Source organism: Vanellus vanellus (genome assembly GCF_965231255.1).
Source record: "Vanellus vanellus genome assembly, chromosome: 16".
Lineage (NCBI taxonomy): Eukaryota > Metazoa > Chordata > Aves > Charadriiformes > Charadriidae > Vanellus > Vanellus vanellus.
In genome coordinates, this window is record NC_138921.1 from 13,418,547 (window position 1) to 13,476,572 (window position 58,026).

Consider the following 58,026-nt stretch of genomic DNA (forward strand, 5'->3'; position numbering starts at 1 on the left):
GGCGGGGGGGGGGGGAGGCGGGAAGGCAGCGATAGTCGGGCCACCCTGAGGGACGCCTCAGCCTTTCTCTCCTGACAGGGGCCGCTGGCAGCGCCCCCCGTGCCGCCCGGCGCAGGCAGAGCCGATTTAAATAAGAAGTTGTGCCAAAACTTTCCGAAGTTAATTAAAACGCCCCCTCTTCTCCTCTCCCCCCCCCCCCCCCCTTCTCGCCGTCGCCGGGCTCCCCGCCGCCCGCCCGCCCGCCCTCCCTCCCCTCCCCGCCCGGCTCCTCTCACGGCGGCGTCCCTGAGGGGAGCTCCATTGTCTGTGAGGGGATGGCCGCGGCACCCCCTGCCGCCGCGCCCCCTCCGCGCCCCCTCCGCCCCGAGGTGCGCGGGGCGCCGGGCCGCCGCAGCGGGTGGCTGCCTCGTCTCCCCCAAAGTTTTTGGATCCGCGTCTCCTCATGATGTATGGATGATATATTGCATTGTGGGTGTCAATATAACTGACGGCCATATTTGCCGGTGCTGCTACTGCTGTAAACAACCCAAAGTGTCTGGGAGACACGGAGACGCTTCACTGAATTTCAGGACGCTTCTCCTCCTCCCGCTGGCCATGTCTCTGGGAATGTCTTACAAGCCCAACTTGAACGCCCACATCCCCGGGACTCCCCTCAACCCGGGTAAGTCGGCGGCGGCAACTGGGTGGCAAGTTTGGGAGGCGTGCGGCGGGGCGCCGCGGTGCTGCACCGGCACCTGGGGAAGGCGGCGGGGGGGGGGGAGAAGCCCCGGACTCGAGTTTTTGCCCAGTCCGGTATGGCGGGGCAACGGCTCCGCGCCGCCATTACCAGCGTCCCGCCCGCCGGCCGGCGCCCCTTCGCCCGCACCGCGCTGCCCCTCCACGGGAGCGCCGCGCCCGCCGGGCCGGCCCCGCGCCGCCACCGCCGCCGCCGCTCGGGGGCTCCGGCCGCCGGGTTTCCTCCATGCTCGGCTCCCCGGGGCGGCTGATTGATCTGGATCAGGAATATTCCGCCGGCGCCTCAGCGAGGACCGCTGCTGGCGGGACGCCGCAAGTGCCGCTCGCATCGCACCGCACCGCGCCGCGCCTCAGACGCGCGGCCGCCCGGCCGCTCTCCTCAGGCGGAGGGGCCGCCCCGGGACCCCGGCCCCGCACCCTCCGCCGCCCGGGGGCAGGGTGGGGGGACGGCCAGCGCCTCAGGGGACCCCCCGGGCACCTCTCCCCCCTCGGAGGCTGCGGGCTCCGCGGGGCAGCGCGGGCGGAGGAGCCGTCACCGTTCGCTGGAGGTCTTTTGGCAAGGGGGGGGGCAGCAGTTGCTCTTTATTTCTTACAAAAGCCCCTTTTAAAAATTACGCCTCTTCCTTGGATCTGTACAGGAATCTTTCCAACTTTCGTCTCTAAAAACTTTCCTTGGTGGCATTAACTTTTTATTTTTGTTAACATCCCCCCCCTTTTTTTTTTGTTCCTTAAGTTCTACACTCCAAAGGCGATTGTGTTTTTTGGTTTTTTTTTTTTGTGCTGAGGTGTTCGCTGTGAAAGTGGGTCTCCGTGGCGGGCAGTGTGTGTAGATCGGTGCAGTCTGAACAAAGCCGCAGCAGCAATTGCATCGCTGTGGGATATTTGGAGGGGATCTCGCTAATCTCTGCGCGTCGGCTGGTATTAAACAGAACCAAAATGAAGAAGTTGGTTCTGACTTAATAAAATAATATTCCTGCTCCCCTTCCCTGCAGCCCCAGCCCGCAGAGTTGGCATCAGACCATCCGCAGCCAGAAATCAGGCTGAATTCCTTTCTTTTTCTTCTTTTTTTTTTTTTTTTTTTATTGAGAAGTGAAAGTTTTGCAGTTGGGTTTAGGAGGGAGGGAAATCTGCCTGGGTGATTTTTTTTACAGCGCTGTTTGTGGTTGTAATCCTGGGAGATCGATGAAGGAAAAGGGATCAACAAGATGCGCCTCTGTTGTAGCTGCCAGGAGAGCGGCAATCTTATTTTACTGCAAGGAGTCGTCACCAGCCAGTGGATGAGCCGAGGTCCTCTGTGCCTCAGACACTCCGATCCTGCCTGGAGCTGAGCTCAAGGGGGCTGTGAGCGTGTCGGGGCTCGGTGTGCCTGGTTTGTTTGTGGGGAGCGCTGTGGGCCGGAGCGCTGCTCTGCCAAGGGGTCAGGAAGCAGGGGATGTGCTAAGGATTTTTTGACAAAAAGCAGAAGTGTCACCGGAGGAAAAAAAAAAAAAGAAACAAAACAAAGCCCAGCAAGGGAAACCGTTCTCCTGTCGGCTCCCACGAGAACCTGTGCCTTGCTCTCTGGAACAGCCGTAAAATTGCAGGGAAAACAAAGGTGGTATTTTGCCATGGTGGGTGAGGGGTGGGGATTAGGTCATGCTATGGGGGGGGGATCGGAGTCTGGCTGCTCTGCCAGCGAGGACTGCAAAATCCCGGGTCAGACATGCTGCTCACAATGCGAGCTGAGTGGTGAAGTTTCTGTCTCCGGTCCTCTTGCTGCCGTCTCTGCTTTCTAATGCTTCGGCTGCGATCAGGGTTTTAGATTCTTTCATGCAGTTTTATCTCCCCCCCCCCCCCCCCCCTTTTTCCTCGTAATGGCAAGTTAGCAGCAGTTTGCTGTCATGCTGAAACTATTCCTGTCTAAGTTGTACTGTCTTCTGAGTTCGGATCATCCTCAACACCCCCAGAATCTTTTCAATGAAAGAACGTCCTCCTCTGAATCCAAAATGGGCTCTCTCTTCCCTCCCTGTCCTCTGCCATTATCCTCACGCACCAGCTCTTCCTCTAGCTAGTGGTATTGCCAGCACCGTGGCCTAAGGCCAAGGGAGTTAGACAAAGCAGTCCTTGCAGTTGCACATATCGCATTCAGAGTGATATGACTGCAAATGGCCCCCTCCTTTCTGGAGCTTGATTCTGAGTTGAAGGAGGTTGCTTCTCTATTGTGCTTAAATGAAATGCCCCCCATCCAGGAGTAGGAATCCTAGGTTTGCTTCCAAACCTGGGGTGAAGGACCCCCCCCGCCCCCCCCGCCCCGTCCTGCAGAGGAGAGGAAAACAGGAAATCTGTCCCTTTTGGCCTGAAATCAGCCCTGCAGAAGCCTTTCTGTATGAATGCTGAATATTTTGGTCTCGGCCGACGGAGGGCTCTGGGCAGCTGTGGATCTCACGGGGATTTTCCTCTGGGAGGTAATGCTGCTTCCCTGCAGTGCAGGGTTTCTGGTGCAGGAGTATTTGGAAAGGCAGTGTCGACTCAGCTCCTGGAGCTGCGTCCTTGCTGCAGAGCTAACTCCTTTCAAGTTTAGACTGAGAGTGGCCACTCTGCAAAACCATGTTTAAATGGCGCTCAGTAAGGGTGAGATGAAGCAGTTGTGGTTGATGGGTGACTGTGCTCTGTTCTTGTATGGGAGCGTGTTGGGGACTCAGAAACCTGGGCTGAAGTCCTGCGGGGAGAGGAGCTGGTTTGGGGGAGGGAGGGGGAATATGGGGAGGAAGGCTCTGTGGGTTGTCAGCAGATCTGGGGATGACAGCGGGTGAGGAAAACGCAGCTGCTCCGCAAGTGACTCAGGATGCTGGAAGCATCCGGGTGGTGACTCCTCTGCCTTACACCAGACTGAGGGAAGGAGAACGTGTTGTCACAGCAGAATTTGGTGCCTATTCTTCTTCCCCATTGCCCAGGTCAGTGGTGACACTTGACCCAGGGTGTCTGCAACCAGGCTTGCAGCAAATTATCAGTCACCTTGCTGGAGGGTCTGTGCCATGGGAATTGGGCCCCTGCGTGTGGCACCCCAGGCTGTCGGTTCCAAACCATTTGTGCTTGGGGAGACCTATTTAATCTCCTGCACAAGCAGCTTCTCTGCCTGTTAAAAAGGCACTCTGTTAGGGTCTGCCATGCTGTGGCTCTCCTTTCCCAGCCTCACCTCTGCTACCCTTTCTAACAGCCATGTTTTGATTTGTTTGTATTCTTTTGCTTATCGTACTGAATCCTGTGAAATACTGTTTTCTCCTCATCTGTCTTGTGTTTCGTATTGTGTAACTATTTCTCTGTAAGAGGGCGAGCTGCTGAGCTGAGGTGAAGTAGAGCATCTCTGTTGACTTCAGTGGGACCAGAGAGATTTACACCAGATGTGAACTGGTCTGTAGTTTATCTTTGCCCTTGTATCCGTGTGTTTTCTGGCCCTGTGGATATTCACCAGCATTCCTATTTTGCTCAGAGTTTGCACAGGTCAGAGAGAAGTAGTTTTAAGAAACAGAAGCCAGCAGAAACAGCTTGAGATTTTCCTTTGGTTTTATTCTAATTCTTACAGAAATGTCAAGTTTCAAGACAAAGCTCTTGTTCCTGTAATAAAGCTTAAAAACTATTGTATGTAGGATCTGGAAAAACAAATTCCAGCAGACTGTAACAAGGGAAGGAGCTGTCTCTTGGCTCCACGTGAGCAAGTGGTAGCCTGTACAACAGGTACTGCTGTAGCTGAGGACCAACAAAGCTGTCAGTGCACCTGCTGCACCTCACAGCGACCAGAAGTTTCCCTAACTGGGGCTGTAGTTTGCAACTGGAGAGACCAATTTCATTCAGAACTGAGAAATGATACTGAGCACACTAGGCCATTCCTTATATTATTAAGACTGCAGTGCAGACTTACATAAACAAATGGCTTGCTTGTTGCCCTTTACAGAGACAGCTTATGTTTGATATTGTGGTCCATATTGAGAGGTTGTTTTGGGAGTGGGAGTAATGGAAAGAATACTCTTTGTAGGCAGAGCAGAGAGCAAAGTGTTCATGCCTTAGCAGAGGGGATAATTTCTAGGAAACATACTCCCTTCTCTGATTCAAACTGAAATTTACTGGTTCCCTGATCTCTTGAAGACCATGGGAAGTTAAAAATGACCTGAAGAGAAGCACGCTAAGCATGTTTCAGAATTAGCAATTTTCAAGTGGACTTGTTTGGATGTTCACAAAACTGGCATTTTTGGCTTTGTCTACCTGAGTCTTTAGCTTCAGAGCAATGGTATGGTTTTCACAATCAGCAAATCTCCTCATTGTCCCCACCCATCTCATGTTGGTTGAGTTGCAGAGTGGTTTTCGTTCATGCTAACTTGATTCCTTTTGGATAAAAATCAACCAGTAGCTCTGCTTCAGTTGTGCACCACTTATGCTCCATCCCTTAGTGGAAACACAAGGGTCCAAACCAAATATTTGACAGCTTTGAACCTTACCCGTGACACAGACACTTAGTCTGGGGCACCAGACTAAAACCTAGTCTCCAGTCGTACCTACTCACCCCAACTACATGTGGTATATGTGTAACAAATGCTTTCATCTTTTGATCCTTTCCTGTTGTGCTAAATAACTTGCTAGTGTAGAAATAACCTGTGTCTCGAGCTAGAAAATGAAATGGTGGGGAGTCCAAGTGTCTGTCTTTTGTTTTTCTGATTAAAAAAAAAAAAAAGGCAGGGGGGTAGGAAGAGGAGACATAAAACATGACCGTTATCCACATGGAAAGATTAAATAGAAAGAGAGTACTGGAGGAAAGGCCCAGAGTGTGACAGATCAAAAGAGCAAGGCCTCTGGCTGTTATGATAAAGAATGTCCTAGTTCTTGAGAACATATTTATGCGTGTGCGCACTGGATTTTTTTTAAAAGGAAATAGTTTTATTCAAAGAAAGGTCTGTTTCTACCAAAAGGGCTGGTTAAGGGGGAAATAGTGGGTGAAAATATAACTTTCACAGGCACTGCTATAAAGAATGTTTTGTGCAAATGAGAACGGGGTTCATTATTTTAAATTAAGAAAAATATCGGAAGGTTGGGGGAAATGGGGGCTGTCTGTTTTCGCTCTGGGTTGGCAACTCCTGTAGAGTTCAGTGTGTGGCTTGGCTGTGCAGCAGATCTACTTGTGTAGACATGCATGTGGTGTCCCATGGATGGCAAGGAGTTCTTGTTGAACTTAAGCCAAAGCGTGTAAAGGGCTAAGGAATCAAATATTCTTGTAGTCAGCTAAAACAGTACAACTGTGATTCAGGCTGCCTTCAAATACTTGCTTCAGAAATGGCTGTGCTGGTTGAAGATGTTACCACTCGCCTTGTGCTTAAAAATGCCTCGCAATGTACGTTGGCAGAGCAGCCTACATGAACATTTCTCATGTGTTTTGTTGCAAAGTTGGCTGGTTTAGGACAGAACTTAAATCCTCTCAGTTAAAATATTCCAGCCTGTTTGTCTCATAACACATGCTGTCAGGAATCAAACTGCCATCATCTGAAGCAGATGAGGAATGTTCTCCAGTTGTGTGGCAGAGGCAGTAACCTCCAGCACCGGGCTCTATATAAAGAAGTGATGACCACTAGCCACCTAAATGGCAACAGCCTTTATGTTGCAAACAGCCTCAGCTTGAAGAGACTGTGAAATAGAGGTAGAAGCAGTGAGATTCCACAGACTATCCCATGTACCTTGGATAAACTCCAGGCTACAGGTATCTGTTCTTATATGCTGTCATGTTCATGTGTACAAAGAGTGTATAAAATGGCAGGAGTTTACCTATGCAGTTTTACAGGACCTTATGAAGTACAGAGCAGTAGGGAAACGTATATCCAATGGGGTTGGCTCTTGGCTTGTCTAAGTCAGTTCTACATGAGTAGCTCAGTGAGTTGAGTAACTATTCCTGATTTTACTTTGCTGTTTGTGGAAGTAAAACAAGGTGGCAGTTGAGCCTTGTAGATGCCATGGCATCTGCTGGGGGCGGAGCAGGTGAGGGTACCCCAGCACTCCTGCTCCTGCAGCTTCCTTGCAGGGTGCACAGTACCCTGACAGTGCCCTGCCAGTTATTTTTCCATCAAGCAGCAGCAACAGAATTAAGAATTAAAACTTAGACCGGAAAATTGATATCGCTGCTCAGGCTTGGAGACAGTAGTAGAGGAGCTGAAGGGATCCTTACAAACCTATTAGAAATTAATGGGAAGATTCCTGGTAAGTGGGAGTTTAGGCAAACAAAGATTGATTCTAGATCCTTTGTCTCCCGTGGTGTTAATTTGGGCTCAGAGAGACTACTGGAAGGAAGAGATTTTGACACAAAAATCTCATTTCTGTTTGCTGTATTGTTGGACACCCCTCCTCAATTAAAAAAGATGAATATTGATTAACAAGAAAATCACTATTTTTGTGGGGAAAAAATGCTTCTGGCAGTCTTCTGTTTGAATACAGAAATAAAAGACATTGTTGGCACAACAATAAATGGGTATATAAAAGGTTTTGTGTACATTTAATTAGGAAAGTGGAGGGAGGAAAGTGTGTATATTAATTTAGGTTTTAAACAGCAGTAAGCACGAAGACAATTTGGAATGTGATACAGGGTGTCACTTAAATTCAGTAGCAAGCACACTCCCTTTTCGATTCTGTCAATTCTTAACTGTCTTGTCTCCATTGTCACTTTAACGTGAGAGAGTAAGCCTCAATTTAGATCCCCCCTGCTTTTTTTCTCTCTAGTGAATACCTAATCGTCACACTGATTTTTGACTGGGTATTGACTGTGAGACTTGCTGGCCTAATTTTTCATGCTAACAGTAATAGCAATAGCTGTTGATTTAAAAAAAAATAATAATTTTTTAAAATCTGAGATAGGATGTAGAGACATGCAGATGTATTTTGGGTTAATTGAGTAATAGTCCTCCAAGACCCAGGGCTTCTCCTTGAGATTAACATATAAAGTGATAGGTCAAAAAGCTCAAGGTCTGTTACCCTGTGAGATACTAATACCCCCACAATTAATTTCACTTTCATGATTGCATCATCTTAAATTGAGGTGAAATCAAGGATTTTTAATTTTTTTTCCCCTTCAGCTGAGTTTGACTGGCACAACTTCTGACATGGGTGTATGGAGGCTGGTACCATGGCCAAGTCAAATCCTTTTCTTTGTTCTCTGGGCCTGCTGCTGCTGATAAAGTGGTCGGCGCATGGCATTATGTCTTATTACATTTTTGATGCAGACTGCAAAGAAACGGGTAAACTCACCATGGTTACCACGATCTGTCATTTGGCAGGGCATGCCGTACTCAGCAATGGCCTCTAGTGTCTGCAGCACAGCTCTGCATATGTCGTGGGTACAGTAGACAATACAGCACTCCTGGCTGCTGAAGCGACGCAACTCCAGTGATCTGACTGCTAATTCAAATCAGGAGCGATGCTCCAACTCGGCGGCAGGTTCTTACTCATAGTTGCCTGCTGAAAGTTCTTGTTTGTTTTTGTCATTCAGTGTTGACTTGAATCACTGCTGGATTCCCGCTCCCATGCTGAGACCAACTACTGTCCGGTGCAACGCTGTATGTTGCTGGCTTTCACATCTGTGAAACTTTCTTGGTTGGCCTCTGGATTCACTACTTTGATTTTGCACAGCACATTTCTAGTAACGGTTTTCTTCCTTATCTAGACATATGCTGCTGTGTTAGTTCCTACAGACCAAGCATGTGTCATTGCTTAAATCAACATAATCTGAAACAATCACTAAATTATCGCACTGTATTATCATTAACTGATATGGTGGTGATAAATTGTTTTTTGTTTTGCATGGGCTGCAGCTAAGGATTCCTGAGCCTGGTCATGGGAGTCCTTGCCTTAATTCTGAGCCAATTTGGAGCTCCCAGGTCTTGTATGTGACTGCTTGCAATAACAGTTCAGGAACAAGTCTTTGCATGACGGGTCTTTTTGTTTTATTGTACATGAGGAAAAAGCACTTAAGTCTTTCTCTGCTTAATTGAGGTAATTAAACCTTCCTACCTTGCAGCACAAGGGGCTCATTAATGTTTTTGAAGCATTTTGAAGTCCTTGGAGGAAAGACGCGGTTTGCTGTTGTGTCATGTTTGATAACTGTTGAAATTCAGTCATCTGGACTTGAAATGTTGACTGAGTTGTACATACAGAAATTTTACAATTGTGCATGTATTTTGAGCTGATAATGTGAAGAACTAATTCAGAGAATAGCTGACAACTGTGGTGTTCCTTCACAACGCCGTACTCTATGTGTGTGTTGTTTAATTTTGGGGGATTTCACTATGCTTTAGCAGAATGTGACAATTAGCTCCATGTGAAACCTTAGCGATGGAAATGCAGATTGTAATGCCATAAAATTTAGCAGCTTAGTTAAAGACAAAGAGAAACCTTGGTTTTTTAGGGTGACCTAGTGACCAGCCCAATTTGCCTTTTTTAGGATTTCACACCCGGTTAACTAATAAAAATTAGAACACCCTTTCTTGTAATGACAACGCCACAGTGATATCCTGTGATTAATTCTGAAGTGGGAAGAGACTTCCCAACTGAGGACAAGAGTCTGTTCCACTATGTGCAGCAGTGCTTTTTACAGTGTAACTGCTGGCTCTTTCTTTTTGTAGTGAGGGGAAAATAGGAACGGAATCACTTGCAACGTTAAAACAAAGCTAGAGATTTACATAGTTCTGAGCCCCAGTGACCTTTAGCATCAGTTTAATTTAGATTTAAATGAAGGCTGGTAAATGAGATCTGTTCCTCATAGGAAAGACAGTTGGGAATTTTCAGCAAAGGAGTTTGTAAGGGGGAAGATTTTTTCAGACAGCAGGCAGTCTGTGTCTGTGCCCACAGGCAAAGACAGCAGCATCAGTGGATGCAGGGGCACTTCAGCTGCGAGAGTGAACAAGTTGAATGGTGCAATGCTCCCTTAGTCCTGAGTGTGCAGTCCGTAACCAGCAGGTCCTCTAGCACTGTTGGGAAATGGGCAGCATAATTAAGCACCCAAAGAAAAATCTGAAAGTTGTTTCTCAAACCCAAATTCTTAACCGTTGAAGGTGAGGGGGAAGAAGTGTTTTGATTGCTCGTTTTTGGAGCAGCTTGTCAATGATCACATTGGAGTCTGTTTCTGAACTCTTAGTTGACTCGAAACCCTGTAGATCTGAATATAATCTTTTACAACTTTACAAAAGGTAACCTTTACCCAAAGTGATGTTATTTTGCCTTTGGTTTACTTACATAACACAATTTGACTGGCTAAAACCATTTGATACCACACACAGAGGAATAATGGTAGCACTCTTCACCTCCTGTGTCATACAATGAGCAGCAGATCTTATGTACCTTAACTGACTGTTCGCTAGGAATAGTTTGGGCATTGGCTGAAAATAGTACTGAGGGTAACATGCATTGACCATGTGATGACACTTTGAGTTGCAAAATTACTTTCAGATAACTTGCACTGAAAAAGTAAAAATAGCACAGTACATTAGAGTCATCTATGTGGAATGTATATATGCAAAAATAGGGCTCCTTAATATTTACAGTTTGTCTAGGCAGAACAACCTGTCATATTACACTCTGTTTCACTTTTAGGTAAACAATTTGCACTGATAATGTTGCAGGCTGTGCTATTTTCAAATGTACAGCAAATGTTAGAGAAGCATTTATTTAACCATTCTCTTCCTCGCAAATAGTGTGACTCTGAAATGGCATTAGTGGGCTTAGACAAAGGTGAGCAGTCACAGCTTTAGAAAAAAGCAATCTAAAATGTGTCCCAGTATAACAGATTAATTAATCTTTAGATAATAACAGATATTTTTTTCTTTTCTCTTTCCAGCTGGGAGTGTTCACTCTCCCTCCACAAGTATGGCAACATCTGCGCAATATAGACAACTTATAAATGACTATGGACCCCCATCTCTAGGCTATACACAAGGGATGCAGGTACAGCTCTCCTGCTTGTTTCTCTTTAATCAGATCACTGACCCGACTTTTGCATAGTAGCATGGATTGCGGCCTGTAATCTGAGGTGTTCCTCCCTCCCACCAAGATTTGAAATCAAACCCAAATGGCAGACTGATTCATCGCACATGTCTTGGGATCAAATTAGACTAAGCAGTGCTGAGTGAGATTGGTTACTAATTAACTGTTAGTCCCATCCCTTCTGAGTCACAGTGAAACATGTCTTGAGTTATGTTCTGATAGTAAAGGGCTCTAACATATATTAAAATTATTTGTTGTAAAATTAATATTCCTGTACTGTTTTTCTTTGGCAAATTTATACTCTAAAATTTAGTCTCATGAAGTCTGTGTCCTGTGGGCTGCTTCAAGAATCTGGTGGTAAACTTTCTGTGAAATGTATTTGACTTAATAGGATTTCCCTTATCATCTGGGCAGTTTTGTGTATAGCTGTTTCTTACTCTCCCTTCCTACCTAACTTCTCCACAAAATACACACCTAAACATTGATAAAAGCAGAAAGAGAGTTTAAAAAGCAGTTCTTAGTTTGCTGTTCTTGCAGGACGGTTTTAACTTCTGTTTCACCTAAGGTCCCAATCTTGCAGCTCCATCCTCCCAGTTGATCCTGATTTTTGAAGGACATGTAGTGTTGTGTCCAACGGGAGCAGCAACTGCAAAAAGAAAATCCTGTTTATGTAATAAACCTGAAATTTTAGTTTTTTACGAAGTGGCTTCCAGGGCTATTTCTGGTCCTCCATGAATTTCCAGTTACTGTTTGTTATAATTGTTTTGGTTTTAGCAGTATTTAATTGAGATTAATCTACTTTCAACTACAGGGTACCAGCAGCAGTCAAGTACCACAAAGCAAATATGCAGAACTTCTAGCTATCATAGAAGAATTAGGAAAAGAGATTAGACCTACATATGCTGGGAGTAAAAGTGCGATGGAGCGGCTAAAAAGAGGTAATGTTTAAATTTATATAAAGAAAAAAATGGTGTCACATACACTTTGTGCATTGACTGCTTGTATACAGCTTCATGACAACAGTTTCCTTTGAAAGGAGACAGCTGTCTTGAGCTCGTCATTAAACTAGGTGTATTCACAAGCAACTGAAACCTTGGGATATTCTATTCATGCTGTATTTGATAGGTAAACCAGTGACCAAATGTTTCTCGTGCAAAAGGAGAGTTTCAGTTAATAATTCAAACCTTATTTTAGTACCCTTAAGGTGTCTGACCTTCTTCTAGGTTCCTAGTGGCTAACTTGCCCCTTCAATTCCCTTTTCTCCCCAGTCTCCGAAATATTCAACCAAGCATTGTTTACTTTTTCTCATATACATCCCCCATGTACTTGACCCAAGGGTCTTTACTAAAGTGCATTTTGCCTAAAGAAATACTCCGTTGTGATAATTCACAGTAAGGCTGGTGGAGAGAAGATCTGGAATAAAAAAAAAGGTTGTCAGTGAAGGCTGTTCAGACTGAGATGTTGAACATGCACCTTCCTCCTCTCTGTGGAGCGTTGGGCTGCTTAGGTGCCATTACCTGTTGTCAAGTGAATGTCATTAAGAGCCCACTAGTAAGGGGCATAGAAGCTTTTAGGCCTGGCTGATGAGGTCTCTCTAGCTTTGCTTTGTCAGCTAAAAGGGGTAATAAATGCCCTTTCCCTGCAGTGTAAAAGAAACCCCCCGCATGCCCCACCGCTGACATCAGCTTGACATTGTCCTCTGCAGGAGACGTGCGGGGGATATTTCTGAAGGAGCAGTGGGACATTCCACCGCTCCAGCTCCTGAAATGACCCTGAAAGGCCATCGACCACAGTTGTGCTGGCAGTTCTCTACCAGGATAACGTAGTTACCTTTTCCTCCCTTTCCTTGGTCCTTGTGCTAAGTTTGGCTCATGCATTCAACCCTGAGCGGGAATGTTACTGTAACAGACTTAACTTCACCACCTTGCAAATCCCCCTTACATTTACCCAAGACTACAAAGCTTTATTTAAGGCTCAACCGTTATGGGAGAGTAATATATCTGCCATGACGTGCAATAAAATGACTAGTAGCTGTTCTGGGAAAGGATGCAATAAAGTCTGCTGATGAGTGGTAAGTGGAATCTGGCCCAGCTAAAATCAATGTTGCTGGAGTCTCTCTTTATTGCGCTGCCTGAGTCAGTATTAATAGATCATGAATGGCAATAGGCTAATGGGGACAACTTGAGAGAGACTGGGAGAGATGCAGATGTTCTCTGAACTGAATGGTTCAGTTTGGTGAGGAAAAGTTGTTTTGCTGCTTCTTGTAGTGAGTATTTAGTTCGTTGGCTAATGCAGGTTTCAGATTCAATGCTGCCACTGTGATTTGCCAGTGTTGCAAAGAATCCTAAATAAATACTTTTTGCTGCCATCTTTTGGTCACAAACATACCTCTCTTTCCATTTTGGGAGCCTAATGACTGCAGGAGCATGTGCAAGTGTGAGAGCAAAAGTGACTGAGGGTAGCCACGTGACTGCAGCCTCCATGGCAGCGTGGAGGTTATTCCTGAATAAAGTCCCTGTCCCCAGCTCCACCTGCTCCTCAGCACAGAGGCTACTGACCTCTAAAATTGGCCAATTTCCCAGTGTTCTACATAATTCAGGGTAGTTCTGCTGCAGAAACTGGGCGTCCTGCCACCAGATCCAGGTCTAATGCACTGCTTTGAGTACACACCTCTGCATCCTACAGCTGTGGGATGTGGCTTTACTTGTCTGTGTCAATTTAACCCTCTCCAAAGCCTTGCACCCGTCAAGTCCCAAGTCAGTACTCCTTGGATGTAAAGGCAGTTGCTGTGATCTCGGCTAGCAGCCCTCTAGAAACAGAATCAGTTGTCTACAAATAGAGATTAAACCTCATCTATTACCTTATTGTCCATTCTCCACCTTGTTAAGGAGCATGATTGACCAGAGAAATGGCCTTCTATCTGGTCCTGTCAGTAAAATATAACCTTGTTTGTTGCAGAAAAATCTGTTCGTCTCTCATTTTAAAATGAATCTCCAGGTTTGTTCTTTCAGCAGCGCTGTGAACATGAATCTAGATTTAGTTCCAGGATTAAGAATCAAGGTCCAGATTGCTGGAACTCAAGGCAACAGGACTCATCGTGGAAAATTCCACATTATGTCTATCAGATGAGAGTAGATATGGCAGCGTGTAAAGTGGTGATGATTTACACTGGGATCTGAGCCAGTGTTAGGAGGTAACTTTTTGCACACACCATAAAAATTTCTTCTTACTCTTATGAGAGACACAACTTGTGTTTAAGCAGTATTATGAAGGCTTGGATTTTGATGCATGCTCTCAGAGGAGAATTTTCCCAAGGTATTAAGACTTCTAGAGCTTGCTGAAGTGACTCCCCAAATAACTTTGTATTTTTTTCACTCCACTGTAGCAAAATAACTCCCAGGTAGGTAAGATGATTTTTTTTTTCTTTCTAGTTAAGTCTCTGATTTTAAATAGGCCGACACTGCACATTAAGATATACCTGTCACTGCAGACCTACACATCTTATGACGCTTTGATTCCTGGTTTAAGTCCCTTTTCAATTTATAATGCCAGGTTGGGAAAGCAAACTTGTTTAGCAGCAGCTGATGTTCGGGAAGCAAGGGATCTCTTCCTTTTCCGAGGCATGCTGTGGTAGCCTTGGCAACTCAGGACAGAAATACGCAAACGTTTCTCTGAACTGTCATTGTAAGTGTGACCTGAATGAGATGATTTAAAATACGTCCAATTCTTTTGCAGGCATTATTCATGCTAGAGGATTAGTTCGGGAATGCCTGGCTGAGACGGAACGAAATGCAAGATCTTAGCCCACTAATTCAGTTGCAAGATTTTCCATCTCTTAATGAAGAAAAAGTAACACTTATTCCTTTTGACTCTTGAAACATTCAAATTCCTTTATTTTGAATGTTTTACCTTTCTCGTTTTGCCCTTACAAAAATGTATAGTTAAGAATGAGAAAACAAGGATTTTTCAACTTACTGAGGGTTTGCATTTTGTAAAGACATTAAAACTCCCTAAAATGTTTCTAAAACATGAAAACTGAACTGCATGCAGAGGAATGCTCTTTCTCTCCCAGGCTATATTTCAGTTCTCTTCTTATCCAGCCACAGTTGCATTCTGGTTTGTTTTTTTTTTTTTTTTTCCTTTGACTGTATTCACTTAACCCCAAACTGTCAATCCTTCAAAGTTTGACATAAGCTCTAAGGAATTTTTTTTTAATAAACGCAGAATAGCATGCTGTACCTAGTAGTCTGCTAAGTCACAAATTGTCATACAGCATAGACCCTGCTTAGAAATAACCTTCCCCTCCTCTTATTTTTCCTTTTTTGTTCCTTTTGCATAAACATTTGCATGACTGTTAGTGCTTTGAAGTCCATTTAAAGTGCATGAGTTATATGGGAAATAGGGAAACCTATTAAATAATAACAAGGTCCTGGAAAGCTAATTTCTACATTAAGGCTGGAGATTTCAGTTTAAAGTTTGCCAAAAAAAAGAAAATTCTGGATAAATTACTAAAGCTGTTATTTGCATCTTTGTATGTATTTATTACTTGACGTAATAAAGCTTATTTTCATTAACAATTTGTATTAAAGCTATGTACAGTCACTTTAATCAGATTCATACTCCATCAACAAGAACTCGCAACAGCTAAAGATTTAACCTTCATGTAGGAGGCTCAAGTTCAGGAACAGACAAGGGGATGGGCCTGTAGATTGCTGGGCAGTTTCCATCTGTGGTGCAGTCCAGATGCCAGTGATCTCTGTAAGAAGGTGGTAGAGTTGCTAGTAGTCTCCATTGCTTTCAAAATACTGTTGAAGGTGAGAACTTGATGGCAGCCAGTGAGGGTGCTGTCCAAAAATTAAAGAAGTTCTGGTTAAGCAATTAAAGAATTCTTAACAGGATCAAAATAGGAGAATACAGTTAACTAGTGGCTCCAAAGTAACAGTAACAAAGGAAAAGCACCTGCACGTATTTGCATAAAATGGGAAACTGTCAAAATGAGTGAAGATACCAAAATGCCCAAGGTTAACTGCAGCATAGCATAAACATAATAAATGACTCTAATTCACTATCATACAATCAAATCTATATCCTAAGGAACATCGGATATCTGGGATATCAAATACATATGGAGCTATGGATACTTGAAGAAAATACAGTATTAAGAAGCAAAGTTAATTACTTCACAGCTTAGATGAGCTGGATTCTGTTGCCTTGCGAGGCAGCTTCCAACACGTGTTGTTCTTTATCTGTAATGACCCCATTCTACCTTTGAACTGGAAGAACATGACTGACCAGCCCTCACTTGCAGGAGGGCTTTCCCAGGCAATGATCATCACCACTCCGGGTGAGATATGTAAAGCATCTGTTTAAACTTCAGAATTAAGCAGGACAGAGCATTTGTTCAGCCAATGGATCTGAAGGAGGCAACCAGCGACTGGTGTTTCTTCTGTCACATCTGTGTACCCCATCAGAACCAGTGTCTAAACCTGGTCACTGTTTATAAACGATTTCTGTCAGTAGAGGCATTGGCTGAGGAAGGATGGAAAGTTATAACCTTCTAGGGCTGTTCTCCATGTGTATTGGAACTCCTACGAAGCACCATAAGGCACCATCTGGGCAGAAGGAGGTCTATTGATTTTTTTTTTGTCTCCATTAACAATGGTGGAAAGTTTATAGCTCCTTTTTAACAAGGATTGGTTTATCATCTTCTGAACTTGGCAGAAAAACCAATTGCTAAATGTGATTAATGAGATGATGTCAGACAGAAGTAGGAATACATGACTGCTTTTATGACTTTGGTTTTACAGTAATAGCAGGTCACTACTCAGTATTTCAGTTGTGCTTATGAAGCCCTACATCATCTGTTAGTTTGAAAACTGTTTAGGTATAACGACAAACATTTCCCTTATGCTAGAAGGGCAAGTCAGTTATTTTACATGTTTATTTCTTATCTAATTGTTGCATCTCTTTAAAATGCCTTTTCCTTTCTAGGTTTTCCTTTGCTCTTCTTTTTTTCTCCTGCTTCTTCTTCTCTGATGCTTTCTTCTCTTTAAAAACATCACTATCTTCACCTTTGTAGAAAAGGTCAACTTTCTCCTGCAGGATTTCTCTGGCTATCTTTCGGTTCTGCTCCACTGATCTTGTCTGATGACACTGAAGAAATACAATAGGACATTTTTACTGGAACTTTAACCTGTTTATTATTCTGCTTTCCCTTTCAGTCTACATATTCCCACTACAGTACAGAAAATCCACCCCCTCTCCCCCAAGCCAAGAGCATCGCCCTAACATAAAACTGCTGGGACTTTTGTGTATTTTGGAGAGGCTGCCTAATAATTATTTGCAACTCTAAGTTGTCAGACTGGGTTTTACGTTAATCTCTAATTCTGCCAGCAAACAAGATTGCTCCCATGTTACCTTGGAGAGCTTCTTCTGAGTTTAACTTAACTGTGTTTCCCTTTGCGATAAGGAAGCAAAGATTAATTTCAAGGTATTAATCCACAAGAAGTAGCTAAGAGCAATGCTTAAAAAGAATGCAAAGTGAATATGATCAACTTGTTAAGGAAGACATTGTAACTAACAAGAGGGATAGGAATGTCACAGCTGCCACTGAAAGAAATGTAGCTACAATGAAGATATATTTTATTGAAAACTACAAAATCATACTGCATGTCAAAGCCAGGAAGATCAGCTCTGACCCCAAGTTTATTTATCTACTGATAGCCAAAACTCCTTCTTGCTGAGATTCCTCACAATACATATAAACTTTTCCTCCATGACATCTGCACTGTGATTATGCTTTACTATGAAAGGAGACTTGGAGGACATGAAGCAATTTGTGACTTAATGAAATAAAATCTAATTACCTTCACTACAATCCCAGATGGAATATGCTTCAAGACAACACAGTTGTTTGTCTTATTTGTGGCTTGACCTCCTGGGCCATCACCTCTTACAAACCGTTCTTTTAATTCTGCCTCAGTTAGTCCAAGGAGATTGAAAGAGTTGTTCTTTCCTGCTGCCTGAAGGAAGGGCACTCTGGGCAGAGAAAATTGCTGCTTCCTCAAAATCCATGGTCTCCATGACGGTATTCGTACTTCTCTCAGAAAGAATGTAAACTGAAATAAACTTGGAACATTCATACAGAAACGAAGACACAGTTTCTCTGGAATGAAACCTGAAATAGAAGTGGGGAATGGAGTTTACCATGAGAATCCTTGTTTTAAGATGATCTAGTTTAGTTGCACAGCTTGAGCAATATTTTGATAATCAGATTTATTTTCAAGGATATTTGAATGGGTTTCCTAGGCATTTGCCTTGAAATATTTACCATTCTGAGTGGAATTTCAGTTCTCATTGCAATTAGGTTTCTTAAAATAGTCAAGATTATTATTTTGTTGTTGAAAGGGATCTGAAAACCAGTAAATAAATCAGTACTCTTACCAACACTTGAAAAATATTAAAGATATCTAAAAAGAGGAGAGGAAAGAGGATATTTCTGTCTTGCAGTCAGACCTGTGCCATCTGACTGGGAAGCCTTTGCTGACACTCCACTCATGGCCAGGTTTGTGTGTTGCTGGCAACTGTACCTGCAATTCACGTGTCGACACACGCTTGAACTACGCTGGGGAGGTCGCAGCAATGCTCTTCTGAGGTTGCCTTAAACAGGGCTCTAAACTACTGACAGAAACATGCTGGAAGAAGCAGCAAATTTACATAATATAACTGGCCTAATAGCGCCTGGGCTTCCCATGTTCACTGGCTTACAGTCACAGAGGTGGAAGGAAAACAACACAATCAAAAAAAAAGTGAGTAAGACTATATGTAGAATGTTTCTGTCCCAAAGATATGGATGTAACAAGTAAGATCTGGCAGAACAGAGCTTGAGTAGTTTAAACACATCAGAATGCAAAGATGATTTTTTTTACGAGTAAGAATGAGGTACGACTGCTCAGGCAAAACAGCCGACTAACAGTACACAGCAGAACTCTGGTCTGTATATTTATAGTTTTACCCATTTATGATTTTGAGTTCTGAGAATCCTTTTTCATGCCTGGTTAGTGCAGGAAACAGTAATCCTTACCTAAACAGATTACATGATCTAGACTTGTCTTTTGACGTTGGTCCATTACAGTAGTTTCTGAATTTTGAGGTAAGGCTCTACCATGCACAAGATTTGGTGAGTGGTCTAATACAGCAAGTGTAGAAAACTCCATTTCAAATCAGAAATGTTCTTCTATGTTGATCCTGTTAACAAGCTTGTCCATCCTGCTCTACTCTCATAACTTTATATATAGTCCATATAGATGGAGGAGAAAGAATCAAAGAGTAAGCAGACCGCTGGGTTTTCAACTACTACTAAACATGCTGATATTTACCAGGTCAAGTTATTAGAAAAGGACGCATGGATGCATTATCCTCACAGAGAATGAGGAATGTCAGGTTCTGCTGCTGGCGGAACTCCTCAACAAGGCATTAGGTAAGCAATTAAAACAAATCATGCTGTTTTGCTTGAAATATTTTATTTGATTCAAAAGAAAATACTTCAGCATGTGAAGAAGTGGCACTTAGCAATAGACATCCATAAAAGTTGAACATAGCTGTTGAAATGAAAATAATTTTTAAGAAAGCTTTTATTGGCAAGTAAAGATGTCCACTTGGTGGCACTAGAAGGCAGTAATAGTGTTTTTTTTTTTTTTTTCGGGAAAAAAAGCAGAAAAAATTAGCAGAAGTATTACCTAGTCCTGAAGTGAGACTTTACTCACCAGCAGGTCTCTGCCCATGTAACGGAGCCGACCTACCTGACCTCAGTAGGTAAGTCAATGTAAGAAGTCACGTTCGCTGTAAGCCTACTTCTACTACTGCGATAAAGCAAGACTAAACCGAGAAGACAGTAAAGTGTCCTCGAGATTTCACTTAGCACAGGAAGCGTCCAAGAAACACATGCCTTACAGTGAAAAAATAATGCTTTAATTCTAACAAAAAAAAAAACAAAACAAAACAAAGCCAAAAACAGGGGGCTGCGCTTAGGAGATTCTTAAGCACAGAAGAGCTGTGTCAGTAGCAACATTATTCTCCCGGTTTTTAAAGTTACAGAAGCGACCAGTCCTCCTCAGCTGGGACGCACCGGCGGTGACGGTGCGGCGACACCCCGCGCTCCAGAGAGCTGGTTGAACTGTGTTTTAAAAGCAACCATTTTGCTGAAAGTCTTACACAAGCAACAGCATTTGTTGTCCCGTACGCCCGGGAGAGGCTCCAGCACAGCTCGGCAGCCGGTGACGGGGTGAAGGCAGCGGCCTCCCGACACCCGCGGCTCGGGGCTCCCCGCCTCCCCGCCCGGCTGAAGCCACGAACCGGGCCTCGCCGCAGCCAGCCTGCCGGAACGGCCCGGGAGGAGCGGAGGGCGGCCACCCCCGGGCCCAGGACACGGCCCGCACCGCCCCAGCACCATCACTTACCTCAGGTGACTCGGGGCCAGCGCTGCCGCTCGCACCAGCCCCCACACTGCGCAGGCGCGAGTTACCGCCCAGGCGCACGCCACCTTAAGAAGCCCCACGCACCTCCGCCCCTCGACGCCCGCCTCTGCGCATGCGGACCCCATGGCGGAGGGCGTTACCGCCAGGCTAATAGGCACTTGGGAAGCCAATCGCTGAGCAAGGGGCGGGCTTACGCCCGCCTTCCATCCACTACCAATCAGATTCTGGGAAACTGTGCGGCGCGTAGCCGCATTAGCCAATCCCCTCGCGGCGACGCGCGTACTTTTCCACGTAGCGAATCAGAGCGGAAGGCGCGGCCTGGCGCGCGGTCAAGACAGCCAATCATCAAGTGCGGCTCCGTCTTGTGTGCCCTCTACCCCACCGCGTTCGAAACTCGGCCGCCAATCGGTGGGAAGGAGGCGGTGGGCTGCGCCTGTTTATCGTCTAACGGTGGCTGAAGGAGGCAGCTCTGGGGCCGCTGCAGACGCCTCCTCGCGGGCTCCCAGAAATGCAGGTAGGAACCGGGCGACCTCCGAGGGCAGCTGGCGGGGCCGGAGCCGGCGGCACCGCTGCGCTTGGCCGCCTCCCAGCGCCGCGAGGCCGCCTCTACCGCCCCGCCCTTTTTCTTGACGAGTGGCGGATCCGTCAGCCAATCCGAGGCGGTGGCACCGTCAACATCCCGGAGCGCGGGGGGCAGCTGTCCAATGGGAGCCTGGGGGTGGAGCTTGGCCTGAGGAGGGGGGGCGGTGGGGGCGGAGGGGACCCTGAGGGGGGGCAGCGCTGAGGGTAAGGGGTGAGTTATGAGGGGAGGGGGCCTGAGGGGGCCGAGCTGAAGGGAGGGAGTCACTTGTGAGAAAAGAGCGGACAGAATTGGGGACGAGGTCGCTAATTGAGGGGAGGCGATCCTGAGGGGGCGGACGTGGCGAGAGGGGGTCACTTGTGAGGGCAGGGAGTCCCAAGGGGGGGGGGCTTAGCTTTCGGGGCGAGGGCGTTCCCTGAGGGGAGCGGGGCTTCAGAGCCCAAAGGCTCGTTGTCCCTTCTCAGGGTCCCTGAGGAAGTCCTTGGGAAGCCGGGAGACGGGGGCCTGGCGGCGGGAGGGGACGCGGGGACCGAGGCGCCCCGTCACCCCTTGGCGATCTGCGAGGAGTAGCAGCAATCGGATCTCGCTCAGGAAGGGATGCAGAACCGCGGTCTCCGGGTCTGTGCTGGCCCGGGTGTTCGCATCTAAATGAGCACTGATACTTATGAGTCAAAATACCTTGCAGCTTGGTTTTTTAATCCTGCTCGTTTATGCAGGGACTTTGCCGTATAAGGACTGTTCCGTGTTATGGAAACAATAGATGACATCTTAGCTGTTCCTCAGCCCAGTTATAGCTCACTTAATATTTTTTTTTTTTATTGCGAACAGACTTCTAATGAGGTTATGAAACAAGCCTGTGTCACAGCTAAGTCCCACCCATCTGCTGTGCTGCTGAGATAGGCCACCCATGATTTCATCCCGGGGAGACGGGGGTGACTGATGTAGCCCCCACCATTGCCATCCAGCTGCTTCTGAGACACTCACAGCTTCTGCTTTATCTGTCAAGTTAGGTGCTTGATAAGCTTCTAGTTTTCCAGACATCTGACCACTAAGAGAAGAAGAAAGGCTTTATTTTTACTTCTTTTATTTATCCCAAGAAGCTCTGCCAAAGAGATATGTGTATCTGTGATAACTTCCTTCCAATGATTATGTTTTCAGCCCTACCCAAAGAAGATAGTTTGAGTGAGTACCTGGAAGACATTTTACGGCTAAAGTCAAACAGACTCCAGTAAAACAGGGAAAAATCAGACAGTTGTCCACTCATTTCCTTCTGGTAGAAATATTTTTTTATACTTTGGAAACTATTTGTTAGACGTATATCTCTATGCAATTGCAAATAACGAAAAGTTAAATCTGGGAAAGCCAGTAGCGTGTCCTTGTAAGCCCTGTAAAGACAAATGGTTGTGCTTTGAAGGTGGTGTGCTTCTTTACAGCAGCAGGGATCTATTCTTAGTGTTATCACAGACTGCTAGGATGATATTTCTTAATGTCTCTTTGCTCTCCATCCGTGAAATGATTGTAAGGTTTTTCTTCAGCGTTAGAAGAATAGGGTGAATTCACCAGGATGTAGAAGATGCTGAAAAGAGCACTATAGAAACTAATTAATAAATGTATTTCAAGTGTCTTCTTAGTGAAAATACGGAAACTGGCAGAATATTTTAGTCTCTCTACAGCCATTCTTGTAAACTGCTACTTTGAGTGCTGTGAGACCATGACACAAGTATTTTGTATTTATTTATTTATGATGCTTTTGTTTAACCAGCTGCTGGTTTTAACTGCTGTGGGATTCCTGTTTGACTACTTTTTTTTTTTGTTAATTGGTAAGAAATGTAGTTCAAAACAGTTTCAAAGCTTTTTGAATTAATGCTATATAGTAATAACAAGTGTTCTGTGAAAAAAAAAAATGAGCCAAATATTACACAAATGGCAGAATTGGTCAACTGCAGTCTAACTCAGTGGGTCTCAATATTATTTTTTTGGGGGTATGTGTTTCTTCCAGTGAAGGTTCAGATCCCTGTTCAGGAAATTTAAATATTTTGATAATAGGCCCTTTCACAGAAGTCTCAAAACGTGTCTGTGGAGCTTCAGATTTAAAAAACTGAACAAGCCAACCCCAACAACACTGTTCTACCTGGAATGTTTTGGATTCAGACACTCTTTATGGCCCAGTCTAGATGTGTGATGCACAGCTAGGAAACTCTTTTACTCATAGCAGTCCCAGCAAGTACAAGGCTGATTGAATAGCACCTGTTTGCAAGTATGGCATAGGACAAGGAAGAGAGGTTGGTTGTGGAATCCTAGCACTTTCTGGGGTGGTTTGGCTGAAACAACTGTGTCTTTAATCAAATTCAGTTTCTTAAAACAACAAAGTCAAATGGCTTTTTAAAATATGAGGGTGATGCTTACTTCTTTATATTTTCAGGCCAATGTCATACTTGAGCCTAAGGTATGGAAAACTGTAATGTGGTGAATACTGTACAAGAAATCCCTTCATCTTCTGCAGACTCTGATGTCAGAAATACCCACAGCTCTGTCTGTAACTTGAATTGTAACAGGTAATGTGTTGAAGGAATTTCTATGTTAAAGAAGCTTCTTCGCCCTAGGTTTCCCCTAACAGAGTCTCGGGCAGAAATCACCCCCAAAAATAATGTATTCAAATGGTACAGCAGCAAGGACAGCTCAAGCTGGGTGCCTCTGCAGAGGGACCCCGAACACAGAAATTCCTGGGCAATTGCACCCGTGCAATCTATGCATCCACCCTTCACGTGCTCCTCATGCAGCTTGCACACACCCCTTGGTCCCATGGTAATTTATGGTCTGGGGTCTTCTTATCCCTCATGGGATTCTTTCTCTGTCTCCAGGTAGTCATTAACTGTTCTTATCTTGTTGGTTTGCAGCCCCTGCTGAGGGTAGTAGCTTCTTTATCTCCTGGTTTGTTCTGGTCTTGGGGCCTTTTTTTGTGTAACTAAGTAGAAGTTCAAAACAAGTTCAAGTTATATGTAGGTGAAAGCTTTGCAGCTTTCAGCTTAAGGCTTTGACAACTTTAGCTACTGATTCGAGGCGAGTTGTATACAAGTAGTATGCCAATGTAGCCTAACACTAAGCGATTAACTCTATGCGATTAATTTTATTTAAACTGAATCACTAATATTCCATGTTCCTTTACAGTCCTTCCTTTGGTTTTATGTGAGCATTCCTGCTAATATGTCAAGAACTCTTGAAGTCATACAAGGTGTTTGGCTGTCGCCCATAGTATCATATACAATATTACTGTAAGTAACAGGTGTAACAGAATCAAAGCTAACAATATCACTACTGGGTGAAACATGATTATAGATTTCTGTAGCTGTTGGTGACCACCCAAAAAGATTTTCCCACCATCGGTGTTCTCCATCCTTCTTCACTCTTTCCAAGACATGCTGTATCTCTTCTGTGTCATGATGGACAGTGATTAGAGTGTTTTGTCCATTGTTTTGAACACATTTTAGCAATTGATACAGGTCATCATGCTGTAGCTGTTTCTTCACCAGTGTAAGATTCATTCCGATGGTGGTAGGTAATAAATCTTTAGCTAATATATAATTGGATTGTAACAATTGATGAGACATAACAGGAGCTGAATAATTAAAGTCACATCCTATAATTTTAGTAAAGTTACAAACACAAATATTTGAGTGATTACTTATATCTACAGTAGAGTTATATACGAACAGAGATGCACTGAGGGTTCTTATACAAACACATCCCTTTCCAATATACACAAGTACAATTTCAGGGGTTTCATCAGGATGTATTTCAAAATTAAAAGCATTTTGTTCAGTGTCAAGACAAATGTCTTTGGCTTTGAGGGCGTTACTCTCGCAAATGAATCCCTGTTGTTCCTGTGCAACACATGCATCAACACCAACAGTTTGCCATTTGTTTCCATTTTACTGGGCCCAAACTCTGTGTTCTAATGGATAGAGTGATTTAGATAGATTGTGATTTAATCATAACACAATCTTTGCATATGTGGTGCATACTGAAGCATTGCATATTGTTAAAACAAAAGCTGTGGCCTTATTGATAGGTTTATAAGTGGAATTGAGTAGATACCACTATGATTGGAACTCTTTCTCAAATTCAGTTGCATTATCCCAGATTATTTTTTGGATTTCACTGGGTAACATACCCTCTTCACCTTCTGTATCATTGTGGCTACTGTAGATTGCATCCACAGTTGTGCTTGCATAGAACTCAAGAGCTAGTGAAACGTTATTTTTGACTACCTCAAGTGCATTCACAATCAGTTGGTGGTCCCTTTCATTAATTCTTTCCCACTGAGGCAATACATCAGACAAGAGCCATTGGTTAGTTCCTGATGTTAACAGAGAGGACTGTAACGGGCGTTCTAATTTGTTTAAATCGCTTGTTGTTGTGCTTAATTTATTTGCAAGCACCTCAGCATCTATACTATTTAAGACTCCCAGCCCTGTTCCTAGGATACCAGTCACATCTCTGCCGTCTTAGGGAGGCAAGAGTTCGTCCATGTAACCATGCTAACCATCTGGCATAGGATGCACTTAAGAATGGAGAACAGGTTGGTTTGATCATAGAGATATTAATTTGCATTAATAGTTCTACTCGTTTACAAGATCACGACGAATGGAATAACACTTGCTGTTGACGGGTTGCATATGGTCTAATTCCAGAAATTTGTGGGATCAACTCTTCTTCTATCAATGGAGGTGTGGAAACTAGGCTTGTTGTGCTGGGCATGGGGACAGTGGTTGGTATCAAGTAAATTTTTTTCACAGGTTACGTTAATGTATATTCTATTTATTTGAAACCCAGAGTCCATCCACATGCAGCAACTGGAGTTCAATGTTAAACAACAGCTGGGGGCATTGGGACAACAACATTTGTTTTTGCTAGTTATCTCTATCTGAGTTAGATCATGAGCTGTGTCTGTTTCACAGCAAAACCCAAGAGTTCTTTCATCAGGTTTTCTAGGAGTTTGGACACTTATCCCATAAAAATCTATGTGAACTATCTCCCCTTTAGTCTTATTAACTTTATACTGCACTGGGTCATCCATCGATTTTATACTTAGCCATGCCGTAGTGGTCATCGGGATTAGCAGCACCAAGAATAGTGAGATGTCCCACTTCATTTTTATTGGTGTAAGGGTTCTTCAGAAGTCAGTCATTCATCAGCTGGTTGGCTATCCACCACTTGTTTGGTGTGAGAATGGTGTGTCCAGTTTTCTTTTCCTAAAACTTTAATGGCAAAGTAAGAACATAGTAAGCCAGTATATGGCCCCTCCCATTTAGGTTCTAATTTGGATTTTTATGAAAATACTTTAATTAACGCTGTTGAGAGATGTTAGTTATTTAGCTTAAATAATAAGTTTTAATACGAATAATTATTTGGCATAAATCACACCATATTATAACCCTGTTTGCTTAGCTTTACTTATCACGAGTGGTTAGATTTGCTGAAGCCTTTAGGCCACAATAGAGTTGATTTTCTTCATAACTTTTCTAGCGGCTGGTACAGTGCTGTGTTTAGGCTTTTAGCATGAGGAAAATGCCCATAACACACTGATGGTTTGGTAGTGTTTTTCCCTAAGTCTGGGACATTTCGGTTTTCCATGTTCTGCCAGTGAGCGCAGGCACACAAGAGGCGTAAACCAGAAGATAAGGAGGCTACAACCCTCAGCAGAGACTGCAAAGATAAGAGCAGTCAACGGCCTGCCTGCCTGGACACAGAAAAAGAATCCAATAAGGTGCTAGAAGACCCCAGACCAAAAATCACCACTGGACTTAAAGACGCGTGAAGAGCGTGAGGGGCGGGTGTATAGATTGCAAGGGTTTAATTGCCCAGGGATTTCTTTGTTCCACGTCCCTCCCTTTTTGGAGGCACCCAGCCTGGGCTGACCTTGCTGCTGTTCTTTTCAATTAAGTGACATATTTTTATAAAATCTGACGCCTGAGACTGCTGCAGGAAACCTAGGGTCAAGCCTGAAGAAGGAGGAAGTGTGCCCGAGAGTGAGTGTGTGTGTGTGTGTGAGGAGTGGAAAGGGGCACCCATAGGCCCACTGAGTCGCCCACTGCGAAGGGATCCTGGTCCTGGCAGTTAAAGACTCGGGTGGTGTGTGTGTGACTCCTTGAATGGTGTGTGAATGCTCGGGCAGCGGCTTCTCCTTTAACAAACATTTTATCTCCAGGTTATATGTCATGTACCTGTGTCTCAGGTGGTGTAGGTTGATACCACTGATCATATTTCCTTTTCTCTTCAAACCTTTGTTGCGTATACAAAACTTACTGGGTCACCCATTTATCTCCATCCCACAGGCTCATCTTAGCCCCAGTGTTAAGTGCCTGGTATAGTTAAGCGCCTCTCAAAGAGAATTTCTGCCAGTGTTACTCCTATAGGTTATTGTGGAGTGTTTCAGACATCCCAGAGAATTAAGTTCAGTGCTTCTCGCCATTTTAAATGAGTGTGTGTACATACTTTTGCTATCTTTTCATTTAATGTTCTGTTTATCCTTTCTACTTGTCTGGAAGACTGCAGGTGCTAGGGGGTATGTAGCTTGCTTTCTATTCCTAGCGATTTGTACAGTTGATTGTATTTGCCGTAAAATGAGCACGCCTGTCCAACTCAATTGACTCTGGAACCACATACCTTGGTATAATTTCTTTCAGTAAAGCTTTTGCTCCTCCTTTTGTGTCAGCTTTTCTTGCTGGGAAGGCTTCCACCCAGCCTGACAGTTGATCTACTGTGACAAGCAAATGTTTGCATCCAGTGGCGGATGGTGTATCTGCGTAATCTACTTGCAATCATTGAAAGGGAAAGTAAGCCCATGGTTGCCCCCCTAACTGCCAGCTTGGCTTCAACTTTTGACAAGTCGGGCAGCTACTAGTGATTCTTTTTGCAGCAGCATAAATTCCTGGTGCTGTCCATACTTTCTGTACCCAATTGGCTACTGCCTCTGCTCCCCCATGACTTTTGTCAGGAAACCATCTAGGTACAGTAGTTACATATTTCTTTGCTAGTATTCTGACCTCAGAATCTATGAAGAAGCAGATAGGTTTGAGGAAAAGCTTTATTTATTGGTGTTTGTACTTGTGACCAGTAATATCTGTGCTGATTGTGCTGTCTCTCTTGGAAAGCTACTGCATTTTAATAGTATTTAGGATAAGAATGAAGCATGCTGTGGGTTCTTGACATTTTCTTGAAAAACGTCCTCGTCCTTATGACTGTATCGGGGTTCTGTTCAGCATGAGGGTCACAATGTAAACTGTGTAATTCTTTTATGGCTGCATAGCATATGTTGTATATTATTTTTGCCACTATGTTGGACAACTGGCACAATAAATAATTGAAATGTTTTTCCTCATGTTTCACTAGAAGTCCCTCATCCAATCCCAATGGAGTTTCTGGTTACTCAGGGAATACCAGGTCCTCGTTAATGCCTGGTTCTGTCGAGCTGCTTGCCTCCTTTACGCAAGATGTCCAGAACATTGGAAATGTTGACGCCGAAATCGTGAAGAACTGTGAGGTATTTGATGTTAAGGTTTATTTTCTAAAAAAAAATATATTAATGTATCGGCTTTGCATTTTGGAAGACAGATCTAATGATGATATAGTTTAGCAGTAAGATCTACACATGTATGTGTTTATTCTTCATGATGGGACAAATCCTTTTGCAATGTATGAACTAATCATGGATGGATTTCATTGCACTCTTATCTTAGCGTTTTATCTTAGTGTTTTACAATACAGATGTATCTTTTTCAAAGTTACAGTACTTAAAGACTGCAAGTTTTTGAACTGAAAAATTTAAACCTTTAAAATTGCAGCACTTCAGACTGGTCTGAAGAAATTAAAAGTTTTCTTTCTAAAAATGGCTCTGTTTTAGTTGAATTATTTATTATTCCATTTGTAAAGATGTGTAGATGATAAGTTTGCTTCCAGATTTAAAACAACACAAAAATAATAATGTAGGTCCAATGAGCTAATTCTCTAAAATCCTTTTTTTAATCTTGTTTTTGTCCTTTTTTATTTTCATTTTATCATTATTTTTAGTTTCCATAAGGAACATCAGGTTTCCACACCATGGGCTTGTTCATGCAGAATGTTTGAGCTTTCTGGCTGTGGTCCATCAAACTGTCTCTTGACAGATGCTTAATTTGGTGCTTTTTAACAGCTCCAAGAAAAGAATATAGATGTCTGTGTCCAGGCACATGCGTTCTATGTCCCGTGTCCTATGTTTCAAATATCAGGCTCCATAAACATTAGCATAAAATAGTTTTTAAAATTCATATTTTACCACATTTTAGGAACCCTATATATTTGATTTTTTAAATTATCTTTTTGTTTTCACTAAAGAGTTACGGATCGTGGCCCTTAGCTGGCTTGTTGAAGGGAAAAGTTTCTTACTGAACTGAATGGCTCACTGGAAAATGGTCAATAATTTATTGAAATGGAATCAACCTTTCCAGAATTTGACTGTACTTTCCTGCCAGCTGTTTCTACTTTTAAGTCATTTGACTTTTTTTTTTTTAAATAGAATAACTCTCATCCTTTGTTCATTTGCTTGTTTGTTTTTTGTTTTTGTTTTTTTTTTTTACACCAAACTTATATTGTAGAGATGCATTATCTTGCTGTCTGGAAGGACCATTTTTAAGTGAACGTGTCCGTAGTGAATTGTTTCCATTGACTGACATGATAGAGGGCTCCGTGTATTGTGGGATGGATAACCACAGTGCTGTTATTAAACTTTGTATTATGTTGACACCTAAGAGTAAGATTGCAAAACTATTCTGTAGCTAGAATAAAAGGTAAGAAATGCAATATGACTGTGCTTTAATTATTTTACTTTGTGATTTGCTAGACAAGGTGGCTACAATTATTGAGACTGGTAGAAAAACAATGTCAGGAACAAATAGTTGCCCAGCAAGAGCAGTTCCACCATCAAATCCAAGTAAGTAATGATTTGTTCATGTAGGTAGGTTAGACTGAATGTTTCTTTTCTCCCCCAACCCCGCTCCAAACAATACAATATGGTCTCTGGCACTCCTATGTTTTTCTCTAAGTATATCAGACAGGCAGTTAATGGAAGTGGATGACTGGAATGCCGATTTACAGGATGCATATTTGAGACAGCTTTGGCTAATTAACAAAGTAACTGGTAGGAACCATTTCGGAAGTAAAGGTTCTTGGATTATTTGTTTTCAATTGTTCTGTTTTCACAAACATTTGGTTCAGAATGCCCACACAATAATTGGATTTTGTAGGTATAAGCTGTTTTTTATTAACTGTTAGACTGTATAATTTCTAATTTTGAGACATTGTAGTTATCTCTTCATTAGAAAATGTTATGCAACTCGTCATTCCCTCATCTAGACTGTATAGGAATAGCATAGGCAAACGTTCAGTGTAATAGCTGAACACTTATTTCACCCTTCAGTTGAACAGTGTCCTGATTCACATGTGAAGATTCACATTTTTGCTGAACCATATTTATCCATTAAAACAGAAGAAATGTACGTGTATGTATAAGAGACTGTAATTCTATAATTACATAATGCTTAATATCTTCATCATTTTGGTTGCTGTTTTTCCCTTCCCTTTCCTGATGCCCTCTACACTAGTAGTAATCAACAGTTCCTGAACTGAATTAATAAGAGGTACTGTCCTTTTATCCTATCTCCTGTTTCTTGCCCTCCCCCCAGCCTTTTTTCCCCCCTGTTCCATCTCATTATTTTGGTCCCACCAGTGTTTCCTTACCCTTGTATTTCCTTCCTCTTTCTGTACTGGGTTGATTCACTTGTTGCTAATCGTAGTCTTGACTAATCCATTGTGTTGGCTTTGCTGGTTTTTGTCTTCATTAATAGGAAAGGCTACCTCTGGAAGAGTTGAGTTTGTGGTATCAGCAGGGACTCACTAACTGCATGAACTGCTACACTAAGTATAAAATCAACTTACTTTCAGTTGTATGAGTGCATTAGATAAAATAGATGCAGCTATTCCAAACTTAAACTGGTATACCAGTGACCTAGTGAAAATACTGAAATACAGGCAACTCAAAACATTCTAATAAGAATAATAAAAAGACAAAACTCATAATCTACTATTTGGGATAGAAAAGCAAGATGCTGCATTAGCATTGACATGACTCTGAGATAAGGCTTGCACTGTGCTATGTTTAAAGACCAACTGTGCTTATAAAAATACATCTTCATCCATGTGAAAATATGGATCAAGAGACTTTGAGTTCCTTTTGGAATCAGTGGGGTCAGTCCTTGCCTTACGTGATTGATACACTAGAAGACAAGTGTCGTAATGACAAACTGTCACCACCTGTGGATCTTCCTCAGATCAGGATTTCTTAAAGAGGATTTTTTAAAAGTTACCTACAATCCCAAAACTATAGAAATCTCTTTTTATTTTTCCCAGTTCTTTTCTTCTCTTGGAATTATTTGTGACTATGCAAAGAGAAGTAAAAGTGCTGTTTAATTGGAATAGTAGTCTTTCACTTTTCCTGTACAATGTATTAATGACAAAGATTAAATGTCAGCAGAGAATCTGATCAGATTGTGGTTTTTTTTCCCCACAGTTCTGTTTCTTCCCTTTTGTCCTGCCTTCCCTACCTTCTTCGATGGAGTTGAATCACAGAATTAAAACGCAAATGATTACTGCAGTAATCATTAGCACAACAAAAATCTTTGTTATGGCAGAAAACTTCATCCCTGGGTTTTTTTGTGTGTGGTTGTTTTTTTTTTTTTTTGCCTAGAAAGACTGAACTGGAATTCAATTGGTAATTCTATTGGGAGTTAGTAAAACATGAGGCTTGGTTCTGACTAGCGTCACATGTAGGTTCTTCTGAAATTAAGTTTTATTTTTTATTTCTTACTTTCAGAGAACAAATGATTTTTGTTCAATTTGTGCTTTCCACTTGCTATTTGTATGTGAGTAATGTACTGTAGTTCTGTGAAAAAACATTAGCAGAGTTCCATGTTCTTAAAATTATTGTGAGTTCTTTCCTTTTTTTTTTTTTTCTTTTTTTCCCCTGGGGGAATCAGTTTGAAATGTGTTCTTGAAAACAACTATGTACTCTGGTCTTGTAATGTGTAATAAGGGTTGTGCGCTCATGCAGAGTTCAGTAATCTCAATATAACTGCAGAAGTGCTGACCACTGGCCAAAGGACATAGCCATGGGCATGAGCATGAAGTCTTTTCATAGCCCTTGACAAAAGCATTTGTTGTTTCTCAGAGCTGTTTCAGGATACCAGTGCACAACTGTAAAACTTTAAAAAAATATATTACTTATATACTGAAAGAACTCTTTGCAGACATTGTAGACTAAAGAATAAGTAACCTGTTAAATCTAGTGATCTACTTAAAGATTTGCTCCACTCCATCAGATACCAAAACTGTCAAAATGTAGATCTTTGTATTATATGAAACACCTAATAACCTATTATCTAAATCAGATATTTTAATGTCGTTTTATGCAAATAATCTTACAGAGGTACATTATTCCTATTAGCATAATAGAGTAATGGTTTATACTTTGATTAAAGCATCCTTGCAATCTTTAAAAATGTATATGCAAGTTCTAAATTCTTTTAGACCTAAATTTAGGAAAATACTTTTGTCCACTTCTAATGACATACATGTTTAGTTTGTATTTCTTTAGCTGGCTGGTAGGTAACTGGTTCTGAAGGCATGTAGTGAATACATGGATGCATGGAGGTTTTTTATGTTAATAAATGACTACTGAGACTGTAATTCACTGCACGGAATGAAGGATTGTTACCATGCACATTTTACTGTTATGCACAGTATGCGTATATCTACTTCATGCATGAGATGTCTATACGTTGAAAAATTTGAGTTATTTGAAATAAGTACTCTAATTCTCTTGCTAATAACATGAATTGAAGATGCATCAAAAGAGAAATGTGATTTGTGGCATGACCTCACAGGAATTTTGCCTTTTGTTTTCCTGTAGCTGATTCAGGATGAGATAAAGCAGTTAGTGGAATTGCAGACCAGCAATTGGGGTGCCGGCAAGAGCAGAAGTTTGCCTGCCAAGCTTACAGACACTTTTTCATCACTAGAAAGTCAAATGGGGATGTGTTCTGAAATCTTTGAAGAACATGAGTGCGTTGTCAATCAACTTAGATCTAATGAAGCAGAAAGTCAGCCAAACGCATCTGATCTGCATCAGGAATGTTTTGCAAATGATGCTTCAATGAATAGTGGGTATGGTGCGCTTTCTGCCTCCGAACTGAACCCTAGCAAATCTAACGACATTAACAAGTCCACAGACTACATGGAGAAAACTTCACAAGGACAGGGTGATGCAGTGGTATTGCAGAGTGATGCAGCTGTAGCCAGTGTTCAAAACAAAAGAGAACTTCCCCCTCAAAAAATAGAGGAAAATTTTTCATCAGGAAGGAACGATATTTTAGTTTTTCCTCCTGATTTTGAACATAAAATTGATGAAGCTCAAGATGGAAAAAAAAACAGGTAAGTGATGAACTTTCCAAGTATGTTAATTTATTGTAGACAGTCCCCATTCAGTAAACAGCTGTTGGTAACTGGAAACATGTAAGAATTGAATGGAACCTCTTGATTTTAAAAAATACTATGCTTCTTGATAAAGTTATTTGTTTAGCCCAGTGTTTCTGCATGTTACATATTTGTGTCTGTGGTGTTTACCTGTTGTAGATAGGTTGTGGGGGGAAAATATGAAAATCTACTTTCTACTGCAAATTTTAGCTAAGATAGAGTTTGTATATAGTGTTTATCTGTGCACCGGAATTTTAGGTGCTGATTACCGATTTTCTGTGACTGATACTTTGCTGTTGTGCTCAACCAGTCTATTTTGCTAGCTTATATGCATGCATTACAGCAATAAATTGTATCAGACAACAGCCAAACATGGTTGGATTTTTCTATTGTTTTTTTTGGTTGATCTTTGTTTTGCTGTGTTCAATAGGTGGGTGGATCCAGAAAGATTTTTTTGAAAGACTGGCTAGCTAATTTGGCAATAATACCGTCCAAGCACTGCTCTAGTTGCACAGAACTTGGCAATGTACTTTACTCTCCCTGTCAGACTAGGCTGTCATGGCAGTGGCTCCGTGCAGTCATGAGCTGTATCAGAGGTCTGGTGGGCAGCATGTTGCCTGTGAGTCCCTGATAGTAGTTTGTGGAGATAAAAACTTTCTCTCTATTGAGAAAACAGAAAATTATGAAAATGAACTTGCATTTTGCTAGTAGAAAATAAACCACTGAACCAGCTTTCTTTAGAGAATTTGGTTTGGAAATTTATTATTTCAGCACATAAGGTAGGTCATAACCTGATTGATATTTATGTTCTCTTCCTCCCTTCTGTTGGGATTTATTCCAGTATTTGATTCATGTTGCATAGTTCCATGAGGGGGGTAGCTGCAATTCATGGACTGCCAGGGAAACTTAGAGCTGGAGAAGCTCAATTCAAGAGTGTTTTTCAGTTTGAAAAACTTTTCTAAGACAACTTTTGAAATCACTTGTGTAATTTTTTTTGTGCTTTTTTATAAAAAAAAAATAAGATTTTTTTCTTTGAAATTGCTTTCTGTTTTGTGTTATGAACTTAGTTTGAAGGAAGAAGGGGCTCAAACCAAAGAGCAATAGTTCTGTTAACCCAAGCTGGTTGTGTTGTTGTTGTTTTTTAATTTTTAGTTATAAACTTCTTTCATTCTTTCCACTCTATGTCCCAGTCTGGGACAATACATAGTTTTCTGAAGTGTCACTTTTTAACAAAATGGAGAAATTGTTCCACATCTACCTCTAAGAATAATTTCAGGATATCTCTATTTGTTTCTTTTTTTTTTTTCTTCTGTTTCTTTCTATATCTTGTTTCAATCTTTCCTATCCTTGAAGATTCTCTTGAGTTGGAAGGCATCTGTAGTTTGTCTCAGCTGACATCATCTTTACAACCAGGATGATAACACAATAAGAAAACCCACTGCATTTACATTCCATTACATTGTGGTTTTGATTAGTACCTATTTGAACAGACCAAAAAATAGTTGCCTGGCTAAAAATACGGAGCTCTTTGTTGCGATTTTTTGTAGTAGGAAGGACGTTTTGATTATGGGTGCAGTTGATTAGGACATTTCCTTTCAGTGATTTGTTTGTGGGTTTGTTGTTGTTTTGTTTTACTTTTTTAAAAAAGAGCCCTAAAACATTTCAGCATTCATTACTTCATATTGTTTCTCAAAAATGCACAAAGGCAGTAGAGTTTTAGTGCCTATGTTTCATCTTGAAGAAGAAATTGATTTCATGTCTCCACTGAAAAGGGCGTATGTACTTATGGTATATGTGTGTGTCTCCCACCATAGTAAACCTTTAACATCATGGGCACAAAAGTTGAAACAAAATCCACCAAAAAGAATAAATGCTGAAGGAGTATGTGTGAATTCTATGCAAGAAAATGAGCAAGCAAAGAATATATCACTTCAGAATGTAAGTCTGTCTTTTTATTTTATGATGTTTTTCTAATTTTATTCTTGTTACTGGTATTTTTTCAGTGTTATAGTATGTTCTGATTCACTATGTGCTTTCATACTTAGCTTTAAGCACTTGAGCAGTGGTGTTCCTATTCATATGTTTAAAGTTTATGTAGGCAGAGTTTACTTCTTGGATCATTCTATACTTAGCCACATAGCTATTTTGGCTTACTTTATTCCTTGCCTAATTTTTGTCCTTATTTACCTAAGTGGCACGTGTTCTTCCCTTATAGAGATAATAGTCGCATTCTCAATTGAATCTTCAGGTCATGGCAATTTATTGTGCTCTGTAATTTGTAGAAGGAAACCTAGAGTCGAACCCTGTTATGGTGGCTGGCATGCGTAATTTCCATGACAAATTTTTGGAAAGATCTTTGATTTCAGCTGGTAATACTGCTTTTAGTACAGAGAACTCTTTGCATCTGGAGGCATTAAGCACTTTGTTCAGGACAGATAGTATTCTTCCAAATGGGAATTTTAAAAGGCAAGGATTTTTTGGTTTAGTTTGGTTTGGCTTTTTCAGTGTTCTTAGAAGGCTCCTATACTAAAATCCAAAACATGTGTTTGTTTTTTTTTAATTTTTCTTTTTTGTATTGTTTATGTAAGAATAATACATTCTTTTATGCCTGTGTATGTCTGTGATTTGGCTAAATTGAACTACTCCAAGCACAGTCACAGCAGTGGTTACTAAAAGTAACCAACTCCACAACAGACATTTAGAAAATCTAATTGGCTCTTTAGAACCATTTGTAGTAATGCCTATTGCTGTGACTGCTGAATCGGCTCAAAACACTTCTTTTGAGAAGAATTTGGTCCGTTCCCCCCATATTCTTGAGTTAATAATTGTGTATGCTCACAAATCTGATTATTTTGGGGAGGGAAGTTTAATCACATATAATATTTCTGATACAAAAGGACATTACGCAACATGATTGTATGAATAATCATACATGTAACTATGAACTTTTAGAATTACTTTCAGTATATTGTCACAAACCTCTCTCCTTATAGTATTTTTACGGAAATAATTCCTGAAATCTGTGAATGACTCCACCTACAAGAGGATAGGAGAACTAGCAAATATGAATCACTTAATTCAAGGCAGGGTCTGTTTTCTTTCCTGTGGTCACTCAAACGGTGATGCAGAGGGCGTAAGAGTAGCTGGTTGGACTTGCTGTCTCTAGTCTTCTATTGTCAGTGGAAACAAAATGTTGCTCTAGGGGGCTATTTCAAACCAGAGTTAAATTTATCTGCTGTGGATTGTCTCTTTTCTCTGTCAGCTTTTGAAAATACCTTTATCTTCTATTCCTTTGTAAGAATTCAGTTGATACCCCTTCGTTTTCCTTTCTTCCTCCTTAGGCAAAGGAGAATACCTAAATAAAAACATTAAGAGGGACAAAATAGCCTTGAGGTGAGATGGTACTTCACGCAAAAACTTGAAAAGCTTTAGTTCTAAATTTTTTTTCTTATTTACTTTTGTTAACTCAATGGTTACTATCCTGTTGTAGTCCTCAGTTGTATGAGTTGTGTAAAAAAATTGCCAAAGTAGCACAACTCTTAAGCTGCTGTAGTGGAACAAAAAGCCTTAAGTACAGTAGAAAAGAGCAATGTGAGATGACCATTTTAAGGCTAGCTGCCCTTACTCAGTTGCTCTTGTATCACTGTGTTATATCAATGACACTTAATTTGATTCAGGAAGAGGAGAATTGTAGCAAATCTTAAATTATGGGATTTCTTTTTTTTTTTCCCATGTGTTGGTCAAAGTTGTTTCTATAATGAGCTGGGAGGTTGCTTAGAAAGTTTGGAGTGCTGAGAAGGGTATGCAGTATCTTGTCTATCTGAGGTGACGGACAGTGTTTACCTCTAGATTTGTGGTAGGTGGAGTCATAGCAGCTGAATATAAGAAATTCCAATCTTAGGATGAGGAAAGAGTAACACTGTATTGGAAAGTCATCCCTCTATACACTTGCACCTCTTAAGGAGCAAGAAAGTTTAGATGAGTGTCCAAAATGTGTATTTTTATAAGAGTTAATCTCAAAATGCTCCACAAATGGACAGGCACGTGACTTAGAAAATATCACTGTCTTTTAATTATGTGGCTTAACTTAGTTCCCCTTTTGACTGTGATTACCCTAAATATAAATTGTATAGGTTTGGATCATGCTGTATAATTAAATTTAATCTCTTTGCTTAAAAAGACTAGTAACATTTACATGCAATTTTTTAAAATTGTACCCTTGATTTTTTTCCCTTGCCGTGTGGTTTTCCTTATAAATTTGCTTTTCATTTGTCATTTTAGACAACCCTTACTGATGCTGCTTTGCCACCTTACACTTTTTACCTCAATCAACCAAATGAAAGTCCGAATTCCTTAGTGTCTGAAGCTTCAGGTATAGAATTTCTTGTACTTGAATTTCCTTTTCTTTTGAATTCTCATTTTTTAAAACTTACTAGAATGCATCTCCAATAACTTTGGGGAGGTGAGGAGGGTTTGAGCACCAACAAGCTATTAAACTTTGATATAGCATAATTCTGCTTTTCTTACTGTCGCGTTTGAAACTGATGGGAGCGCCTGTGTATCACTGCTGGCAGATGTAGGACGTGCAGCAATTTTTTCTTCACATTTCTCAACGTTTCAGAGTTGAGCTTCATGTTTAAAACAGTTTCATAATGTAATTTTTATTAAAATCATGGTGGGGTATCAAATGATCTTTCAAATATTAGCATCATTGTTCTAGTAATCACAGGAGTGTATGGTAATAGAGACAGTAAGTCAAGGGCAGGATTTAATAATTGTGTGAATAGACAACAACAAAATAAAGCAGTATGTAATGTGGGGATTCATTAATTTGGGAGGGATGTTTGCTTTGGTGATATTTTTTGGGGGTTTTGGGGCTTTGTGTGTTTGGGTTTTTTTTTTGGGGGGGGGCTGTGGTTTTTTTGTTTGTGTTTTTTTGTTTCTGTGAAAGCCAAACAACTAATTCACATATTTTGATCATAACAGGGTGGATTCATTTCAGTAACAAACAGGGGCACAGAGATGCAGCCCTGCAAACTGTGTAGATTTATTGCTTCTTCACAACCCATTGAGAGAGGGAGACACATAAGAAATTGAAGTGGGATTGAGACTATCTGTTCCTCTTGTGCCATCCCTTTTAGTCCTGGTAGTCTGTCTTTTTGCATGCGGTAGAGTGCTGCTGAGTACCAAACCGAAGAGTTTGTACTATCAAGTGGCTGTCTAGGATTATTCCTCGGGTAATACAAGTTTTAAGTGCTATACTGGAATCAGTAGAAATATAAAAGTTTGTGGTAAATGAGGATTTGTTCCTTGAACACCAAAGAGTAAATCTGTTTGCACTGATTTGTAGATTTCGTTACTGATGCTGTGTGATGTCATACTGATTAAGTTGCTTGTGCCTTGCATTGAGATTTTTGTAACTTCTGGTAATAAATGCTTTAGTGAGATTCTTAAGCAACAGATGCAAATAATTAATACAGCATTCTTGTTAGCTGACAAAGTAACATCCTACTAATGGATTTTGGGATTCCTGTTCTATAGCCCTGAGCTTGAAGTTTGTAATCTTTTTTTGTTTCGTTGTTTCTTCTCATCAGGACTTTCATACTGGAAGTTAGATGAAAAGGAGCTGTATCACTCTTTACCAGAGAATTTCAGAAGCGAGTTTGCTGATATTTTCTCCACAAAAGTATCACCAGATCAGGTAAAGTTTGTACATGTTTTAAAAGTTATCTTACAGTTGCTTGTCATCTTTGCTTTTTTCCACGATGGAAAGAATCAGCCCTCCGGAAGTTAACTTTTCTGTAAGAACTCTTAGTAGCTCAGTTGCTCATATTCTGTTCCTTCCTTATTCATTTACCCCAGCTAAAGTCACTTGGAATTTATTGACCTTCTTTTATCATTTAAAAGAAATTGTGTGTATTGGAGATGAAAAGAGACTAACTAGTATATTAAAGGTGATGTGCCTCATTAAAGACCCTTTTTTAAATTGGGTGCATTGAATAAAGCTGCCTTCTGTTCTGAACTGATTTATTAGCTAAACTCACCACACAACTTGTTTGGGGGGTGGAGGCTTGTGTTCAGCCAAACTAAGGTAGCAATTTTTCCTTTTGAAGTTTTCTTCTGCTGATGAAACAAAGCTATCATCATTGAAGGATATTTATCATAAAAGACAAAGGGAGAACAAGCAGCTGCCAGACCAGAATTTTATGCCTTCTTCCCAGTCAAGTCACCCACCAGAGGTAACATTAATTTCTTTACTTCTTGTCTCAGTTTGAAGATATGATTGGTTGCAGACTGGTTTCACATTAATTAGCCCCTGCTGCCACCTCCAGTGTTACGCTGGAACAGCAATTTGTGCAGCCGTGTGATGAACCAGATTGGGAAGGGATCCAGCTGAAAAGAACCTCTAAGAATACCCTGGGTAAACAGCACCTTTGCCACACAACCTTGAGGATGGCGCAGGGACAAATCTGATTACGCTGAGGCTGCGGCTGATGAAATGTGTGTGGAACTGCAGTCACAGAAGCAGGGTTTTCTTACTTCTCCCCATAAGACAAGTTCATTCCACTGGTGAAACAGAAGAGGCACAGGTTGTGGAAATATTCTTATCATATCTGTTTCTTTATACAACTTTCAGTCTTGTTCAAAATCCAGTAATGATGGCTGCTGTGTGACTGTCTTGTTCATATAATCCATGAAGTAATTTTCATAACTGTATGAAATTACTGTTTCAACCTACAAGCAGACATCATAGTCTTTCTGTTTACCTAAATGAAATTTCAAAGGTTTTCTAGACAGCTACAGATGTTAGATATGTATTTATTCTTAATGGAAACTTAGAAACCCAAGTTGCAAATGTTGGGAATATGTATCATCATCTAAGCTGTTACAGGTCCCTTCATCTTGCTTGTCAGTAACAAATGATTGTAGTAATATTCAATATAATTCCCGCAATATATTATATGGATTACTAATGTCTTCAGATAAACTTTATTTACAAGAACAAAAGTTAAATCACAAATTTTTTAGCATTATAACTTATTCCCTAGATCTTGACGTTGGACCCAACCCTGCATATGAAACCAGGTCAGCAGAACCCAGGACCCTGTTTTTTCAATATTCCTGAAGAGACAACTCCTTTTTCTCCAGACTCTATGGCGGAGCCTGGATTTTCAAGTCATTGTGACACAGACTCTTTTTCACAGACAAGTAATTCATCTCAGTTAAATGATTCTCCAAAATATCCTGCCAACAGCAGAGCTGTGCATTTGGACCTCTGGAGAAATCACCCATTCCAAAATGAAAACAAGACCAGCTGTCCCTTTCCAATGGCATATACGGATGCTAATAATGATAATTTAGTCAACACTGAGGAGGAAGAAACACTGACTCTAACTCCATCTTCTATTACTCAGTGTGCTGACAACAGTTTGCCAGAATATAGTCTTTCAGTGACATCTGTTGAAGATCCTGTGATAATGTCAAAGTAAGTAATTTTTTTTTTCTTTTTTAAAAGTCGTAGAGTTGGTACTTTCATGAAGGAAGTGAAACTTAATAAAACTAGCAAAACAATATGTGAGTTCTGTTTGCTTAGAACATAGCTAGATATGGCTGCTTTTTTTCTTTCCTTTTTTTCTTCTTTTTTTTCTCCCCTGAAGTACAGATGGCGTATAAATAGAACAGTTGTTTTCCACTTCTTACAATTGTCTTTCTTTGGACCATACTATTTAATCTTCTTTAGACCATACTATTTAATCTAAGGTAGAGTATTTATGCTCTGTCTTCCTTGGATGTCAAAGCCTTAACTGGAAGGCAAAACAATTTTCTACGTTTTAATGCTTTGGTTATTTCTTTTTATATGTTTGAATAAAGATACATACTTCCTTCATAGGCTGTAGGAGGGAGTTAATTTAGGCAGAGAATATCAAAATTCTGTGGGGGTTATTTAGAGTCAAATGGTGGGAGAAGCACAGAATTACTGCACTTACTTAAGAAAAATAAATATCCCCCGTTCACTATTGAAGCTGTCATGATTTGCCCATGGTCAAACAGGCATGGTATATATTCGATGTGTGAGGGCTTTTGTGGGGGTCACAGTTTCAAGATAGTTCAGTGTTTGGAGTTTCCTATTTTAATTCTACATGCATAATTTCTAGTGCATAGCAAAGGAGAGAAAAGAGCGTATATATTATTTCTATATGTTGTTTTTTATATGCCATATATTGTTATTCATATGCTGAGTTCATTATGTGTGAATGAATACAGCAATGCATGGTCATGTGGATAGCTGGAAATTTTTTTGTTCTTAATTTTAAAAATAGGATTAGGCAGAACTTGAGGGAAAAACATGCTCGACACATAGCTGATCTACGAGCTTACTATGACTCTGAGATACATAGCTTAAAACAGCAGCTAGAGGCAAGCCATAAAAATGCTTCGTCTGAAGACTTGAAGAAAGTCAATCAAAATCTTGCTGACAGGTACTGTTTGTCCTTACTTGTCCTCTTCCTCTGTTACATGGCACTCTTTCCACTTGAAAAACTGAGTATGCTTGTTTAGAATATCTTGAAAAGTTTATGCCACTCTTCAATTATGAAGATTTCACGCATCTATGATACTAATATTTTCCTATTAAATATAAATTTTGTGTTATTTAATGCAGCTGTTAAGATCAGTTTAAAATCATTGTTAGGCAGCAAGTGTGATGTTTGGACCAGAGGTCTTGCTTGACCTGATTTTTGCTAATGCCAGTGTAAGTTTTGCTTAAGAAAGGATGGCAAGCTGAGGTAGTCCTAAGCAGTAGTGGAACTATCTATGTTGTAAGATAGTGCTCACCTGTCATGCTGGTGAACATCATCCCTTTTTAACTTTCATGTCAAAACTATAGGTGGTACTGGACCAATCTTGAATTCATTGGTAGCTTTATAAAGCCCATTTGCCGGTCAGTGCTCTTTGACCAGATATTACTACTGGAATCTGTGTGCCTCACCTATATGTTCCATTACATACAGCTTGAATGTTTGCTATATATAGAAGTTCGATGTGATTTTTATATCATTATTGCCAGTCAAAATACACATTGTAAATTTAGACAGCTAAGATACTTTACAAGAATTATGCCCTTCAGAATAATTGAAAAAGTGCTTGGGTAGCTGGGGCTCTTTTGTACTTATCTTCCAGCACTAGTGTGTTCTAACTATTAAAAGTGACTTCTGAGCAGTCAGTTATTGGGTTAAAGTAGCTTGCGATATGGTTTCAGTCATTAATTATCACACAGCGTCATCAATTAGCTGAAGTGGAACTCTGCTCCGGTGCATCCCAGCTGCTTTTGGTTCTGCAGCTCTTACGCTCTAAGCCATCTGGAGTCTCTGCACGTGTTCCCAGTTTGCTGTGTGCCCCCCAGGAGCACCACAGCCCTTCTGAGCAGAGATGCTGGGCGCTCGCTGCAATGGCCAAAGACTATGGGAGGAGGAGGTCACAGGCTGGGCACCAAAATTCATGGGGATGCTTGAGGAAGGAAAGAAGGTTATAAATTGTAGATTTCTTATTTGAAAATTTCCAGAGATTTTTGTAATCTGTATCTTCTAAATAGGTGTGACCAATTAGATGCAGCTCTGAATGAAGCAAGTGCTCGCATAAAAGCCCTTGAAAATAAGAATAATATGCTAGAAAAGCAAGTGGTAAGTATATGTTCTTAATTCAAGTTGTTTTTTAACTAAAAGAGTAAGAGAATGCACCTGTTCATTATTAAGTTGATCTGTGTTTCCATATTGTAGAATCATAGAATGGTTTAGGAATACCCTGTTGGTCAGTTTTGGGTCACCTGTCCTGTCTGCTGAGCCCCGCAGGTGGGACACCTCTATGCTTTTATGCTTCCAACCTTCCAACAGGGCAAATAACAAAGTGAGCTGCCCTTGGATGTTATAGCAATAAGTATAAGCAAGAGCCTCTCTGCATACCATGCCTGGGCATCAGCTATAAACATAGGTCTTATCGCTCTGAGAGAGAACAGTGTCTGCACAATATGCTGTTAATTTAAGTAGTTAGAAGAGGCCCAGCTAAGAAGCAAAGTTACTGAACAAAATTGATGTTGGCTGTCACCGATCACCTCCTTACTTTCCATGTGCCTTAGCAGAGGTTCCAGGAGGTCCTGCTCCATGATCTTGCTGGGCGCAGAAGTGAGACTGACTGGCCTGTAGTTCACCAGGTCCTCTTTTTTACCTTTTTTAAAAATGGGGTTATGTTTCCCCTTTTCAGTCAGTGGGAACTTCTCTGGACTGCCACGACTTCTTAAATATGATGGATAGCAGCTTGGCAACTTTATCCGCCAGTTCCCTCAGGACCCATGGATGAATCTCATCAGGTCCCATGGACTTGTGCATGTTCAGGTTCCTCAGATGGTCTTGCATCTGGTCTTCTCCTGCAGTGGGTGGTACCTCATTCTCCCAGTCCCTGCCTTTGCTTTCTGCAACTTGGGCCGTGTGGTTAGAGCCCTTGCTGGTGAAGACTGAAGCAAAGAAGTCATTGAATATCTCAGCCTTCTCCATTTCCCACATTTTCCCTAGTCTTCCTTTTGTCACTGATATACCTATAGAAGACTTTCTTGTTGGCCTTGATGCCCCTGGCCAGATTTACCTCTATCTGGGCTTTAGCTTTCCTAACCTGATCCCTGCCTGCTTGGACAATTTCTCTGTATACCTCTCAGGCTACCTGTCCTTGTTTCCACCCTCTAGAGGCTTCCTTTTTCTGCTTGAGATTGTCCAGGAGCTCCTTGTTCATCCACGCAGGCTTCCTGGCATTTTTGCCTGACTTCCTCTCTTTCTTTATTTTCAACCTTTCTCCTTAATATATGACATCAGCCAATATGCTACAGTGGTGACTTTCCTAGCTGGGTTCCTTAAGAGTTTGTGCTTGAATCATCATCACTTTTGCTTATGAACATCCTTTCCAGGTCAACAGAGATCAAACAAAGTTTAAGAGTGGAATATTGTGATGTGTTTATGATGTCTCTCTCTATTTTTTTTTTAATTGATTTTGGTTTAGTTACTTTCTCTTTGATTTCGTATTAGAGCTGTGATAAAAGCAAATCTCATCTGCACCAGGGCACAAATATTCTAAGTATATTTAGACAGTCTTTTCTGGTGAGGTCAGACCAGTGTGCTTATGACTGCATGGCTGCATTTATTGGTCAAAGAACAGGACACTTTTCATGAAAGTTAGACACCTGGAGAGACTAATTCATTCCACCATTTTTAGACATTTTTCTGTGCTGGGAAGCAAGACAATCAGCTGGGATTAGAGGCCTAACCTCTAGATATTTAAGTCCTATAAAATAAATACAACTTTGGGGGGTTTAGTCCCCATTTTCATTCTTTATACATCACAGAAATTAGCAAAAATTAGCAAAAATCTCGTTTAGTTCATGTACAGATGTACTCTTGTTTTCTATTGATGATTTTTAGATTATGCTTTGTACTGAAATAAAAAATCTGCTAGGTAAGCATTATAATGAAGGGTTTTTTTTCTCTTACAGGCAGATTGGAGAGAACGCTTTTATGCAGTCAGTAATACTTCCAAAGTTTTGCAAGAACGTATTGAAGAAATGCGCACAAATAATAAAGAGAAGGATAACACTATCAGTCGACTAAAATCGAGGCTTAAAGATCTAGAGGAAGCATTTGAAAAGGCTTACAAGTTATCTGATAATAAAAATGCAAGGCTAAAGGAAGAAAATAAAATGTTCCAAAATGTAAGTAAGAAAATGGGCAATGGTGCTTACAGTTGCACAGCATGTTATGAACACAGTAAGTCCTGGGTTTTGGAAAACTACTTAAACTTTACCATTGTAAAGTCTTAATGCACATCTAAGAGAAAAGAAATTATTCAGCTGACTACTTAGTAGGATAGGTGTTAAGTGACACTATGGACCTAGTATATAATAATGTATACCTGATATTTAAAACCAGGTATTTAATGCAGCAAGTGCGTACTTGATGTGATAACACCTGTCATAGTCCATCTCAGATATTTAATTACTTTAAGTGCTATTAGTTAATTTTATTTTTAGAGGTATTATAGGAAATTATTTTGGAACAAGTTATTTTTTCCTCTCAAGCTTAGTGGGAATGGACTGAATTTCTTTCATAAGTCATCACAACTTGCTAAAACTGGCATTTTATGTATGATTTCAGACTGAATCAAAAGAGTTATTCCTCTGATTCTTCAGTAATAGCTTCATGGAGTGTTTAAATGGATTTGTTTTAGCAAAATGGGCATTAGCTGGAAAAACTACTTCATGCTTTAACTCCTTTTTACAATTAAAATTTCAAAATACAAAGTCAGCTTTAAAAAGTCAGTGAGGAATTTTACTGTTTTTTTCTGGTTCCTCAGTTTCTTCAGAGATAAATAATTTAAATAATTTGAAAATTAGGAGTATGTGTGAGTAGCTCTGTTTCCTCGAATTGGAAGATGCTAAAACTTAACAAATAATATTAAAGTACACTCTGTATCTCCTGTAGTGTTTCTGCCTGTGTTAGACAAGCAGTTTAGATGATTTTACAGCAGTCAACAAAACTGTTAATTGTATATAGGTATATAGTCTCAGTGTGGGTTTGTGTGTTCCTTTATTTTTTTTTTTTTTGCTTTAGCTTTTAGGAGAATACGAGTCCCTTGGAAAAGAACATGAAAGAGTAAAGGTAAGTACATGTTAGTTAATTAAAAAACCCAAACATGCGAAATATGAGATAATGTGCCATAGAATTAACTTCAGTATTTTGAGAAAGATCAAACAGAAAGATCCATGTTTATTTTAACTGATAGCTTCTTACTATATCGTCAGAGTCCATGAAAGTGAAAAGGAGGGAGTTTAGAATGCATCGTTTTCCAGTCACAGACAGTAAAAATACTGGAAAGTCAAAGCCAAAGAAATTTAATGGACCTCCCTTTCAAATAATATATTTTCAAGACTGATGTAAAGTTACTAATTTTTCTTTTAATATTTTTCTGTAGTTTCTAAGCTTTTAACTTTTTTCCTTGTGTACTTTTAGGATACATTAAATGCAACTGAAAACAAATTGCTTGATGCAAACACGCAGATTTCTGATCTGAAAAGGTAAATGCGAGACTGTCTTATTGCTATTTTAACCATATGAAATATAGGCTATGGCCTAAACACTTACTCCTAGATTATGAAGGCTGTAGATCTGTAGATCTTGCAATTTTAATTCCATCTTATGAAACATTTCACGTTGCTTTATGTTACTTTGTACACATTATAAAAATCTTGTTCTTTTAGGATATGTGTTTTTTCTGCTTCCTTGAACACAACATCTTCCAGTGGGATGTTATTAATTGCTTCCTTTCTGATGGCTGTTACTCAGCTAGCCCAGCCAGTCCACTGCTCAAGCTCTTACTGCTGCAGTTGTCTCCTCAGGAACTCCCATCTTCAGCTATCCAGACTCTCTTCTGGTTTTCAGGAGTGAGGATGCTGACAGGAGTTTGCTGTTCAAGGTTATGGCTCCTAGGCATGAATAAAGGACAGAAAGGTGTTCTGTGTATAGAGCAGGAATAATATCTCCTGTGTATGTCCCTCAGGCTACCTGGATCTATTTTTTGCTTGGGAGAACAGAAATCATTGAGCTTTATACTTTCTGGGTAGGCCCTAGGCAAGACCTATGTGACCATCAAGGAGTTTACAGTCACAAACATATCCTCTAGTTTGGGATTTCTCAGCTGCTCCTTGTCGGGGGTTTTAAACAGCACACTTGCTCAGGGAAGTCTAGAGAGGTGGGAGCAGAGAACATCTGAGAGGGCTGCCGGGCAGGAATTGAACTGTAATGGGGTGAGGTTCCACACCATTCACCTCCCTTTGAGCATCTTCTGTGGATATGTGCTGTCATCGTTTTTCTTTTATGTTTCTATATGAGCAGATTGTTAGGAAGATATTTTTTTATGTGTGATTTTTGATGATTCTTCTAGAAATGTGGCTACAAGTTTCACCTCAATTCATTCCAAATGTCATTGCCACCAAGCATTAACCTCTGCATAGTCTTCAGCCAAAACCAGAAAAATAGCAAATGTGGTCCTCAAGAGATACCAGAGTCCTCTTCTTTGCTGCTCAGATCACCCGATTTTTCAAGAAGACGACTAAAAAGAATGAATAGGAAGAATTTAAGAAAGGAATAGAAGGAAGTGAAAACAACTCTGCCTTCAATTTTTATTGGAACTGTTGAGGAAATGAAGATAGTGTGAAGGACAGTTCAGTCAGTTACTAGTGATTCTATTTTCCTGCCTGATTCTTGATGCTGCTGGCTGGGGACCATTCCAGACTGGGGAAACTGTAGTGGAAAAGGAGATTATTATATCCTGCTCCAAACCCCTGTATTTCTATCCCCCAAGTGGGGAATGCTTATGATTGTGTTTCATTGCCAAGGGCTAGCTCACTGAAGAGGTAGACTGCGGTATGTGGGAGAGAGGAAAATCATGTGAAGAGCCTCAGCCACGGATTAGTGGAGTTACCCGAGTGACGCACAGGAGAAGGAGCCACTCATTAAAACCAGAGTCAGGGAGGATGAGAAAACATTCTTGTTTTGTTTTCCCCAACCTCTCTCAGTTGAATGCTCTGATACACAGCAGTATCTCCTGGTCTTGTCTTTCTAGCTAGGTTACCTAGCTTATTTAACTCAGAATTCAAATACATATTTATATACGTATTTAGATAGATAGATAGATAAAAATGTAGTAGTTGCTCTTGTTCTTCGCTTCACCCAAGATATCTGAATAAAAAGGACTAAACTCTAAGAAATATGCTATCTCCTTTATGTCTTTTACATCATCTCATAATGCATCTTTGCTACTTCCGCATTAGGACAATTTCAAAACTTGAAGCTCAGCTCAAGCAAGTAGAACATGAAAATATGTTGAAACTTCGCCATATTACCGAAAGTCATTTAAGAACCTCTTGTGCCAAGTAAGTGAATGTTCCAACAATGTGAAAACAGGTCACATGTTTTAGAATATTTTTTAACACGTTTTGGCTAAAAATCACAGAATCACAGAATGGTCAGGGTTGGAAGGGACCTCTGGAGATCATCTAGTCCAACCCCCCTGCCAGAGCAGGGTCACTTACAGCAAGTTGCACTGGACAGCGTCCAGGTGGGTTTTGAATGTCTCCGGAGTGGGAGACTCCACAACCTCTCTGGGCAGCCTGTGCCAGTGCTCTGCCACCCTCACAGGAAAGAAGTTCCTCCTCATGTTAAGATGGAACTTCCTATGTTCGTTTTTATCTTTACCCAAAAATGGGTAAACATAAAGATGTCAGTCAATAGGCTAAACTGGATTAAACACGTGAAGTAATCCAGAGACTTCAAATGCCAAGATATTATTAAAAACAAATAAATAAATTGGATAGTAGATGTGTGACATGGCAGACTGGCTCTAGTCTTCCTAAATGAGTGTTTGATAGGTCTCAGTTGCTCAGCTGAATAGGGATTCCCATGCTCAACAAACATCTTGGGAATAAAATGTAATAGTCCAATTAGACATTAGAGGTTTTCTTCATGTCATTGATTTGAAAGGCTGATAACTACATTTTATGTTTCTAAATAGAGTTTGAACAGGTATCCTGAGAGTAGAGTAGAGTGAAAGTTCAATTAGAATGCATACTCTAGTTTGAATTTTGAATTTATGTTAAGGAAATCAAAGTTGGCCTGTGTTTTGGTTTTTCGTGTTTTTTTTTTTAATGTTTTAGAAACCTGAAAAGCTTTGTCCCCCTTTGTTTTTTATTACTTAGTTACAGCTTTTTGGGTGTCTCTCCCAGTTCAGCATTGATGATGTATATATATTACAGGGACAGATTTCTGTTTAGAGCTACTTTAATATTTATGAATAAGATCCCTCAACAATGAACAGAAAAAAGGAAAACATGAACATGGCAGACCATGTTCATCAGGGAGGAGGATGTAAGAACCAATATGGATTTGGAAGTTTATCTGTCCTTAACTGATCTCGAAGGCTCAAGGAAAGCTGATTCCAATTGTGAATGTGCAGAAGGACAGATTTGCAGAATAGCAGTTATAGTTCATAGCTTGTATAAACAAGAACACTTTTTTTTCTACTTATCAGATACTTTCCTGTGTATAAAAGTCACATTTTTCTTTTGGCATTTCAAGATAATATACTCATCGAAGCTTATTATTTAATATTTATCACTCTCAAGTCATCAGCGCTGGCTTTCTTGTTTGGGTTTTTGGTTTTTATTTTTTATTTTTCTAATAAATGTTATCAAAAGGAAAGCTGGGGTCAGATGCTATTGGAGTAATCTACACCAAAATGTTTTTGTTTAACTAGTTGAGAATTACTTGTTACCCAAACCTTGGTCTGAGGAAGCAGTATTAAATTATAAGGTCTTTGTGGAGTTCTGCATTCTGAGCATATTGTGTAATTTAGACTGAAACCTCAACATATTATTTTTTTTAATATATTTTATTTTTACTTTACAAATATTTTTTAAAAAATGGTTATTTTTCCACTTTATTTACAAATTTATTGTATATTTGGTATTGTTTCTGTTTAACTAGAATAAATAGATGGATTTTCTTATTGTTTGTCTTAAAATAAAAAAAAAAAGAAAAAAATCCCAAAGCCTTTCATGATTTTGAAGTTTTTTATTCCCACAGCAAGTTGGGAACTCCTGATGTCAGCAGGCGAAAGTGGTTGATACCAGGAGCAGAGTATTCAATCTTCACTGGCCAGCCTTTGGAAGTCCAGGAAAGCCCCAAAGATAACAGATTAGAAGAAACCTACATTCCTTCTCTGTGAGTTGGTTTCCTTCAGTCTCCACTATGATGTGAAGTTGAGCACTTCTAATAGTAGTTTTATCCAGAATTGACTAGGATCATATTTCTAGGTTTTGTACTAGTTAAGTATAGTTCTAAAAAAAAATATCTTGATGTTGTAGACGCTACGCAATTCCAATATGAAGCAAGCAGCAGCAGCCTTCAGTAGCTTCCTCGAAATATTAGAAAGCTTCAGCTGCATCTTGTGCCACTGTCTTTATGCTCTCTGTGTTTGTGTCCAACTCTGCTCTGCGTTTGGACACAGTGTGCTCTGTTGTATTGGACGTGAGCTGTAGTGGTTGGCTGCAGCTTTCCCCCAGTGTGAAGCTTCAGGTGTAATTTAGGTTGTAATTTAATAGTCTGCCTTCTTACCCAGAAGTTTCTAAAGCCTCTGTCAGGACGTATTTAGTTCTAAGAACATGTCAAGTCACCAAATTTAACTCACACTTTTCAACTTTAGATTCTTGAACTGGCTATAACACAATCCTCTGAGGTTCTTGGCTGAAATTAAAAAGCGCCCTTAGAATTCTTGGTTTGATGACTGTAAATCTCAAACTGAATTTCTCCAGGTTTTTGGTTATTCAGCTAGTATTTGGATATATGAAATGAAGTAAAAAAACTTGATCCTTTTTTCCCCTCCACCACCTCACATTCTTTAAGGCACCATTCTCCTCCTGAAAAAGACTCCTCACAAGAAGACTCTTCAACAAACACAATAGAAAAGAAAGAAAATGAGACGTCAGAAGCACCAATTATAGAAGCCTTTAAACAACTTGAAGAAGGAAAAGCATTTAAAGATTGGGGTACACAGACAGAAAAAGAAGACACATCAGCTAGTAATTTTTATTTTTGTATTCCTGAACTTGTCTTGACTGGCTTTTCTTTGTTTGCATATCTTTTGGTTTTGTTATTCTCAGCATTAAAGTTCATCAGGCTTGAGTGATGGGATAAAAACAGTTTTAGCATGTGAACTTCTGGAATTTTCCTAAGAAAATTCAAAATGATATAGCTAAGTGACTTGTTTAAAATAGAGGGAATGCAAAGGTTGCTGTTAGGTCTCAAGCTAGAGTGTAGTTAATGTCCTTTTTCTAAGAATATCTCAGTATGTGTAAACAGTTAATGGACTCCTAACAAAGCTCTGGCTAGCTGTACATCCATTTTAGTTTTGTTCTCATGGGGTTGTATCAGAATGTTATTCAGAAAGCTGGCATGTGTACTGGAAGACTGCACTGAGTTGTTCCAACAACATTGATTTAGGAAGACTTGTAATTAGAAAAAAATTAAAGATTTCCTTAAATGCTTATATTCTTGGTTCAGGCAGGTACTCTGACCCTTTTTCCCAAAAGATGCTTTTGTCCTGCTTTCCGCTGTCTATTAAATCAGTGTTATTTATCGTCATTTCTCTCACACGCACTGCAAAGCATCCTTTTTCATGAGCTAAACTATGTTTCATTAATACGATGAGCAGGAAGCAAGACTTGAGCAAAACGGTGTGAGGCAGACTAAGTGAGTCTTTGTGCACTGAAAGCTGAGTACAGGAGAATATTTGTGAGTCCTTGTATTGAAAAAGATTGATTAATATAATTACTTTTTCCTCTTAATTAGAAACATCAAATCGACGACAAACTGTTGGGTTTGTTGAAACTTCTTTAGTTGCTAACCGATCCCCAGAGAAAGGTAAAGACCAACACAGACCGAAACGGTACAGCTCTCCTTGTGGCCAGAGGTCATCATCCCTTCCTCCTTCAAATAGGAAATCAAATACTCCAAGTAAGTGCTTTTCTGAAGTTTGGTTTGTGTTACTCAAAAGGTAGAAGGAAATAATGAAAGGCTGCTCTGGAAGAAAGAACAATAAATACAGGATTTCTGCATTATTTTAACAGTCTGGAAAAAAAAAGCTCATTTATAATCATAGAAAATGTGAGCGTTCTAAGTTTACTTTCATTTTTCTATGTTGCGATGCACTTTTCGTCTAATTTAAATAAGTATGTAGACAGCTTTGAAAAGCATTCTTTTAAGATGTAAGCGTCTGATCACATGAGTGGGAGATACTGCACTGGGAGAAGTTTTAGGTAGTTAAAAGTACTTTGCCTTTTGCAGCAACAAGAGAGATAATGTTGGCACCAGTGTCTGTGACGTACAGCCCGAAACGATCTCCAAAAGAAAACCTCTCTCCTGGATTTAGCCATTTGCTTAGCAAAAATGAAAACACAGTGACAAGGTATGAGTTTTCTCAATACAATTAGGTGCTGATCATTATTATAGCAGCAGTACATTTATGCAGACTTAATGCTGTTCCTGCTGTTTCTTGTCCATTAAGTCCTAGTAAGTGAGTCATGTAAAGATTTCTGAATATAAAGCTAAGTTTTACTTTTTAAAATCTGGCAAGAAAAATCTAGAATGATTTCACCAAGGTGAGAAAGATGAGCATTCACCAAGATCAGTTGTTGGGTTTACTATTGGCACAACATTGGTCAGTGACAAAGAAGTTATAGAAGAATTGTTCTGTGGAGTAAGTCCAGATCCACATTCCACTTACCGGGAAATGTAATAAAAATTGAAAGTAATATCTACCTACCTGTCATGACACTTAGAAGCATGTTAAAAATATATAAACTTAACTTTCTGCTAACTGTACTAGATACTATGGTTTCTATAGAGATCTTTGCTTGGCAAGGCTTGTAGAGTTTCAGAGAACGTACTTAGCTGTGAGATCGAAGTGTAGGACGTGCATCAGGAAGAAGTGTGTGGCACCGCTCTGATGGTTCTTGAGGATGACAACACGAGAGCTCAGTGTGTCAGGGAGTGCAGCTTGGCCTGCTTCTGGAAGAGAGTCACGTGAATGAGGTATTTTGGTGTATGCAAATAGAAGTATATCAGGTACTAGTAGCAGTAATCAGAAGACTTACAATGCCTGTGGGATAGAAATTGTTTTGTAAACAATTTGTTTATTTAACCGAATGGTGAAAAAGTAGAAAATAGCATATTGGTTGATACATAATTTCTAGCAAGTAATTGTTGTGTGCTTCCTGTTCTGTAGATTTGATATACTTCTAGATGACCTGGAAACTGGTCCTACATCTACTTTACAGCACAACAATCCAAGAAAAAGGCTCCAGTTTCTCTCACTAGATGATGCAGAAGGTAATCTGTCAAAGTGGGGGAAAATTGTTCTTTATTTTTTTACCATAATTTCTTCCACATTGGTAACAGCTGCTTAAATAGGAAGCTGATACTTCACTCTATGAAGTCCAGCTTTTAAAAATCCTCTACATCTTGTCGTATTCCTGTAGACAGAGAAATACCATTCATACAGTATTTTATTTTTATGTATATGTGTGTGTGCACAAATGCAATGGAACAACAAAAATAATTAAATTGAGAAAGAAAGGCAATATGTTTTGCTGTGCTTAACTCAGTTATACAGTGCATATCTCAGTAGGGTCTATATTAAGATGTACATATTCAGTCATACTAATAACATTCTACTGCTAAACACTGCATTACAGAAAGCAAAGAGCAACTATAATAAAGCCAGTTGTTTCAGATCTTTTTAAATGATTAATTGAACCAAATCTTTTCTCGCTTTTGTAAATCTTGTCACAATGTTCTGCTTTTGTTTTTATTAATGCATTTATTTAGACTAGTGCTTTCATGACTAGTTTACATGGTGATATTTAGAAATGTTGTACCAGTAATAGTAAGTTTACTAATTTTCCTAATTAGCACAGTACAGTAATCTGTTTGCTAACCAAAAAATATGCTTTGTTATAAAGATCACTTGAAAGATGATCTGTACAAATGTTTAACATTCTTCTGAGAAGTTTGCTTAAGGCTTTGCTATTTACTGTCCTCAGTTTGTATACCTCAGAGATTAGTTTCTTTTTCTGTCCTATGGAATAATTTCAGACCATTACAAAACAAATAAAAAGACCCCTGCTTTGTTGATAGGAAGGCAGCATTCAGGTGTCAGACACAGCTCTTGTACCGAATCCGTCAATACTGGAATGAAGAAAGCGGCAGCGTGGGACGAGAGGAGCATAGCACAAAAACATGAGCCAGTGCGATCACCTTGTGAGGGTGACTTCCAGTACGGGGCAAGGATTAAGACTCTGGCTGAAACAGAGAGGCTTTTTGATGAGCTGACGCAAGAAAAGCAACAGGCAAATATTATTTTTATTTTAAGTTGTGATGAAACATAGTCATTATATGAGAGGTGAGGGATGTAGCCCATATACCTATGCAATGCGTGGCTGAAATTCACGCACAATTTCTGGTGTTAACCCTCGGAATGTTCCATTATCGTTACCTGCTCTACTTCCCATATTCCAGTCCTTTCCTGTCCCTAACGTCATTAACTGAGAGTCACTTTAACATAAATACAGAGTGGATGGAAGAGTGGGAGTGAATTTACTTTCCTCCTTAATGGACAGTGCTTTAAATCAGCCTTTCAAACAAAGAAGGTTATTCTGGCAACTAAGAGTGCTCTCTTCAAAATGATCCTTGAGAGGGTCTGCTTATGAATGTTATCTTTTCTATCAGTTTTGTATGGCACAGGATTACGGTAACATAAGTTAGTCTTTAAGAACAACATTGGACATGTATCTGTAATCTGTACACCTCACTTCTCCTTCTAGTAAGATTAGTTAGGAAGGTTTATATTGGCTCTGGAAACTATAATTTACAGCTGAAGTATTTTCTGTTATTAGATTGAGGCTGCATTGAGTCGAATACCTTGTTCTGGTGGAAGAATGACCTTGCAAGCAAGATTAAATCAGGTGAAAAAGCTTTTACATATGACTGTTCTCTTAAGTTGCTCTTCCACAATTTGAGAATATATAGTGTAGATCAAAGTTCTGCTATATAATACCTGCAATTACTATGGGAATTTTTCCACAGCACTGAGAATTGTTCCTGAGTATGGCTGAATTTTGAATCTGTGTGAAAGATGTTCTCTAGACATTACTGCAGTAGAAGATAATAGGGAAGTTACTGCAAGTTAATTAGAAACACACTCTGAATTGCTATGCAAAAGGTGTAAGTCTGGATAATTTGTATGCAAGTGATTCAGAAAAGAATAATCAGGCCTGCAAACATTTGACACCCCTCCCTGCCATCACAAACTGACGTGTCTTTTGTGTGTGTCTATATATACACACATATAAAGTATGTGCATGTATATAAATATATATACATACTACATTGTGTATATTCTGCATAAGACTGTTTATATCTTCTATTTTTTGTATATAGGATGTATTTTTCCAAGTTACTGCAAGAGTAGTCTGTTCTTGTGGTAACACTGAGAGGTAAAGGCAATACATTAAGAAAATGCAGCGACAGTGAAATAGATCCCTGCAGCTGTGGAGAGGATGTTATGCTGTAGAAGAAAGTGCAAAGTTTAGGTTTTGGTTGGTTGTTTTTTGTCTACTTGAAAGTATAAAGAAGAAAATAAGAAGGCAAAAATAGTTGTGTAGGTGGAATAGAGGAGAGTGCCTTCTTGGGAAAGCTCTGCAGACCCTTCTCATAAAAGGAAGTGTCTCAAAGCTGTGCTTTAGAGGTCTCCACAAAGCCTACAACTTCAGCACTTCCTAAATTGTAATCCCAGGGCTTGTTATTGATTTGAAAGTAAAAGTGCATTCTAGTAAATCAATACTGCCACTCAATACAGTGGTCCGCTGTTTCCTAAATGTGTCTCCCTAATGATCAACCTGTCCTAATTTGTGGCAAGTTTATCTCATGGAGTTTCATAAGTCACATGGAAAAAAAAAAATACCTGAAATAGTTTTAAAAAAAGCCAACGACCCACAAATACACACACATACATAAAAATAATGCAAAAAGTTCGTAGGTCTGGCTCTAGTTTTTGGGTGCTTACAAAATGCTAGCAATGCGTCAAAAAGGATATCTACTATAGCAATAATAGTAGTTTCTTTATTTTAGAAGGATCATTGCATTTTCTTGTATGTTATTATAATCCTTTTTTTTCCCCCTTTCTTTCTTTTCTTGAACTGTTTCTTTTAGGAAGCCCTGGAAGATCGCTTGGAAAGGATTAACAGAGATTTGGGGTCAATACGCATGACTCTGAAAAGATTTCATGTTTTACGTACCTCTGCAAATCTTTGACAATTCTCTCTTGAATGCAAATATGCTTTTTTTTTTTTTTTGCACTAATATGTAATTATGCACTCAGTAAATGCAAATTGTTTTGTATTTTTATAAATCCTCAATAGTAGTTTTACAACCATGTTACCCTTTACAAACAGCAATATTTTGTACTTCAAACAGCCACCTATATTTTAAACATATTTTTGTTACACTTGAGAAATCAATGCTTATCCTGTATTGTAATATTTTTAGAAATATTAATTATTTTTAAATAGTGATATTCAATTTATAATAAGAAACTGAAAGGCAGCTTGTTTTCAGAAAATGATAGCGTTATCCTTTTGCACTTCGTTTTCCTCACCGTTTTATAAATATTTATGGTATGATGTAAATATTGGCCAATAGGACATTTTGAACTTTAATACAAAAAGCAACATGAATTACCCATGTTAAAGATAACTACTGTTATGTGGTAAATCCTTTTAATTTAAACCTTATAACATGTATATTTTTCATTGTGACAAAACTGTGAGCAATACTTTCATTATGGCTGGCTGGCTGCAAATTGGTATGTGTTTTGCTGGCTGCATTAGGAAAAATATTGCTCTAAATTATTTGATGTCTCCCAACAGTCGCAGTGAGTAGTGTTTTGATACCGCGAGTACCAGGATTCACGAGACTGACAGCAGCCATCCTGTCTCCCAGCGAGCAGCTCCACTCCAGCTGACGCTCCAGGACTGGAACTACTTAACTGAAGTTACTGTTTTAATATGCCGGGGGTTGGACTAGATGATCTCCAGAGGTCCCTTCCAACCCCGACCATTCTGTGATTCTGTGACTGGGGTTTGTGCCATGCCAGTGTTCCGATCGCATACCTTTCCAAACCAAATCCAAGCTGTATTTGTGAACATACATGCACTTTTCTTGGTGAAAAATACATATTTGCTAGTTGGCGTATTGCTGAATTACTGTCCAACATCGATATTTTAGTTTGTATTTTAATATTAAATAAATGTTTAATTAGATTCTTTCCTCCTGCCCAAGAACAATAATAGGTTCTGGGATATTACATCAGCGATAATGTAGGTTTTAATCATATTGTGTGTTTCAAATTCTGTCCTTGTTCAAGATGTTTGGCCACCAATGATGTGATTATAAGGCCAGAATAGCTGTCATAAAGGAAGCTTGTGGTCTGATTCTAAAATTAGAGCGCTGTGTTTTTAAGATATTTGTGCATCCTACCCATGCACAGTCTTTTAAAAAAAATAATTTTTTGCAGCCACTTCTGCCCTGCAGGTTCTTTTAATACAAGGTCAGAGTTGGGGAGAAGTCAAAGATGTCAGTTACCCATTTTCCCCTTTACTCTAAAATGTAGAAATTCGACCTGAACGCTTAGAGGCAACTTGCTCAAATACACTTCCAGGTACATGGATAGATGTATGTTTTTGACTGTATTCCATACTCGTAATTTTTACTCAGAAGGGGTTGAGGGAAGAAAAAAGCATCTTGACTTCCTTGTGCAGCTCTACTATTTAGCTGGAGAATTTTTCCCACCATTTTAAATTATTAACAGGCACGATTTAAAAGTGTCTTTCAAAAGTATCATTCAGCCAGCAGGGTTTTTCCAAGGAATCCATCACTGGACATTTTCACATGGGTCCACTGATGGTCTTGTTTTCTGTCATCGGCACTACAGCAAAACCAAACAGAATTTTCCTGACAGGCATTAGAAACAAGTAGG

At 40.2% G+C, this 58,026-nt stretch overlaps 3 protein-coding genes across 4 annotated transcripts; 2 read left to right on the forward strand and 1 right to left on the reverse strand.

Moving 5' to 3' along the window:
• Positions 1–320: 320 nt before the first annotated feature.
• Positions 321–15,299, forward strand: CDK2AP1 (cyclin dependent kinase 2 associated protein 1). Its single transcript, XM_082491601.1, has 4 exons — positions 321–661; positions 10,577–10,683; positions 11,534–11,660; positions 14,458–15,299. Exons 1-4 carry the CDS (start codon positions 454–456, stop codon positions 14,523–14,525), a joined length of 510 nt encoding a protein of 169 aa, XP_082347727.1. The 5' UTR covers positions 321–453; the 3' UTR covers positions 14,526–15,299.
• Positions 14,568–20,270, reverse strand: MTRFR (mitochondrial translation release factor in rescue). Of its 2 annotated transcripts, none has more exons than XM_082491602.1 (4): positions 20,181–20,270; positions 17,589–17,899; positions 16,659–16,875; positions 14,568–15,566 (listed from the first exon to the last, which is right to left on the reverse strand). In XM_082491602.1, exons 2-3 carry the CDS (start codon positions 17,862–17,864, stop codon positions 16,663–16,665), a joined length of 489 nt encoding a protein of 162 aa, XP_082347728.1. In that variant the 5' UTR covers positions 17,865–17,899; positions 20,181–20,270; the 3' UTR covers positions 14,568–15,566; positions 16,659–16,662. The 2 variants fall into 2 exon arrangements, 1 of the variants encoding a protein (XP_082347728.1); XR_014269758.1 differs by having other exon boundaries at positions 14,569–15,566; positions 15,902–16,875.
• Positions 20,271–20,652: 382 nt separating this feature from the next.
• Positions 20,653–57,485, forward strand: MPHOSPH9 (M-phase phosphoprotein 9). Its single transcript, XM_082491604.1, has 24 exons — positions 20,653–20,712; positions 23,201–23,333; positions 28,171–28,321; positions 29,657–29,746; positions 32,780–33,300; positions 35,157–35,280; positions 37,624–37,714; positions 38,937–39,043; positions 39,456–39,581; positions 40,392–40,828; positions 41,664–41,822; positions 42,935–43,022; positions 44,876–45,091; positions 45,990–46,037; positions 46,389–46,453; positions 48,209–48,310; positions 50,019–50,156; positions 50,838–51,013; positions 51,783–51,947; positions 52,278–52,398; positions 53,218–53,321; positions 54,129–54,340; positions 54,887–54,955; positions 56,202–57,485. Exons 2-24 carry the CDS (start codon positions 23,227–23,229, stop codon positions 56,301–56,303), a joined length of 3,519 nt encoding a protein of 1,172 aa, XP_082347730.1. The 5' UTR covers positions 20,653–20,712; positions 23,201–23,226; the 3' UTR covers positions 56,304–57,485.
• The last annotated feature ends 541 nt before the right edge of the window (positions 57,486–58,026 follow it).

Excerpts from the sequence above, each read along its gene's own strand:
- CDK2AP1 (XM_082491601.1), top strand. The coding sequence starts at position 454 with ATGATATATTGCATTGTGGGTGTCAATATAACTGACGGCCATATTTGC. Across the intron at positions 662-10,576 it reads CGGGACTCCCCTCAACCCGG|CTGGGAGTGTTCACTCTCCC; the intron begins GTAAGTCGGCGG and ends TTCTCTTTCCAG. Across the intron at positions 11,661-14,457 it reads GATGGAGCGGCTAAAAAGAG|GCATTATTCATGCTAGAGGA; the intron begins GTAATGTTTAAA and ends ATTCTTTTGCAG.
- MTRFR (XM_082491602.1), bottom strand. The coding sequence starts at position 17,864 with ATGAATGTTCCAAGTTTATTTCAGTTTACATTCTTTCTGAGAGAAGTA. Across the intron at positions 16,876-17,588 it reads CATCTGGGATTGTAGTGAAG|TGTCATCAGACAAGATCAGT; the intron begins GTAATTAGATTT and ends GTATTTCTTCAG.
- MPHOSPH9 (XM_082491604.1), top strand. The coding sequence starts at position 23,227 with ATGGAAAACTGTAATGTGGTGAATACTGTACAAGAAATCCCTTCATCT. Across the intron at positions 48,311-50,018 it reads TTAAGAACCTCTTGTGCCAA|CAAGTTGGGAACTCCTGATG; the intron begins GTAAGTGAATGT and ends TTATTCCCACAG. Across the intron at positions 50,157-50,837 it reads GAAACCTACATTCCTTCTCT|GCACCATTCTCCTCCTGAAA; the intron begins GTGAGTTGGTTT and ends ACATTCTTTAAG.